Below are 72,089 nucleotides of genomic sequence, written 5' to 3' on the forward strand. Positions count from 1 at the left end.
GCAGTAACGAGACACCCCCATACCGTAAAGCCACCTCCTCTTTACTTCCCTCTTGGCACCAATCATGATCGTAGGCAATCTCCACCAGGCGTTCACCTAACTCGAATCCTCCCATCGGCTGCTACAGTGTATAACTTGATTCATCATTCGAAATCACTCTTTTTCCCGTCTATCACTGTGCAGTGGAGTCGCTCAGGCGTCGCTTAGCAATTAAATAAACGTGCGGCTTATGGGCAGCCGTGCGATCATTGTCGCCCTATCGTTTCAACTCCCTAAGCACAGAGTGCCAGCTGGACTTTGGAACTCGCAGGTGACCCCTTCCGCTTATTCCATGCTGTTGAAACGCACCCTTAGAAAAATTATACGTGACTGTGCTTAAACTAACACACAATATTTTTAGCGCAACGCAATCTGACTTTCAAAAATCCCTACAAAAGAATGGCCCTGACTAACATTAACCTATACCTTTCACAAATCACTTACCTCACCAAAAATCTTCGTTACTCGAACTACTGCAATACAGCGAGCGCCACTACTGCCAGCTAAATAACAGATTCAAACTACGGAAGGCACTAACTACTAGTAGGCATAGTTAGCAAATGAAAGATTTTAATAGAGAACAAACAATGTATTTACCTTAATATTCATCAAAAGTCATAATATACAGCAGTTCATGACATCCATTTTTACAAATTTCAAAACTCCGCCATTTCTCTCCCCACATCCATCACTGTTGGCGGCTCACCTCCAACTGCGCAACGCTACGCGCTGTTCACATCCAGCTGCCGCTGCCCAACGCTACAATGGCAGACAACAATGCAAAGTAGCCACAGACTGCACACAGCACAGCCAGTGATTTTCGTACAGAGCGCTACGTAACGTTGCCAATAAGAAAACATAAACAGCCTACTTACACTGTGTTTTACAACGACCCTCCACATTGCTCGGCGATCCCTGTCGGTGAGTACGTGAGGTGTACCTGCTCTTGGTTTAACATTCGCTATTCCTTCCTTCCACTTCATAACTACGGCATCAACAGTCGAACTGGTCTCCTTTAGAAGGGTCGAAAAGTCCCTGGTGGGTTTGTTACTCAGACAGCACGGCTACAACATGGAACCTGAAATCTAATCTATTTAACAAAGCCAAGGTTAACGCTAACTGTACCTCGAACAAACAAATTCCGTTTAGAGGGTGATAACCATTTGCTTTATCACGACCACAGTTGAGCTACTATTGATTCCTGTTCATTAAAACTTCGTTCATTCTTCTCGAAATCATTCTTTGCAATGAAGTTCAACACAATCAGCATTTAATGAGGAAACGGAATAGTACTTTTTTTATATCGACCTCAAAATGTGGTACTTTAAATTTATTGTACTAAAACACTGTTTTCAATATAGAGTTATAGGCCTGGATAAAAACGAAACCACACTCACTCTCCCAGATAGGCTGAACAATTTTCATCTTGTCCCAGTAGCGCAAGGGCACATTCGGTGGGAAGGGAAGTGCTGGGGGTTGAGCAATGCGTGAGGGGCGAGGGACGGGGAAGGGGGGGGGGAGGAGGAGGATTGGTGATAGCAGTTGCGCTTCCCCTTGGTGCCTTGGTGTACAAAATTAATTTTTGATGTGCCTTTCACGTTTCAGTTAATAACGAAAGTTAAGAGTCTTACTAGATTTGGTCTCCCGCACACAAAAGGAACTTCCTCGTCCAACACAGTAGTACGAAACGTTCACACAGGAACGGGTAAAAGCTACAGGGAAGGGAGAGGTGGGGGATGGGCGTGGTTGGTATTCCGACTGATTGCCCCAGCTTGCACTGCCGGAAAGTGAAGCAAAACGGAGATTGCTGAGAGGCTTTGTCTAACTGCACGTACCCAAATTACTATCAGAGCAGCCACCGAATCTGACATCGTTTAATGAATCGAGCAGGTGCGGATTGACTCAACAAAAAAAAATCTACTACGTAGTTTAAAATCTGAGATGAATTAACGAATGTAGCTTGGATGAGCTATCATTCCACAAGGAATTGAACCAAACCGCTTAGACGGGCAGGAGCTAACGAATACACAATGCTGGGAACACAGTGGCCCTTTAGCATTTACAAAGGCAACTCACCGAAAATTACTAAATTATTACGTAATATGTGGCAAAGGGCCATGAAAATCGTTATACCGTATGGCAAGAAATTGAACAACATCTGAATCACTCTCAATTTAGGTACCATGTGAACTGTTGCTTCACACATGGCCAGTCCTTACTTACAAAGGAAAAAGTTAAAAACGAACAAAAATTCTCACAAAAAAGTACCAAATTATTAAAAATCACTTTAGGGAAACATTAATTCATTTTAACACATGTGGCATGGACTCAGAACAAGTTCCACGTACCCACGCAGCTCCACTAGCAGTCACACAGGAACTGCCTAAGGTTTATAAAATAACTGAATGAAAGTACTATGGCCAGACTTCTGTTTTCTGTAGCAAACATTTAAGATTAATAACTACCAGGAAAACATTAAATTTCTACTTCTTAACACGCACTCGCACAATTGGCATGAACATGTGCTCGCGATCACGTTACAAAGAAACTTGTACGATATTCAACGTTACCTCACGATAACACAATAGCTCGACTCATTTTCTCACATGAACAAATATTACCCTAAATTATTCACCAAAAAGAGTGCAGAGTTGATGGCTGGCACTCAATGGCCACCACCACGACTTACCAATTGCTTTATTGCGTCAAAATTACAATTAAACCATCTTCTTACATTTCCCTGATTACATTTACTCTAAAAGACACATAGCAAATGTTATCCACGATGATATAACTCATTTTTATACCTTCTATCCACCACATCAGCTAGAGAGCCACAGCAGCGTCCGTACCTCATGCCATCCCGTCTAGAAGTGCGCCAGCGTGGTGGACTTCCGGAGACGACGTCTCTTAATTCCAGTTTCTTGAAGGGGGTCCTCTGTTATTGGCCGTAGCTACCTGATACCCTCCACTCTCAGTTTTGAGGATCTTTTCCGAACTCTTCAGGCAATTTTTCTGTTTTGACAAAGCTCACTACACTCTAACGATCTTTGTCTAGGTGCCCACCTTTCTATATCACATCACGTTCAAACATCTACAATCACACAATTATAGAAGGGTACAGACGAGAAATGAAAAGTATGATACAGTAATATAAAACAAAAATGGGTCGATTACTATATCCAAAAGCTATATATCAAAAGCATTAAAACAGAAAATGCTTGTGAAGTGGCAGAGTGCCACAACAATCAATCTAGTAAAACTCTAATATAACTGGTATGCAAAATGTTTAAATGGAGCCTATTAACATTACCGCTTCAGCTTCGTCATCGGTGTTTCCCGTCCATAGAACGGAGTCATTCGTTCGTACATGTTCCCGTTCGTCGTCATCTTTAACACCTTCTTGTACCTCTTCAGTTCGTTCCACGAAGGCTGCAAACGGTCCTGGCGGTGTGTCATCGTTGTCATCTTGACATTCAACTAATAAAACAGAAGCTCTGTCAGATCAACTATGTCTATAGTGGGGCCAGGTGTCGAGGTTTCCCTTACGTTCTCTCTATATTTTGTTATCGAACTGCTGCCAGCCTCTTTTGTATTTGCTTCTGCCTTCTCCTCGTTTCTGTCGTCTCTTGAATATTCTAATTTTTCCGAATAGCAGATCTGACATACAGCTTTCCTCAGTTATTGTTTCCGTATGGTCTACAAATTGTATTTTGACCTCTTCTCCATTTAATTTTAAAAATTTGCTGATGCCCTCTTCAGATCCAGTATTACATGATACTGCAAGAAATACAGTCCCAGTGTGATTTCAAATTCTTTGTTATCCCATATTTGGTAGTCTGTGTCTTCGACTAGCAGTCAAAGTCATTGCTCTTTAATTTGCTCTTTAATTGCCCTTTAATTTAGGCGTGCTTCCCATACACAGCACCATGAATCCTCATTCTTTGCACTGAACCGTGAAAATTTACTTTCAAAATCTTTTCTTAAAGAATTTACTTTATTTACTAGCGATTCATCAAGAACATTAACACACTATGTGGACGTGGAAGTAGTTGCCAAGGAGTAACTGATGGAAACAAATTAAATTTCAACCAATGGAAATTTTATTCATAAAGCCGTTTCAAAAACACATTTAAATTTTATAAGCAGAAAAGCACCCTCGAAATATCAAGTTACAATTATTCAGAGGCAGAATTTAAAAAAAAATTATTATAGTAGGAGCTTTCGGGCTGAGAAGCCTCCGCTCCCTTTCAACACGGCCGTAGTCACGACCGCTCACAACGACCTCTGAAAAACTACACTGCTGCAAATCTGCAACACACCAGATTACTTTAAACTAAAATGTTTAACAAATCACACAAACATATTAACTATGCACCCCGTAAGAGGGATGGAAATGGTACAAACACTCACATTAAGAACTTATTTTAAACCAAAAGTGCAATTTGTTTTTAAAAGGGCTCTTATGGTGGAAGGGTGGCAACTTTATAAAAATGACTATATACATAAAACTCATGAAATTCAGACTTACATAAAGTGTACAACATGCTCTACATTACACATATACCGCCTCGCAAGATGATAGGCAAGATAAAAACATATTTCAGGAATTCGGCCCTTATCTTAATTCTATAAATTCGTTAACACCGAATCCGACAAACATGACAGAGGCAGCTATTAACGTATGGCAGATTGACTGGGGGGGGGGGTGTTACTATAAAACCCGAACCGCAGATTCCTCTGAACTTCCCCAATTCCACAAGGGAAAAACGGACTACCTAATTCACAATATCCACTTTCCTGCGGGTGGGCAAACGGAGAAGAATGGTGGGACAACCCCAAAACAAAGCGGCTGGTGACGTCACTAAGAAAACAAGTAGAATTTAACAAGTAAATGAAACAACATATCTCCAATCACTTAACTTCTAATAAACTGCGGTTACTGGCGAAGACCTGGCGCAGCACCCCCAACGCTCTCCCGAACCGTCAACTGCCAGCCGCTTCAACGAACGCAGGAAGGCACGCCTATCACCCGTCGCACGGCGTCGCAGCTCGTCCCAGCCAGCCCGATGTCGTGTTTCCGCTCCTGTTGCTCTCTTGTGAACCGCGAAGCCACTATCCCTTTCTATACGGCGCTGCCCACTGGACTCAAGTGAGGACCTCACACGCGCCGACGCTCAAGGCGGACAAGTCATCTCGTGTCTCAGTGCGCGACCAACCAACCGACCAATCCAACCGCCAATGACCGTTGCCCGTGTCAACTCGAGCAGACTGGCGGCCTAACGCGCAGACTCAGATGCAGGAACACAGCCCCGACCGGGCGACCACTAGCTGAGTTCTGTTACTGACGGAGTGGCAAGACTCGCATTTTCTGGCTTAAAGTTTGATCCAAACGACAGCCATACTCGCACTCCGACGACAGACAGACACTGACTGCCCCACACTGAGCCGGCTGACCAACCGACTAGACTCGCCTCGACTGACCGAATCTCCTCCACAGAGCTCATAGCGCCCGTTAAATGCGCGTGAACAGGCAACCTCTCCGCTTTCCCACCAGAGGGAGACACCAAAGCTGCGATTGCCACAGCGGCTCCACCGCCAGAAACGGAGGGCGACTGCTTCACACAACGCGCTGCGGCGCGCTCTTCAAAACAGCAAATTCTTTTACCACGGCTCATGCACCGTTTCCCGTTATCACACATAGCATACAGTTCCTGGTCCAGCACTGACATTTGGCTCCCTGAGTTGAAGATGTACTTTTCTTATTATTACGTTCAAGCTCGACTTCTATCTTCTTCTGTTCTACCGATATTCCCTCTTCTAAAATCCTTCTCAGCTCCGGGCCATTTACGAACAATACCATTGGTAATCTAACAAATGCTGATATGGATTCTGGATACAATATGTGCAAGAGCTAAGAGGGAGTTATAAGAGTGGGTGACCAAGAGCTAAGTGTTCGGATTAAAAAGGTTGTAAGACAGGGATGTCAATGAGAGGCTTCGCTAATGACATTGTTATTCTGAGTGAAAGTGAAGAAGAATTACATGACCTGATGAATGGAATGAAAAGTCTAATGAGTGCAGAATATGGAATGAGAGAAAATCTAAGAAAGACAAAAGTAATGAGAATTAGCATAAATGAGAACAGCGAGAATCTTAACATCATGATTGATGGTCACGAAGTAGATGAAGTTACGAATTCTGATACCTAACCACCAAAATAACGAATGGCGGACCGAGCAAGGAGAAGAGTATATCAGTAGCAAACTAGCACTGGCGAGGAGGGCATTCATGGCCAAGAGACGTCGAATAGTATCAAAAATAGGCCTTAATTTGAGGAAGAAATTTTTGAGAATGTGCGTTTGGAGCACAACACTGTATGGTGGTGAAACATGGACTGTGGGAAAACCAGAAGAGAATCGAAGCTTTTGGTACGTGGTGTTACAAACAAATGCTGAAAATTAGGTGGACTGATAAGGTACGGAATGAGGAGGTTCTGTGCAGAATCGGAGAGGAAAGGCATATGTGGAAAACACTGACAAGGAGAAGGGATAGGATGATACGACATCTGTTAAGACATCAGGGAATGACTTCGATGTACTAGTGGAGCTGTAGAAGGCAAAAAATGTAGAGGAAGACAGACATTGGAATACATACAGCAAATAATTGAGGACATAGTTTGCAAGTGCTACTGCGAAATGAGGAGGTTGGCACAGGAGAGAAATTCCTGGACGGCCGCATCAAACCAGTCAGAAGCCTGGCGACTCAAAAGGTGAGAGGTGAAGAGATGAAGAGGTTGCCGCTGGAGAGGAATTCGTAGCGGGCCGCGTGAAACCGTCTTGCATCATATCTCCTGTTGTCTCTGCTGTCATTTCTCTTATCGTGTCTCTGGTCGTCATATTTCCCATTACTTTTACTGCCTTCTGATAGGTAGTTTTGCTGCCAGCGATGGTAGTAGTTCTTCCTCTCCCCCATCTGTTGCAATTTCTCTGTGGTGAACGACTTGCTCTCAAATTCTTGTTACTCTACTGTTGCTTTTCTGGCAGAAAGTTGGTCTTTATGAAATGTAATTGCTCTCATACTTCACCGATTCTGTCGTAGCCTAATATTCACGTAACAGCTGCTGGACTCCTAACGGCTACCATCGTTGTGTATTTCTCTTTTAGTTTGGTTAGGCCACTTACTCACATAAATATGTATCGATTCAGAGGGTGTATACAGCATATCCACAAAGCTCTTTCTCCCTGCCATGTGTTTAAAATCTTACAGACAGACCTGGCCATCTGGATCCTACGTTAGGTCATTATTATTCCTAACTTAACTTCTCCTTGTTTTGATTTTGACCGGCACGCTTCTAGGAAGGCACTCATAAACCCATCGAACATCATAGACTGTTTTGCTCTGTCTCTCATATTCGTGGCGGCTTCTCCTCTAAAATATTTGCAAACAGCGGAAATTTATATATCGCCGTAAACTGTTTCCTCAATTCTTCTCCATCTGAATCGCATGGTACGGCAATGATAGGCACAGTGGGAATTTCTGGTGGATTCGAACGTGGAGGACTCCCCTAATTCTGTTCTCTTCTGTGACTATTCGTACAACAACACTGGCTGCTCTCTACGTTTCTTTGTTTCTGCGATTTATCGTTTTTGAGCATTTTTGAACTGACTTTGATCTCCGCTTGTTCACTAATATGGATCGATACCGTCCAGTCAGATGCGGCCTAGTGGCTGTTTGCCAATTGTTTAACGGCGGTGGTCAACTCTCTCACCTGATCTACTGCTTTGTCCACTGTATTAACAGTCTCCATGTCCTTTTGCGAGTTAGAATATTCTTAACTGCACGAATTAAACGTTTCACTGGCTTGGGTGCTAACGTCCACTCTCGAATTTATTTCCTATCTTTTGTCGTCGACACTTTTTCCTTATCTGTGAGTCCTATTTGATCATCTAGTTTTTGTTTTAAATTGTTTAGTTATTTCTTCCATGCTTAACTTAACTTTTTGAATTTTGCCTCATTTTTCTCTTTGCTTTACGTAACTCCATTTGTTTCCAAATTCTGTATCATTTTTCTCTTTGATATGTTTAAATTGTTCATCAGTTTTCTTTTGATTCCTCATAAGTAAATCCTCGCTCCGTTTAAACTGTTCAAGTAAGAAAGTCCGCAAATCAAACGCTGCAGGTGGTAGCGGGATCGATTCACGACTGATACCACTAAGTTCTGTTCTTTCCTATCCTGCAACTTCTAAATTTTCTGTTTCTGGTGAGATTACGTACTGCTCGGTTTCTCCTGTTCCTGTTTACAGTACTTCGTTATTTCTTGTTTCTTAATCGCCTCAAACATATAAGATGCTCCCGGATTCATTTCTTCCGTCGTTTCACAGTTCTCTGTTTCCTGAATGTTTTCCTGAGGTACCTCCATCTCTAAGTTTCAATTACACTTCTCTGAATTACTTATAGTCTCTCTTTCTGTTTCACTCTTCCGAGATAAATCCTCACTCGAGTAATTCCTGGTCTGCTCCAACAAACATTCAGAATCCAAAACGTTCCTAATATTCTTATCACAATCTATCACCCATTGACGCGACATTCGGGCATACACTACCTTCATTCTCATCCTAAAATATCACACATCCACATGAAATAAAATTTCCCCTCCAAACCATCCCAATGAATCACGTTCTCCACAACAATGGACAAAGACAAACCAAGTTCTTTTGCTGCACGCTTGAAAGTATACACATATAATTACGTGCTTGTGTTTGATATTAATTTATTGTCAGTGAGTTCAATTATTGTTATTTTTGTACCGGGATAAGGTATTCCTTCAATAAATATTTCACTTTTCCAAATATAGCTGCCATATCAGGTGTTCTCAGTCAAAGAATCCCGCCAAGGTGTTGCCAAAATGTAAGGTATCGTGTCGAGGAGTGGTCGATAAGAATGTTAAGTGATACACATATTCTAATTTTGCCTCTCAAAAGTCAGACATTTAACAACTAAACCAAAATGGCATTCAAAATTCTCATTACTAATTAATTCTTCACACACGATAAAGGAAACCTGTGATATCTTCTTAGTATACATTTAATAATGGCAACCTGTGCAAACGCAAATTTGACGTATCCATAATGTGAGGGTCTGAGGAAAAACTAAAAATAAATTGCGCAAGTACCGAATGTTGTGGAAATGGTTAGCATAGAATAGAACTAGTGAAGTTAATATGTTCAACTATTGAAGGTTATTCGTAGTATTACTGAAGGTGGTAGGTCACAAAAGCAAAGTGTTCATCACTTCGTGAGACCGATCTTGAGAGCAAGGCTCTGAGATTATAAAATTGTAACTCGAGCTGAAATTCCCTACATCTCACGCGGTAGTGGCTCAGTCTCGACACGTAGCTGTCGATGACTACTGCAACCTCAATGAATGCCAGTGCCAGCGGCTCTCTGTTGCGGCTAAATGTTGGATGGCCTGAAAATTTTCCAAGTCCCCAATTGGATCAGATCAGCTGGTGGCTGAAGCTGCTGTTCCAAACTCCAACTACCACCTGAACTGCGACGCTAAGAAGCAACCGGCTCAGAATAGAGGATGCTGCATCACCTCTGCTATCCCCAAGACCTTCCAATTCATATGGTCTTAAATGACCCCTCCTCCAGACCGCTTGATATCATTCATTCCACTGTGGCATACTGTAAAAGAACCACAAGTAGTTAGACCTTAAGCAAGAGTGGTGCAGAAGACGGTATGCTGTAACAAGATCCATGTGTCAGTTTACTAAAATTTGATCTGAAGAGAAGTGAGTGGACACGAACGGTCATGCCAGGTGCAATGCTCTGTTGCACAATGGGTGCTCCGGAACTCTTCAGCCTGTTATTGTCCAAGAACGAACCATTCAGCATATTGTCTAAGACTGCCCTCTGAGAAAGTACCCAGGACCATTCAATGATTTTAGTAATACTGGTCCATATGCTATCAACTGACTTCATTCAACAGATGGTGAAATCTGACTAAATGTATCTCTTTTAATTAACAGTCCTAATTTATAGTTTAAATGCCCTCGTTTTAGTATTATTGAATTATTAATTTTAAGAATTTGAACATACTAGCTCTGTACCTAAATTATGAAATGTTTAATTACAAACTGTAAGTATTTCTCAATATTTGCTGGTGTTGCGTTATGATAAATGAATAAAATAATTTCTCTTTCCTGTATATTGCTGTGGCCAGTTGAATTTTCCAGTCTTTAGATATGGATATTTCGTTAAGCAAGTGGTTTCATATTCTTGATAGAAATGGTGGTATTTGATGTAAAAACTTTGACAGGAACCTAATTGGTACATAATCTGCACAGGGAGACATTCCCTTATTAAATGGTTTAAGTTGCTTCCCTACATCGAGGGTATCCATCGCCAAAAAACCTCATGTTGACTCCTATTATTGAATTCTGAAATATTTGCAATGCTCTACTTGGTTAACTGTTTTCGAGAATGTGGGTTTAGTAACTTCACCTTAGTGCCACTTAGTGTCAGTAACAGTATCATTGTTGTCATGCAGATTTTGAGATAAAGTAGGGAGCTTATTTTTCTGAAAGAATATCACAGTATTTGTGATTCGATTTTTCTTAAGAATCCTGCAATAAACGGTCTTTAGTGTTGTTTGTCTGTTCTTTTGTGTGTTGCTTCTCTTTTCCTTTTCTTAAACTTGAGTCCTTGGCATTCTCTCCAAAATACGTCATACTGTTTTCTTCTTGAGGAATTCTTGGTAAATATATGCTACATAACGAAGCAATTCTTCAGCGTATTCAGTGTAAAACATAACAGCAACTCTCTCTTGGCGTGGTTGAGAGAGGACAAGTTACCCTCTCATCTATTTTTCATATACGGACAGTTACTAAAGATTTTGTTACAACCTTACACACCTTGTGAAAGACTCTAGAAAGTTAACGGCCTGAGCAGACGTTGATGGAGCCTGGTAGGGTGCTAAAAGCATGAGGTATTTTTAAGGTTCTTAGTTCATAGAAATGGCATGTTGGGAGTTGAAAGCAACTGGCGGCGAACCCATCCCTCAGAAAATCTTGCTGGACAGGACCACAGCCGTACAATGCAGACAGGGCAGCCCCTTGTCAAGACAGGCCTCCAGCAGAACAATGCCAAGCTACCTGCTGTGGCGCCAGTGGAATGCTGGGCCAGGGGATATGGACTCAAGGAACAAGCCTACACAGTGGAGTTGTAAACTGGGCATTGTGTGCAGAGCCACACATAATCAAATTCACAAGTATTCATGTTCACCGATACTGCAAATAGGCCTGTGAACCACTTCTATCAGCTGTCTCGATTGTGTAAGGAACTTCGGTGTCTGAGAAATGTTTAGAGATATAATCTTTATTACACCTCATACCTAGGACTAACAAACTTCAAGGCACAGGCGATTTAAATAAATATCTTTAAGATTGTATCTCTTCACTTGTTGCTGTAGGAAGCGACACAACTTCAGAGAAAATCATCTTCCCACTCTCTGAAAACTTAAAAAAAGCCAATAATTGGTGGTTTGCTTTTTCTTCAGGGATACAGGTTTCGCAACTTGCCCTGGTTTGACATGAGTTTGTGCTGTTGTGTGGGAGGGGAGAAGTGAAATTTGCGGTAAGGACTATGGGACCAAACTGTTGATGTCATTGGTCCCTAGGCTTACACACTATCTTACGCTAAGGACAACACACACACCAATGCCCGAGAGAGGACTCGAACCTCAGGGGGAGCTGCACAACCAGTGACAAGACGCCTCAGACCCCACAGCTACCCCTCGCTGCTGGGAGGGGAGATTTAGCGCCCCTACAGCCCTGTGATTGGCTCAAGATGGCTTGAAGATGGTGTCGTTCGTGCACTTTGACGGAAAACGGAATTTTCTTTCTGACAATCGGGTGCTGGACTTTGGTCTGGTAAGGGCATTTCTGGTCAAGGCATGTGTGGTTCGTACTTGGGACCTGTCCTAAGGCTGACTTAACTTGTGAGTAGTTTAGACTGGGGAGCCTTTGGTGAAGTTCTTACTGCATCCGCAGTGTGACTTCAATCGTCTCGGACTACTCGTTTGCCTAGGGCACACGTATTCGTTTGTGGTTTATCAATCTTGACGTTCGGTAACCTTGTGTGCTCTGTCATATAAGTGAGCCCAGTTGGTCCATGGTACGACCAGCGAACGGGTGTGTAAGGGCTCTGGTAGAGAGTAAATTGTGATCTGTCTGCCTGATCGCTAGACCGTGAGATTTTTTCATTTATTTCGTGGCCGCGATCGATTCACAGATGCCGCCTCACGTCTCACCTCCAGCACACACATCTCGCCAGCTGCTAGTTACATTGCCACACGAAAGAAACGGGTAATGTACTGTCACTCCGGCATTGCCAGGGCGTAGACATCTCAATCGCCACTTGCTATCAGCTGCACCTATGTAGTGAAACTACAGTAGATTTGATCAATCAAAGTCTGCTCAGCGTCAGATCAATTCAGATTGCATTATAAACATTTTTAGGAGCAGAGTTCCTGACACACTTCTGCCACCCACGATCCTTGTCCATAGTCGTCTTAAACCATCTGTTAGGTGTTTACGGTATTCAATCAATAACTTGTTTAACATAATTTATGTTTGGTTTAGTAAAATAAATGTTGTTAGTAAATTTTACTTCATTCTCAAGAATTTGTTTAGTTTCCTCAGGGTTACCTTCCATGGTGATCTGTCTGTTTGGGAAGTCTCTAATGTTTTTCAACACCACGAGTGAATATTCCATCCTCATACGCGAGTCCAAACATTATAGAAGCTGACAAATCCTCAGGTGTGAATGTATTTTTAAATGGTTTGTATTTCGGCTTTCCATCACCTGCCTCAAGTTCGAACGCCAGAGTGTTTCTAAAGAAAGTGGGGTGGGTTCATTCCCTAAGTTGTTGAGTGGTTCCTGACGATATGTCACCAGAATATGCCACGGATCCACGAATTCTCATGGAGTGGCTGTAGCCGTATCCCATAGCAATATGATAAATAAGAAACTTATGAAATTTCCTGGCAGATAAAAACTGTGTGCTGGACCGAGACTACTCGAACTCGGGACCTTTGCCTTTTGCGGGCAAGTGCTCTACCATCTGAGCTACCCAAGCACGACTCACGCCCCGTCCTCACAGCTTTACTTCTGCCAGTACCTCGTCTGCTACCTTCCAAACTTTACAGAACTTTACGGTCCGGCACACAGGTTTAATCTGCCAGGAAGTTTCATATCAGCGCACACTCCGCTGCAGAGTGAAAATCTAATTCTGGAATAAGAAACTTACTCTACCTGTTACTTTTCACGATTAAACCGCTGAACCGATTTCTATGAGATCTGCTTTGGAGATAGAATGATCGTGAAGGATGAACAAAGCCTACTTTAGAAAATTTTTTGTGCTAGATATATATTGATTTGAAGAATATTACGCGAAGTAGGGAAAAATATTTACTCCTTCGAAAAGCTATTTATTCTTTGAACTTTGAGTTTTATTATATCCGTGAAAATGCTTTAATTGTTTGAATCAGTATAATACGATACAACATAATGAATACAATTCACTGAAGGGCCAAAGAACCTGGTACACCTGCCTAGTATCGTGTAGGACCGCTGCGACCATGCAGAAGTTCCGCAACACGAGTTGGCATGGACTCGACTAATGTCTTAACCAGTGCTGGAGGAAACTGACACCATGAATCTTGCAGCACTGTACATAAATCCGTAACAAAGAAGAAGTGCAGAGTCCTGCTGAACAGCACGTTGAAAGGTATTCCGTGTATTCTCAATAACGTACAGGTCTTAGGAGTTTGGTGGCCAGCGGAGCTGTTTAAATACAAAAGAGTGCCCCTGGAGCCACTCTGTAGCACCTCTGGACGTCTAGGGTGTCGCATTGGTCTGCTGCAATTGCCCAAACCCGTCGGAATGCACAATGGACACGAATGAGATGCTTACGTACGTGTCACCTGCCAGAGTCGTATCTAGACGTATCAGGGGTCCCATATCACTCCAATGCACACGCCCCACACCATTACAGAGCCTCCACCAGCTTCAACAGTCCCCTGCCGACATGTAGGATCCATGTATTCGTGAGGTTGTTTCCATACTCGTACACGTCCGTCCACTCGATACAATTTGAAATGAGACTCGCCCAAGAAGGCAACAGGTTTCCAGTTATGAACAGTCCACTGTCGGTTTTGACGGGTACGGCGTGGCGTAAAGCTCTATATCGTGCAGTCATCAAGGGTGCACGAGTAGGCTTTCGACTCCGAAAGCCCACATCGATGATATTTCGTTGAATGGTTCGCACGTTAACACTTGTTGATGCCCCAGCATTGAAATCTGCAGAAATTTGCCGAAGTGTTACACTTCTTCAGCCGTCGTTAGTCTCATTCTTTGCAGAAACTTTCTCCGGCCGCTGCGATGTCGGAGATTTTATGTTTTTCCGGATTCCTGATATTCAAGGTAGACTCGTGAAATGGTCGTAAGAGAAAATCACCACTTCATCGCTACCTCGTAGCTGTTAAGTCTCATCGCTCGTGCGCCGACTACAACATCAAACTCACTCAAATCTTGATAATATGCCATTGTAACAGCAGTAACCGATCTAACAACTGTGCCAGACAGCAGCGCTGTTTTCTGCCTGTTTACATACCTCTGTATTTGAATACGCATGTCGTGCGGAGTGGCCGCATGGTTTGAGGGGGCATGTCTTGGATTGCGCGGCCATCCGCACCGGAGGTTCGAGTCCTCCCTCGAGCAGGGGTGAGTGTGCCGTTCTTAGTATAGTGTGTAAGTCTAGGTACCGATGACGTCATCAGTTTGGCCCCTTAGGAAGTGACACACATTTGAACATTTTTGATTATGCATTCCTTTACCAGTTTCCTTGGCGCTTCAGTATATAATAATCACATTAATATTATAAAAGTGAAACTAACTATTCTATTATGTATTCATGACTAAATCACTGACCAATTTTCATGAAATTCGATAGAGAGATAAGATGAACCTTAATGATTTACATAGGATACTTTAGAAAGTAAAATCAAAGCCTACATATAACGTGGCAAAGCTTAGTCCCGCCAGTAGGTTTAATAGAAAAGCGATTAAAAATAAAATAAAAACGAGCCTCTGGGATTGCTGTAACTTCCTGCAGAATGACCAAAAACATGCTGCATAAGATCTGGACTAAGCCGCAGCTGTTCCATTATCTCAGTGAGACGAGGCAATGCCGTGAGGTATAGACACGTATACTCGGCAATGCTCAGGTCGCATTCACGCCAAACACATTCCTTTTTCCAGTTAAAGGATCAAATTGTATCGAATTTACACCTCCACAAGGCGGTATCTTGTGTACTTATTTCTGTTACTGTTATGTTTACTTAAATACTAAGACAAGACATGAACTGCTTACAGAGAAAAACGACAACGTTGTTCGGTCCGTGACACAAATAACGCCAACATCTTCTGTGTCCACTGAGGTACAGAAAGCACAATAGGTTGGTTGCACTAGATTGCATATTATGCTACGCATAATAACTCCATTCTGTACGTTTGACATCCAGGCTTATCTACACAGAGTCAGTACGTACACGTACTTTAGAGAAGATGTTCAAACCGACCACCTTGCATTTCCAATCTCTTCGCAACTGGGCAGAATACTTTGCTGGATCCCATGCTTTACAGCTACATCGACCATCGCAAAGCGGCGTGCATGCGAGCTAGGCAAAGTGCATCCAAGGCTGGAGTGCTATAAACTTGGCCGTTCAAGTGTCCTCATTAATAAAAATCTATTTGGTTTAAGGTCCGGAGAACGGGCAGGCCAGTGCATTGGACCTCCATGAGCAATCCATTTCCCTCGAAACGTTTCACTTGTGTACAACCATTGTAAAGCGTGTCATTGCACCATAATGCTAAAACGACGGCTGTCGCGAAACACGAAGTGGAATGTTTTTCAATGCGTCAGGCAATGAACTACAAAAAACCTATGATAGAGGGCACATTCAACTTGTCCGGCAATGGGTAAGGGCTCAAAAGTATTCCTCTCACATTTCCAGTCCACAGGTTTATGTCAAAGCGTGCCTGAAAGCCACATTCACAGATGATATTGGAGTTGCGTTCCGTACCAATAATGGCTGTTGTGGAGATTGAAAATACCGTCACGAGTGATGCTTCGTTATCTTCCATTTGATGCAAAAACCATTCATAAAACTTCACTTGTCAAATGTGATCTTCTGGCCGCTGATCCTGAGTTAATGTCTAATGATGCGGATGCAGTTCTTCATCGCACAACATCCCAGCAGTAGTCGTTTGAGATATCTATAACTCGTTAATACACAAATAGCAATAAGACGTCAGATTACTTCAAGTTTATTCCTGTAATAATTCATGTATTTATTTATTTTATTTTGTGATCCCATATTATCGGCAGTCTGATCAAAATACTTGCCCTTATATCGACTTTAATGCATGTAAACTAGAACAAATCACATCTCTGAGAAAAGTGGGCCTATGTCATATCTTTTCGTCAATATCTTTGTTACAAGCAATAGTTGAACAGCATATGCTCATTGCTGGCAAAGTTTCGCCATCACAGTATAAATTAATACAGATTTTGTAAAAGTATGTGAAGTGATATACCAACTGGCCATAAAATTCAAAACAGACAGAAGGACAGTAACGGAAAAGCCGCCCATAATGTCACAGTAAGGAAGAAACTAAATTTTGCATCCATATCGACAGATAAACAATAGTCATGGCTATACATTAAAGCGTGTTCTTGTCACAGAGACAGCACCCAGTATTATGCTAGAAATAGTTATATACACTACTGGCCATTAAAATAGCTACACCACGAAGATGACGTGTTACAGACGCGAAATTTAACCGACAGGAAGAAGATGCTGTGATATGCAAATGATTAGCATTTAAGAGCATTCACACAAGGTTGGCGCCGGTGGCGACGCCTACAACGTGATGACATGAGGACAGTGTACAACCGATTTCTCATACACAAACAGCAGTTACAGGCGTTGCCTGGGGAAACGTTGTTGTCATGCCTCGTATAAGGAGGAGAAATGCGTACCATCACGTTTCCGACTTTGATAAAGGTCGGATTGTAGCCTAACACGACTGCGGTTTATCGTATCGCGACATTGCTGCTCGCGTTGGTCGAGGTCCAATGACTGTTAGAAGAATATGGAATCGGTGGGTTCAGGACGGTAACACGGAACGTCGTGCTTGGTCCGAACGGCCTCGTATCACTAGCAGTCGAGATAACAGGCATCCGCATGGCTGTAACGGATCGTGCAGCCACGTCTCAATCCCTGACTCAACAGATGGGGACGTTTGCAAGACAACAACCATCTGCAGGAACAGTTCAACGACGTTTACAGCAGTATGGACTACCAGCTCGGAGACCATGGCTGCGGTTATCCTTGACGCTGCATCACAGACAGGAGCGCCTGAGATGGTGTACTCAACGACGAACCTGGGTGCACGAATGGCAAAACGTCATGTTTTCGGATGAATCCAGGTTCTGTTTATTGCATCATGGTGGTCGCATCCATGGTTGGCGTCATCGCGGTGAACGCACATTGGAAGCGTGTATTCGTCTTCGTCATACTGGCGTATCACCCGTCGTGATGGTATAGGGTGCCATAGGTTACACGTCTTGGTCAACCCTTTTCACAATGCCGGCACTTTGAACAGTGGACGTTAAATTTCAGATGTGTTACGACCCTTGGCTCTACCCTTCATTCGATCCCTGCGAAACCCTACATTTCAGCAGGATAATGCACGACCGCATGTTGCAGGTCCTGTACGGGCCTTTCTGGATACAGATAATGTTCGACTGCTGCCCTGGTCAGCACATTCTCCAGATCTCTCACCAACTGAAAACGTCTGGTCAATGGTGGCCGAGCAACTGGCTCGTCACAATAAGCCAGTCACTACTCTTGATGAACTGTGGTATCGTGTTGAAGCTGCATGGGCAGCTGTAACTGTACACGCCATCCAAGCTCTGTTTGAATCAATGCCCAGGCGTATCAAGGCCATTATTACGGCCGGAGGTGGTTGTTCTGGGTACTGATTTCTCAGGATCTATGCACCCAAATTGCGTGAAAATGTAATAACATGTCAGTTCTAGAATAATACATTTGTCCAATGAATACCCATTTATCATCTGCATTCCTTCTTGGTGTAGCAATTTTAATGGCCAGTAGTGTAACTTCCAGAGAACCATCTGAAGGTGAACGTGAAAATGTTCGAAAACAGGTTTACGGAATAATAAATAACTATCCAAAAAAGTTCCTGGTTGGAGTTTGACGTATTTGCAATCAATTAACAGTTACGGGTTCGAAAATATCCGTAATGGATAAGCTTAATCTTCAATATCCGTAAGTGCCTAGCAATATTACGGGTACTTCGTGGAGGTGATTGGTGAACGGATTCCAGAATCGCGTGCCACGTTTGTGGAGTATGTATAGTCGTTGGACGACCTCTCTGCATTACTTGTGGACGAAAACTGCCGGTTTTCCGAAGGCGTTGCTCCAGGCCACAAAAAACATTCTTATCGGGATGGCGCCTTTTAGGGTACCGTGCAGCGTACGCACGAGCAGCAGCAGGAGCTTCGTTATCAGATGCACCCAGCGCCAAAGGTATATCGTTTTTGTACTTCATCTGGCAGTCATCTACATGAAGCTGACAGGACCAGTTACGGTTGGGCAATGCGCAGGTGGTACACACATGCACGCCGTTTAATGGATCCCGCTGTTATGTGATTGGCTATCGTCACGTGCGAAAACGATATCCTGCTTGTAAACGACGAGGACTAGGAAACGGACGTCGAAAAAATAAAAAAAAGGACCAGATGAGGATACGAACTAGACCTTCATGGTGGACACAGGTTTGGTGTCCCTACAGTGTACTCAGCGAGCTACGACGGGTGGTATTGTAGTTGGGGCGGGGTTCATACACGTTCCTCTGTATATTGTAATGCGCTACACGGTGTCTACATCTACATCTACATAGATACTCTGCAAATCACATTTAAGTGCCTGGCAGAGGGCTCATCGAACCACCTTCAAAATTCTATAATATTCCAAGCTCGTTTAGCGCGCGGAAAGGAATACCTATATGATTTCCCTTATTTTATCGTGATGATCGTTTCTCCTTATGTAGGTCGGTGTCAAAAAAATATTTTCGCATTCGGAGGAGAAAGTTGGTGGTTGGAAACTCGTGAGAAGTTTCCACCGCAACGAGAAACGTCTTTCTTTTAATGATGTCCATCTCAAATCCTGTATCATTTATGTGACACTCTCTCCCATATTTCGTTATAGTACAAAACGTGCTGCCCTTCTTTGAACTTTTTCGATGTACTCCGTCAGTCCTATCTGCTAAGGATCCAACACCGCGCAGTCTCCTTAGTAGATCTGTTACATTTTCTAAATGTCCTACCAATAAAACGCAGTCTTTGGTTGGCCTTCCACACAACATTTTCTATCTGTTCGTTCCAACTTCAGTCGTTCGTAATTATAATAACTAGGTATTTAGTTGAATTTACGGGTTTTAGATTAGACTGATTTATAGTGTAACCGAAGTTGAACGACTTTAAATGCGAACATTTTTAGGTTATGCTTTACCGTGACTGTTACTGACATTAAATGAAAAAAGTTCACTGTTACCAGTCACCGTTTTATTTATTTCTTTCCACGACGCGTTTCGAAGGTTTAAACCTCCATCATCGGGTGGATTTACATTAGTAAGTATTACATTTGTGTGTGTGTTGTGTTACGATTTTTGGAGGAACTTGTGGCACTGCCTAGTGGAGAAACGAAACGCTATTTCAGAATATGGTTTAGGATTACTTTTGACGAAAAATTAAACTGATATCTAATGGTAAACATTAAATAAGTAAACTACAGTACCTTCAGTTATCACAGGTTCCTTTTGCTGTCGTAACACATCACATGAACGAATTTCTTTTAGCACTCATGTGGATGACCTCACACTTTTCGTTATTTAGAGTCAACTGCCAGTTTTCGCACCATTTTGATATATTTTTTAAATCGTTTTGCAATTTGTTTTGATCTTCTAAAGACTTTATTAGTCGATAAACGACAGCGTCATCTGCAAACAAACTAAGACGGCTGCTCAGACTGTCTCCCAAATGGCCGTGCGGTTCTAGGCGCTACAGTCTGGACCCGCGAGACAGCTACGGTCGCAGGTTCGAATCCTGCCTCGGGCATGGATGTGTGTGATGTCCTTAGGTTAGTTAGGTTTAAGTAGTTCTAAGTTCTAGGGGACTGATGGCCTCAGAAGTTGAGTCCCATAGTGCTCAGATCCATTTGAACCATTTTTTGTCTCCCAAATATAGACGAGGAACAGCAAAGGGCCTATAAAACTACCTTGTGGAACGCCAGAAATCACTTCTGTTTTACTCGATAACTTCCCCTCAGTTACTATGAACTGTGACCTCTGTGACAGGAAATCACAAATCCAGTAACATAACTGCGACGATATTCCATAAGCATGCAATTTCACTATAAGCCGCTTGTGTGGTACAATGTCAAAAGCCTTCCGGAAATCCAGAAATACGGAATCGATCGGAAATCCCTTGTCAATAGCACTCAACACTTCATGTGAATAATGAGCTAGTTGTCTTTCACAAGAACGATGCTTTCTAAAACCATGTTGACTGTGTGTCAATAGACAGTTTTCTTCGAGGTAATTCATAATGTTTGAACACAATATATGTTCCAATATCCTGCTACATATTGACGTTAACGATTTGGGCCTGTAATTTAGTGGATTACTCCTATTTCATTTCTTGTATATTGGTGTGACCTGTGCAACTTTCCAGTCTTTGGGTACGGATCATTCGTCGAGCGAATGGTTGTGTATGATTAAGTATGGCGCTAATGCATCACCATACTCCGAAAGGAGCCTAATTGGTATACAGTCTGGACCAGAAGACTTGCTCTTGTTAAGTGGTTTAAGTTGCTTCAATACTCCGAGGATATTTACTTCTACGTTACTCATGTTGGCAGCTGTTCTCGATTCGAACTCTGGAATATTTACTTCGTATTCTTTTGTGAAGGCATTTCGGAAGGCTGTGTTTAATAAATCTGCTTTGGCAGCACTGTGTTCGATAGTATCTTCATTGCTATCGCACAGAGAAGGCATTGTTTCTTGGCGGCAGTGTCTCCGTCTCGTTGTTTTCATATATCTGTTTTGAAGATGCGCCCGATCTGACTTTGCTAGATATACTTTTGTCTTCAATCTGGATGAGGAATTCCATTCCGATATGTAAGTGCGACAGGTTTTTTCTTCACCCTGTCTAGCTTCCTTTCGCAGAGAGAAAGTAACAGTCACCGTTTGCAAAATTGAAAGAAAGATAAGATGAATCCAAGGTGTTTCTATCCCTTGTTTGACCGCTTTACTTCATATGAATATTGTGAGCAATTAATGGCGTACCTGAGAGTTAACTAAAACTCTCGAGCGTTCAGTACTGCTGCGCTTAATAATCTTAACTCATTAGTAACGGTCTGGCACTTACGCAATTTACCGGAGTGAACCAGGATAGAAATTTTCTTTAGCCTAATTACTTTATTGGCTTAAAATGTTCCTCAGAGAGTCTATTTTTACTGCTCAATAATGTAAAGCGTGCCACAAATGTTAAAATACGTTAAAACCTCGATTTATTGCATGGGGGTCTGGCGTAACCGAGATTTAAAATGTAACAGCTACCGACAGAACAGGGACCCTCTTACTTTCGGATAGTATCAAAGAGGGCATTACAACCAATTAAAATACTGTTCTCAACAAGATTTCTCTTCGCAACATGATTAGTTTATGGTAAACAGTATGAAATCACCTGCTTGCATCTCATCTGCTTTTTTTTTATGCCGTTGGTTGGTTGACTCTGGGGAAGGGTTCAAACAGCGAGGTGACCGGTCCCATTGAATTAGGAAAGGATAGGGAAGGAAGTCGGCCGTACCCTTTCACAGGAACCATAGTGGCATTTATCCGAAGCTATTTGGAGAAATGATTGAAATTCCCAAATCAGGATGGCCGGACGTGGATCTGAACGAGTCATCCTCCCGGACGCGAGTCCAGTGCGATAACCATTGAGCCAACTCGCTCCATCTTTTTTTAATATGAAGTGAAATGCGAGGGCCCGAAAATGACAAAAGGTTCGGAAATTAATCCCAACGGTGCAAAAAACGCTTCGATTGGTAAGCGAAAGCCTGTTAATCGATATAATTTCTTCAAAATGAAAGTGTTCCGACATCAGCGAAAGAAAGGCCAATAATACGGTGCTGGCGCTTAAAGGATTACTCAGTTTCAGTATTAAAAAACACAAATTGAAACTTTAGACCCTGTCCCTCTCTCTCTCTTTTTTTAACCATTTTTTTAAGTTGCTTTAAAACCCAATTCATGAAATATACTTGCAGTTACATTATACCTAGACATCTAGTCGATTTTTTTCAAAAAAAATGGTTCAAATGGCTCTGAGCACTATGGGACTCAACTGCTGTGGCCATAAGTCCCCCAGAACTTAGAACTACTTAAACCTAACTAACCTAAGGACATGACACACATCCATGCCCGAGGCAGGATTCGAACCTGCGACCGTAGCGGTCGTGCTGTTCCAGACTGTAGCGCCTTTAACGCTCGGCCACTCCGGCCGGCGATTTTTTTCTACTGTGTATTTTCACTATGTATTTTAATTTACTTTCTCGGTGCACGTCTTTATAACGACTCTTCTTGTCGACTTTTATTCCAGAGTACCGTCATTTTGTTAAAAACTATTGTCGCTACGTGCCACGTCAGTCAGATTCATCAGTTTGAACGCTGTTTTTGAAATTCCGTTCCAGGTTGAAAATTGTGTAGTACAGAACTCCCACCAACCACCCTCGCACGCTGTCTAGGTCTTTCGTCGGTGTGTTGCAATGAGCTCTGGATTCAAGTTTTCACTAAAAAAATACAATTACGGTCTTAAGGGCGTAAAATAAAAGTCTAAAACCAGTTTCGTAATTTGGTATGTTATTGAAAACATATCGTGAATGTCGGGTGCAAAATCGAGCGTCACCCCGGTCAACTCCCTTAACCTACACTGAAGCGCTAAAGAAATTGGCACAGGCATGGGTATTCAAATACAGAGATATGTAAAAAGGCAGAATACGGTGCTGCGGTCAGCGACGCATTTATAAGACAACGAGTGTCTGGCGCAGTTGTTAGATCAGTTACTGCTGCTACAATGGCAGATTATCAAGATTTAAGTGAGTTTGAACGTGGTGTTATAGTCGGCGCACGATCGATGATACAGAGCATCTCCGAGGTAGCGATGAAGCGGGTATTTTCCCGGACGACCATTTCACGAGTGGATCGTGAATATCAGGAATCCGGTAAAACATCAATTCCCCAACATGGATGCGGCTGGAAAAAGATCCTGCAAGAATGGGACCAAAGACGACTGAACAGAAACGTTCAACGTGACAGAACAGCAACCCTTACGCAAATTGCAGCAGATTTCAATGCTGGGCCACCAGCAGACGTCAGCGTTTGAACCATTCAACGAAACATAATCGTTGATGACTGTGCGCCACAAAGCTTTACGCCTCTTTTGGGCCCGACATCACCGACATTGGAGTGCTGATGACCGGAAACATGTAGCCTGGTCGGACATTTCAAATTGTATCGAGCGATGGACATGTACAGGTATAGGGACTACGTCATGAATCCATGGACCCTGCATATCGGTAGGGGACTGTTCGTGCTGGTGGCTCTGTAATGGTGCGGGGCGTGTGCAGTTGGAGTGATATAGGACCCCTGATACGTCTAGGTGCGACTCTGCCAGGTGACACGTACGTAGGCATCCTGTCTGATCACCTGAATTGTCCATTGTGCATTCCGACGGACTTGGGCAATTCCAGCATGGCAGTGCGACACCCCACACGTCCTAGTGGCTCCAGCAACACTCTTAAGCTGGCCACTAAACACCCCAGATATGAACATTATTTAGAATATCTTGGACGCCTCGCAACTTGCTATTCAGAAGAGGTCTCCCCCCCTCGTAAACTTACTGATTTATGGGTAGCCCTGCGGGATTCACGGTGTCAATTCCATCCAGCAGACTAGTCGAGTCCACGTCACGTCGTGTCGCGGCACTTCTGCGTATTCGCCGGGGCCCTATACGGTATTAGGCAGGTGTACCAATTTCTTTGGCTCTTCAGTGTAGAACCAATCTACTGCTGACTTCGTGCGGTCAAAACAAATAGTGGACTTAAATGGAGAGGAGGAAAGGCAGAATATCAACAGGGGGGCTTCTAAACGTGACAAGCCCCCCCGAAAAAGGCTTAGTCAGCGCCGCGGCGACCTGAACGACAAACGTGTCGGCGTTCCAGCGGATCACATCCACTGGCCCGGGAAGTATTTGCCTGGTAACCGGCTCGGTCGGCAGCCGCTATTTGGGTTTTACAGGGCGCGCGCTGCGCCATAAGCGCGATCCGCTTTCACGAATCCGGTCGATGGAGGATTGCCTGCGAGCTCGGGGCGGAAGGCCGCCGCGGCTGGGCTTTATCGAACGTCATATAATAATACAGCAGGGGGAGGGGCAAGTGGGGAAGGGGGGGGGGGGGTAGGGGAGGCGCTATTGTTACGTCGCGCCGCGGCGGCAGCGTTGAGGAATTCGCAATAAATAGCGCTGCAGGCAGCCGCCCGGAAGCCGTTTTATTTGTTCCCGGGCAGAGCGGAGCAGAGGTTAGGTGACGGTCGCCCGCCGCCGGCTGCGATGGCTTGCTTGTCAGCGCCGCTGCGGAATGCGGCCCGGCGTGCGGAGCGCCAGCGACGTGCTGACGTCCTGTTCTCTGCCGAAGCGCTGAGCGAGCTGGGGTAAACAGTTCTCAGGTCAACTTGCCGCGCCAAATTCGGATAAAATCTCAAGCTTTCCAGACTGTCTCCAACACCGTCATAAGGGGCTAAAGCCGGTGTCACACGCCACATCTAACGTGTGGAAGACGGCCTGCCACCTAGCGGCAGGCAGTGGAAATGCAATTTTTGCAGAGTGGTTATCCGCCGGGAGAATAGTAACCGTTGTGTTTTGCTGTGCATTCGCGCATCGCAGCGGAATAGTGTGATCAATGCAGCATTACGAGCTGATTTTCCGCCTGTTACTGGTTTCATTTCTGGTCAGTAGACGAGAAATGTTTGAGCGCTTGAGGACTCTTTTTCGCTATTGCGGAGGTGCTCTACAAACTTTTCTGTCAGTAAATACAGTAATGAAAAAATGGTTCAAATGGCTGTGAGCACTATGGGACTTAACATCTGAGGTCATCAGTCCCCTAGACTTAGAACTACTTGAACCTAACTCACATCCATGCCCGAGGCAGGATTCAAACCTGCGACCGTAGCAGCAGCGCGGTTCCAGACTGAAGCGCCTAGAACCGCTCGGCCACAACGGCCGGCAATACAGTAATAAAACAGATGACAGTTCTCTTATTTGCACTGCCGTTGAACAAAATATATGTACATCTAATGATAGAGTGTTATGGTAGACTTACATACTGAAAGAGAACAAACTTCCCAGACGTTTCAAACCGTCGAAAGTTATAACCAGGCAAGCCTGAAGACAGCCCTGAAAGTTACCGCCCTATAGCACTGCTCTGTTGTACATTCAAACTTTTGGAACGAGTTCTCCTAACCAGAATAGCACCGTTCGTCGAGGCTCCTACCCCTCCTGAACCTGCTGGCTTCAGACAAGGACGCAGCTGCACCGATCGCGTCTGGCGACAGGGACTGGTCTACAAGCTACTGCAAGTTGTACCAAGTCGAGAAATTGTGGATCTAACATCCAGCATGTTTAGTGAATAGCAATTTGAAGTGTTTGTAGGCAGCTCTAAAAGCCACAAACGGAAACTAAGTGATGGACTACCACAGGGATCTGTTTTAGCCCCATAACTGTTCAATTTATACATCAATGATTTACCAACCACAGTAACAACTAAATTCATCTATGCTGACAACATCGTACTGGTTGCACAGAGCAATAATTTCGAAGATGCTGAACGAATTCTTACGGAGAATATGGAGAAGATGTCAACTTTTCTTAAGACCTGGAGATTGATCCCAAGCACATCAAAAACTGAAGTCTCTTGTTTCCATCTAGCGAATCGTGATGCGAACTACAAACCAAGAGTTCTGCTCAATGGACAAACGTTGAGGTACAATCCTTTCCCAAAATACCTCGGAATCACTCTAGATAGAACCCTGAGCTACAAAGAGCACATCACCAAGCTATCTCATAAAGTTGCTGCAAGGAACAACATACTAAATAAGCTCAGTGGTACCACCTGGGGAACCTCTGCTGACTGTCTGAGTTTAACTGGTAGCAGACTTGTGTACTCTGCTGCCGACTACTGTGCACCTGTCTGGTTGGAAAGTGGACATGTGAAGGAGGTAGACACAAAACTTAACGACACAATGCGCTGCATTACTGGTTCCATAAAAACAACCCCATGCCACTGGTTACCTGTACTGATTCACATACCTCCACCTCACCTAAGGTAGAAACAAGCTCTAATAAGAGAGGCCAAGAAAATCCCTCTCTACCACAGCACCAGGAATTCTGTCATCCGCCACAGCAACGATTGCTATCAAGAAGACCAGCAAGTGCTACTGCAGGACAACTCATCGCGGATGGTTTTGATCTAAATGAAAGCTGGAAGCATGAATGGTCAACAAAAACAATGGGAACAAGAGCCCATCAACTTGAACCCACAAAGAAGCCAAAAGGTTTTGACCTACCGAGGAACCTCTAGTGCCGCCTCAACAGGTTAAGGACTGGACATGGTTGTTGTAGCTACTTCAGGTACAAATGGGGCTAGATCAGTTCACCAATGTGTGAATGTAATCAAGAAGAGCAGACAACTAAACATTTAGTTCAATGGTGTCCACTTCATGCATACCCTGGAATTCCCGACGACTTGTTCACCCTTACACCCAGCACGGCCAGCTTAATTAATTGGTTGAAAAACACGCATTTTAAGGTTTAATCTTGTCTTATATCATATGTACACTCCTGGAAATGGAAAAAAGAACACATTGACACCGGTGTGACAGACCCACCATACTTGCTCCGGACACTGCGAGAGGGCTGTACAAGCAATGATCACACGCACGGCACAGCGGACACACCAGGAACCGCGGTGTTGGCCGTCGAATGGCGCTAGCTGCGCAGCATTTGTGCACCGCCGCCGTCAGTGTCAGCCAGTTTGCCGTGGCATACGGAGCTCCATCGCAGTCTTTAACACTGGTAGCATGCCGCGACAGCGTGGACGTGAACCGTATGTGCGGTTGACGGACTTTGAGCGAGGGCGTATAGTGGGCATGCGGGAGGCCGGGTGGACGTACCGCCGAATTGCTCAACACGTGGGGCGTGAGGTCTCCACAGTACATCGATGTTGTCGTCAGTGGTCGGCGAAAGGTGCACGTGCCCGTCGACCTGGGACCGGACCGCAGCGACGCACGGATGCACGCCAAGACCGTAGGATCCTACGCAGTGCCGTAGGGGACCGCACCGCCACTTCCCAGCAAATTAGGGACACTGTTGCTCCTGGGGTATCGGCGAGGACCATTCGCAACTGTCTCCATGAAGCTGGGCTACGGTCCCGCACACCGTTAGGCCGTCTTCCGCTCACGCCCCAACATCGTGCAGCCCGCCTCCAGTGGTGTCGCGACAGGCATGAATGGAGGGACGAATGGAGACGTGTCGTCTTCAGCGATGAGAGTCGCTTCTGCCTTGGTGCCAATGATGGTCGTATGCGTGTTTGGCGCCGTGCAGGTGAGCGCCACAATCAGGACTGCATACGACCGAGGCACACAGGGCCAACCCCCGGCATCATGGTGTGGGGAGCGATCTCCTACACTGGCCGTACACCACTGGTGATCGTCGAGGGGACACTGAATAGTGCACGGTAAATCCAAACCGTCATCGAACCCATCGTTCTACCATTCCTAGACCGGCAAGGGAACTTGCTGTACCAACAGGACAATGCACGTCCGCATGTATCCCGTGCCACCCAACGTGCTCTAGAAGGTGTACGTCAACTACCCTGGCCAGCAAGATCTCCGGATCTGTCCCCCATTGAGCATGTTTGGGACTGGATGAAGCGTCGTCTCACGCGGTCTGCACGTCCAGCACGAACGCTGGTCCAACTGAGGCGCCAGGTGGAAATGGCATGGCAATCCGTTCCACAGGACTACATCCAGCATCTCTACGATCGTCTCCATGGGAGAATAGCAGGCTGCATTGCTGCGAAAGGTGGATATACACTGTACTAGTGCCGACATTGTGCATGCTCTGTTGCCTGTGTCTATGTGCCTGTGGTTCTGTCAGTGTGATCATGTGATGTATCTGACCCCAGGAATGTGTCAATAAAGTTTCCCCTTCCTGGGACAATGAATTCACGGTGTTCTTATTTCAATTTCCAGGAGTGTATATTCTATAAAATCACTTGCCTTGTATCAACTGTATATTGTATAAAATCACAATACGATTAAATAAATGGTAGACAAGTAATGACACAAAGAAATTAGAGCGTGCTTACTGAGACATACAGTAAGAATCGTCTAGATAAGTTGCACCCTGATAAGGTATATCCTTTTTCTTTTTGGGTCATCAGACTCCTGTCTGGCTCGATGCGGCCCGCCCCAAATTCCTCTCTTGTGGCAGCTTCATCTCAGAGTAGCACTTGCAAACTATGTCCTCAATTATTTGCTGTATGTATTCCAATCTCTGTCTTCCTCTACAGTTTTTTCCCTCTACTGCTCCCTCTAGTACCATGCAAGTCATTTCCTGATGTCTTAACAGTTGTCCCTTCTCCTTGCCAGTGTTTTACACGTGTTCCTTTCGTCTCCGATTCTCAACAGACCCGCCTCATTCCTTACCTTATCAGTTCAACAAATTTTCAACATTATTTTGCAGCACCACATCTCTTCTGTTCCAGGTTTCCCACAGTCCATGTTTCACTACCATACAATGCTGTGCTCCAGACGTACATTCTGAGAAATTTCTTCCTCAAATGAAGGCCTATGTTTGATACTAGTTGACTTCTCTTGGTCAGAAATGCCCTTTTTAACAGGGTTTGCCTGCTTTTGATGTCCTCCTTGCTCCGTCCACCATTCCTTATTTTGCTGCTTAGGTAGCAGAATTACTTATCTTCATCTACTTCGTGATCACCAATCATGATGTTAAAATTCTCGCTGTTCTCATTTCTGCTACTTCTCATTACTTTCGTCTTCCTTCGATATACTCTCAGTCCATATTCTATATTCATTAGACTATTCATTCCATTCAGCAAATCATGTAATTCTTCTTCACTTTCACTCAGAATAGCAATGTCATCAGAGAATCCTCTCATTGATATCCTTCCACTTGTGAATTTTAATTCCGTTCCTGAACCTTCCTTTTATTTCCATTAGTGTTTCTTCGAAGTACGGATTGAACATTAGGGGTGAAAGGCTACATCCCTGTCTTACACCCTTTTTAATCCGAGAAGTTCGTACTTGGTCGTCCACTCTTATTATTCCCTCTTGGTTCTTGTACATATAATACTAGTCTCTCCCTATAGCTTACCACTATTTTTCTCAGAAATTCGAACATCTTGCATCATTTTACATTTTCGTACGCTTTTTCCAGGTCGACAAATTCTATGAACGTGTCTTGATCTTTCTTTAGTCTTGCTTCCATTGTCAATCGCAACGTCAGAATTGCCTCTCTGGTGCCTTTACCTTTTCTAAAGCAAAACTGATGGTCATCTAGCACATCCTCAATTTTCTTTTCCATTCTTCTATGTATTATTGTTTCAGCGACTGGGATGCATGAGATGTTAAGCTGATTGTGTGATAATTCTCGCACTTGTCAACTCTTGCAGTCTACGGAATTGTGTGGATGATATTTTTCCGAAACTCACATGGTATGTCCCCAGACTCATATATTCTACACACCGACGTGAATAGTCGTTTTGTTGCCACTTCTCCCAATAATTTTAGAAATTCTGATGGGATGTTTCTATCCCTTCTGCCTTATTAGATCTTAAGTCTCCAAAGCTCTCGTAAGTTCTGACTCAAATATTGTATCCCTTGCCTCTTCTAAATCGACTGCTATTTCTTCTTCTATCACACGTGACAAATTGTACCCCTCTTAGAGGCCGTCAGTCTACTCTTTACACCTATACGCTCCGTCCTTTGCATTTAACAGTTGAATTCCCGTTGCACTCTTAATGTTATCAGCCTCACGTTTTGTATCATCGAAGGTTTTCTTAACTTTCCTGTATGCTGTGTCAGTCCTTCCGAGGGTCAATTCTTTTTCGATATCTTTACTTTTTTCTTGCAGCCACTTCGTCTATGCTTCCCTGCACTTTCTAACTATTTACTTCCTCAGCACCTTGTATTTCTGTATTCCTGACTTTCCCTGAACAATTTTGTACTTCCTTCTTCCATCGATCAACTGAAGGATTTCTTCTGTTCCCCATGGTTTCTTCGCAGCTACCTTCTTTGTACCCGTGCTTTTCTTTCCGTGACTGCCGTTTTTAGAGATGTCCATTCCTCTTCGACTGCACTGCATTCTGAGCTATTCCTTACTGCTGTATCTATAGCCTTAGAAAACTTCAAGCGTATCTCGTCATCCCTTTGTATTTCTGTATCGTACTTCTCTGCGTAATGATTCTCCCTATTCAGTCTCCTGTATTTCAGCCGACATTACTACTGTATTGTGATCTGTGTCTATGTCTGCTCCTGGGTACGCCTTACAATTCAGTATCTGATTTCGGAATCTCTGTCTGACCACGATGTAAATTAACTGAAATCTTTCCGTGTCATCCGGCCTTTTCCAAGTATACCTCCTCCTCTTGCGATTCTTGAAGAGAGTATTCACTATTACTAGCTAAAACTTGTTACAGAACTCAAAAAGTCTTTCTCCTCTCTCATTCCCTGTCCAAAACCATATTCTCCCGTAACCTTTTCTTCTACTCCTTCCCCTACAACCGCATTCCAGTCTCCCATGACAATTAGATCTTCATATCCCATTACATTCTGTATTATCCTTTCAGTATCCGCATACACTTTCTCTCTCTTCATTTTCACCTTGCTACGTCGGCATGTTGGTTTGCTGTCGATTCTGATAAGAACAACCCTATCACTGAACTGTTCACAGTAACACACTCTATGCCCTACCTTCCTATTCATAACGCATCCTATTCCCGTTATACCATTTTCTGATGCTGGTGATATTACCCTATACTCATCTGAACAGAAATCCTTGTCCTCTTTCCATTTTACTTGACTGATCCCTACTATTTGTAGATTGAGCCTTTGCATTTCCCTTTTCAGGTTTTCCAGCTTCCCTACCACATTCAAGCTTCTGACTTTCCGCGCCCCGACTTGTAGAAAGTTAGCCTTTCGTTGATTATTCAATTCTTTTTTCATGGTCATCTCCAAATTGGCAGTCTCCTCCCGGAGATCCGAATGGGGGACTATTCGGGAATCTTTTGCCATTGTAGGGATAATCATTTTTTTCAGTTACAGGCCACATGTCCTGTGGGTACACGATATGTGTCTGTAACGCAGTGGTTTCCGTTGCCTTCTGCATCGTCATGCCGTTGATCACTGCTGATTCTTCCGCCTTTAGGGGCAGTTTCCTACGCCATGGACAAGAGAACCTCTATTCGATCCTTCGCCCTCTTTGACAAGGCCGTTGGCAGAATGAGGGTGACTTCTTATGCCGGAAGTCTTCGGCCTCCGAATGCTGATTATAAGTCAAAATTTAGACGGTGGCCAGTTTCGAACCGGGGACCGATGATGTTTTTACTACTAATCAAAGACGCTATCCCTTGACCACATTAGCACACTGGACTCGCATTCGGGAGGACGACGGTTCAATCCCGCGTTCGGCCATCCTGATTTAGGTTTTCCGTGATTTCCCTAAATCGCTCCAGGAAAATGCCAGGATGGTTCAAATGGCTCTGAGCACAATGGGACTCAACATCTTAGGTCATAAGTCCCCTAGAACTTAGAACTACTTAAACCTAACTAACCTAAGGACATCACACACACCCATGCCCGAGGCAGGATTCGAACCTGCGACCGTAGCAGTCCCGCGGTTCCGGACTGCAGCGCCAGAACCGCTAGACCACCGCGGCCGGCAATGCCAGGATGGTTCCTTTGAAAGGGCACTGCCTACTTCTATCCCCGTCCTACCTAATCCGATGAGACCGATGACCTCGCTGTTTGGTCTCTTCCCCCAACCAACCAACCAACCAACCAACCAATCAACCAACTTTGACCACGTGTATGTCTACAAATGTTTTATTCTGAGCTCATTTGTTTTGGTTTACCTAAAGGTGCAGACAACTTTATTTTCGATGTGTGCACACACCACCTTGATTGGTGAAAGTACCGCACATGTTTGATTTGGCTGCATCTTTTGTGTTATTTTAGCATGCCATGGGGCATAGTGTTAAGAGAATAGCCGCTTGTATTATTTTAGCATGCCAGGAATCGTAGTGTTAAGAGAATATCCACAAGAGAGTCAGACAGTTGTGCCGGTCACGACCAGTGAGAACAATAAAAACCATTTCGCATCTTTGCGGTCGCACTGTTGTGAAATAGTCGGTTGCGCGAATCCCATCATGTACGATCGACAGCAGGTTGTCAAAACGAGGCACATGCATTCTGACGAAGTTTCTAAATTCCTGTGTGTCTTCCCGTCTCGACTCCTTCATTAACACGGACTATATGCCCCTGCCTTCACTCTCCTCCCAGATAGGGTCGATCCCAATTGCTGTTCCGGAATTAGGTCGTCGTTCTGCTAACACCTAAGGCGGACAAAGTCACACAAATGCTACATGTCCAAAACGCTGTGAAACGTAAACATCATTTTCTTGTACCAGCATAACATAAAACGAACACTTTGGTCCAAGTTTTGTATAACCATAAAGTAATATCATTCTGGCTGCGCAGCATTAGAATAACTGCTTAATAAATGTTAACCTGGACCTCTCAGAAGTTTCAATATGATGAAACAGCTTCGCTACAAAAATTTCAGATTTCATACTCAACGATGTAACCGACGTGCAGAAGCCTGCATTTCCGAATTTGTACGCTTGGGGCGCTGCTGGAGACTTGCACACGATACGTGTGTCGCGTAAGACCGCCTTAAGTCTGACTGTCCCGTAAATTTGTCTTTTTGTGTGTCGTCGTGTTAGGATAAAGTGCTGACAATTTGCGGGTGGTCGCGCTTTATTTCCTCTGTTCAGTTTGTTGTGGAACTTTCATTTACTCGCCACACTTCGACGTTATCGGTATGATTCCTGAGGTGTGGCACTAGTTTAGCTTCCAGAGTAAAGTACTAAGTATTCTTCAGTCCTGGTCGACGTCTGCATCTTATGATGTGGTATGAGGTGGGAATCTATGGCAGTTTCAAAGTCTTGCTATGCATATGGCTCGTTGGCTGTTGATGGCATCATGGAGTGAATCGATTTTCTGCTACAGACGTCGTGCTATGGCCTTGACTCTCGTTTTTAGTATTGTCTTGTTCATTTTTTTTTTGGTGCAGCGTCGTAATCATTGTCGGTGGGGGCACATGTGAACTCCAGTGGAGAACCTTTTCTTCTATTTGACAGAGAGCCTGCATCCTCGTTCTGCTAATTTTCATCTATGCAGAACACCCACAAGTTGGTGATGTCTGTATGATTTGTAAAGACGATGGTTTAATGTGACTAACGTATCTATGGAAAAGGAGTTTGTTTCCAATCGTTAAGCCGATGTATTTTCCGTATGTTTTCCGTGGTACTCTGACGTTGTTTATAGTGACTTTGTCGCGTAAGATCGGTTCTTTCTTGTGAAGTAGACTGAGTAGATTGTACTTGTTTTCTCTGCCTTCGCTGGGAGTCTATCCGTCCTGCACTACTTGACATTTGTGTTATTTTGGCGGTGGATACAGTTGATACTGTTGTTACGGCTTGAAGTGAAGATTGCCTTTTACTTTGTGAATTGTGTAAGATTGCAGTGGGGTTCTAGTGGCATGTCATTAACATAATTATTGAAGCAGATGTTGGACAGCGCGGAGCCTTCTATACATCTACATCTACATCTACATCCATACTCCGCAAGCCACCTGACGGTGTGTGGCGGAGGGTACCTTGAGTACCTCTATCGGTTCTCCCTTCTATTCCAGTCTCGTATTGTTCGTGGAAAGAAGAATTGTCGGTATGCCTCTGTGTGGGCTCTAATCTCTCTGATTTTATCATCATGGTCTCTTCCCGAGATATACGTAGGAGGGAGCAATATACTGCTTGACTCTTCGGTGAAGGTATGTTCTCGAAACTTTGACAAAAGCCCATACCGAGCTACTGAGCGTCTCTCCTGTAGAGTCTTCCACTGGAGTTTATCTATCATCTCTGTAACGCTTTCTCGATTACTAAATTATCCTGTAACGAAGGGCGCTGCTCTCCGTTGGATCTTCTCTATATCTTATATCAACCCTATCTGGTACGGATCCCACACTGCTGAGCAGTATTCAAGCAGTGGGCGAACAAGCGTACTGTAACCTACTTCCTTTGTTTTCGGATTGCATTTCCTTAGGATTCTTCCAATGAATCTCAGTCTGGCATCTGCTTTACCGACGATCAACATTATATGATCATTCCATTTTAAATCACTCCTAATGCGTACTCCCAGATAATTTATGGTATTAACTGTTTCCAGTTGCTGACCTGCTATTTTGTAGCTAAATGATAAAGGATCTATCTTTCTGTGTATTCTCAGCACATTACACTTGTCTACATTGAGATTCAATTGCCATTCCCTGGGGCGTTCACGCCAATCCTCACCAACATGCTACTTGTTGAAGAGAATGAACCGCAGGACCAGTTTAACATTTCAAAACCAGGACCCAACTGACACAACGGCAAAGAAATTCCTGTCTGACTGTCACAATGCATACTTCGCCGTGTGCAGATGGGTCCAAGTCTAGTGAAGGCTCTGGTAGTGCTTGTTCAGTACCCTGAAGCAAACGACGAGTCGCATCACAATCTTGATCCTCGCTCCACTATTATGACAACTGCGCCGATCAACATTCTGGAAACCCAACGTTCCCCATAGACGACCATAGCATACCCAATAATCATAATCTCTTATAGTATGCCAGCTCTACAACTGATTAGATACCATCGTAATAGTAATACCAACCCCACAGTTGCAGCAGTTGTCAATGTTGTGTTTCAGAAGGAGATAAACTGTCGCTACATCGTGATGGGACGAAAGGTCACTCTGCGATATGTTGAAATGAACAAGAAGACGTCCTAGAACACCAGGCATCTCTGCATGGAGCTATTAAAGAAGATGATCTCCCTCTCATAGATTTGATACCAATGATCAGAAAGCGGTTCTCCTCGGACAAACGCAGTCATTACGAATTAATCCATCCAACGATTCCGAGAGTACCATGGTATGACGAGGCATAAACCTCAAGGAGCTTCACGACAGTTACAACAGGGATGAAATTTAATCAATGGAAGTTCCACAGACACACCTTTCGGCTCACCCTAAGCGTCTCCTCTCTATGTAATCGTGAAGACGAAAATGATCCAAACTGTGTATACCTACAATATCAGCAGAACGCATGTCACATAGTCGTCTTTACAAGTAATTTTCGGGCTCTTCGTCATCAGTTCGCAGGCAGCCTTCAGATCTTGTTAGCAGCCAACGATATGGCGACATATAAACTACTGTATGACTTCGTCAACATCCCTGCAAAGCTCCCTGCGCTGCTAATGCAATGTTCTTGGTAACTGCTCTGCCAGGAGGAAACCTTAGTGCAATTAACTAACCATATCCCCACGTGCTACTCAGCAGAATATGGAACGCTCAGCCTCTAAATGTATGTCACTGTGTACCTCCTATATATATATGTGTCTGAATACTGGCGTATCTACCTACATGAGTGGCTGCAATACAAAAATCTGATTCTTGTATGCTGGTCTCCTGTTCTGTCTAGATAGTACTTGTAGACCTGCACAAATATTCGATTCTTTATGCACAGCTTTTGAAACTACTCTTACAGGACACACAGACAACATTCTGTTGTTACTTTAGATACATATAATAGTCTTTAACTTGGGCTGAACTGGGAATGTGGACCAACGGCGTCTTCTCATTTCTTATTGTGTTACCGGTAGGATTTTTATAGCACGCTTCTACTATGTATCCTGCGTTACATTTACGTCCTGTTTACTTGTTTTTGTGTACTCGATTTGTAAACTTGTTTTATATTGAACTAGTATTTGTGAAGCCCATTTAATTTGATAATAGGGTACGATTTAAAGTAATGTCTACCATGAACTGTAAAAACAAATTGTAATATAACATCTCCTATGTTGAGATGACTGTATGGGCATATTCCGAAAGCCAAATAATTAAAAAAAAATTCCTGGGAAAATCTGATTAAGTGCACAACGTTTTCCTAGTTTGGTCATTAAGAATGTTCTGTTTCGTAAAAAGTCGTCTATAATTTTAATACAGATATCTGTGCGTCTGAATCACCATTTTGTGAACAAATTTTTCCGCCATATTTTGACAGGTGCATTCTGCAGATGAAGAAAGACTGCTGCTGTCAACCTGGGGCGGTAGTAAGCATCGAACCCGGTCCGAAGGCTGAGAAGCTCGTGCGCTATAATCTACACTGTGAGAACAACTAACATTATTGTACCTGGTGGACCTCATGAATTATACGATCTCTTTCAAACTCAGTGAGGTGCTGATAAAGGTGGCTTTTGCTTGACTAACATCAGCTCATCACGTTCAATCTCAAAGGCAATTAACGCTCACGACCGGCGCAAAATTTGAAACCACTTAATCTTTCAAATGTATAAAAACGCCTGACAAATTTAGTTTATATGTTTATATCGCACAATGTTCCGATTTTTCTGTTATATATATATATATATATATATATATATATATATATATATATATATATATAACAGAAAAATCGGAACACAGAGGAGTTGTGCGATATAAACATATAAACTAAATTTGCACAAATATATATATATATATATATATATATCCCATTTATCTTGACCACCATAAATAACTATAACTGTCCAGATCCAAATTAAAAAATGTTTCAAGCAAATGTTCTTTAGCCGTCAGGGGAACATCAATCAGAATGACTGCCTTCGTTGTAGCTCTGTTTTTTACAAAAAGATGAAGAGCGGTATGACTTTCTTAAATCGCACCCTGTATTTTTTATTTGGTAACTCATTTCTTCTCCTAAAGACCTATTCAAAAATGTATCACAGTGTACCATTAACTGAAGCACGTTATTAATTACATAATACAACATTGACGTTGACACTCCCAGCGCTTACCGAGCGAGGTGGCGCAGTGGTTAGCACACTGGACTCGCATTCGGGAGGACGACGGTTCAATCCCGTCTCCGGCCATCCTGATTTAGGTTTTCCGTGATTTCCCTAAATCGTTTCAGGCAAATGCCGGGATGGTTCCTTTGAAAGGGCACGGCCGATTTCCTTCCCAATCCTTCCCTAACCCGAGTTTGCGCTCCGTCTCTAATGACCTCTTTGTCGACGGGACGTTAAACACTAACCACCACCACCACCACCACCACCACCCAGCGCTTAGTGCAGTACTCGGGGTAATGGATAACACCCACGTGCTGACGTTGACAGAGGAAAAAATGTAAACATAAGTAGAATGCACACCCTCATTCCGTCAATCATCGTCAATTGAAGAGTTGTTTGAGTAGAATGTACACCAATGAAGAAAAAGTAGAAATGCTACCCATCTATGGGTAATGTATGCTAGCAATCCAGTAACTGCAATACTGTTTTCTTATGTACGAGTACATTTAGTACAGTAGTTCAATCCCTTTAAATACTATTGTGTAGAGTGGGCAAACAGTAAAGGCTGTCCTTACAACAAACTGTATCGACATAACGTTTCTTTTGTTGTTGTTGTTGAAGGTAGGCGAAATGCTACACAGGCAGCGGAACTGCACAGAGAGCGATATCCTGACAAGAACACACCTTCCCGACATAAGTTTTCTCGTCTTGTTGCCAGGCTTCAGGGAACGGGAAGTTTCAACACACGACAACACAACCGTCGTAGCACTCGCGCAGACGAAGCTGCCGAGGTTACTGTGCCCGCTTCGGTTGCTGTGAATCCACATGTGAACACACGACAGCTTGAACACGAGATTGGCATTCCTAAAACCGGTGTACTTCGTATTCTTACACGTCACCGTTTCCATCCTTACCATGTACACCTACATCAAGAATCGCATGGGAATGATTTCCAGAACTGTGTAACGTTCTGTCAATTGGCACAGCAGCAAATCCTCGACAACCCAAACTTCTTCTCCAGTGTTCTATTTACCGATGAATGTTCATTCTCAAACAAAGAACTGGTAAATACAAGAAACATGCATTATTGGTCCAGCGATAACACACGATGGCTTAGACAGGTGGAGCACGAGCGTCAATGGAGGGTTAACGTCTGCTGTGGGATGCTTGGTACTACAATTATTGGCCTTTATATCATCAATGGTAGTCTAAATGGCACAGCGTATGCCAACTTCCTCAGACGAATTCTTCCTCTTCTGGGTGAAGTGGCAGAAAGAACCAGAATGCTTATGTGGTAGCAGCACGATGATGTCCAGCACATATTGCCTAGCGTGCACATCGTGTTCTGAACCGATGGTATCCTGCCAGATGGATTGGTCGAGGAGGAACACTTACTTGGCCTGCGAGGGCTCCTGATTTACATACTTGGACTTTTTTCTTTAGGGCTGTATTAAACACGTTGTCTATCGCGATATTCCAATAACTCCAGAGGACATCCAGGAGTGTATCGTGCTTGCTTGTAATTCTCTTCAGTAGGCAACACAAGCAGTAAATAATTCTTTCATTCAATATGTGCACCAGTGTATCGGTGTCCAGGTTCACCTCTCTGAGCACCTCTGAATGCTCTGCTCCAGCGCAATGGTACAGCAGAGTGAAAGTCAATTTTGTGATATGTTTTTACTTGGTTTTCATTTATTTTCTGACAACTCCAGCAAGTGGACGAGTTTGTCAAAGTCAATGTTGTGTTATGTAATTAATAACGTTGTGTTTCAGTGAATAGTACGCTTTGATACATTTTTGAATAAGTCTTTAGGAGAGGAAATGAAATACCGAATAAAAAATACAGGGTGATCTCCCCCTGACGGCTACAGAACATTTGCGTCAAACATTTTGTAATTTGCGTGTGGACAAACAGTTATTTAGGGTAGTCGATATAAATGGGACACCCTGTGTATATCTCACCTAACTCTGCCACCTTAAATATCTCTGGAACAACAGTAGATATTAAAAAACGGTTTTCACTAGCCTGAACGTACGGCAGGGGCTTAGGAAACCAAATAATAACCGAATATTTAAAACGTAAACTTATAATATTTTCAACCCAAACTTGTGTATTTTTATATGGACACCCCCTATTATTTCGTATGCAATCAATAGTATGGAAAATCACAAAAATAAAGGCGTTGGTTGCACCGCAATACGTCAATTACATACCGGGAAATTGCGTAGCGAAGTTGACGCTTGAGATAAATGAAGCGCACAGCTAACGCACGTCCTGAGACTGAGACATGGTAATTTGGAAGGCATAGAAAAGTCTTAACTTGTGAATGAGAGATTTTTTCCTTACTAATACAAAGAAAACACAAAATCGCTATGTACACAAAGGACACAAATAATAGCTTGCTGTGGATTTCACCGAAATATTTCTTACTGACTATCTGAGGGAAGAGCACATGAGATACACAAACAGAAAATTAATCTGTTTACGCATGTAAATGAATACATTTTACATGACCAATCAAAGACTGTTTGCCAGAGGCTATGTCAGACTTTCTTCTTATATCATTACCGCACAGCAGTAATCATGCATTTCTGTGTAAGACCTTTCATATATTACATCTGTTCACTGACAGTTTTAACTTTAACTCTAGACATATCTCTTCAGATCCTAGTGTGGATGCACTCCTTTAATCTTGAGACTTCCAGGATAACGAAGCAAATAAACCCCTGCAAGAGTTTTGATAACAGCAAATTAACCTGTATATATCAATAGGGCGTGTCATTTTAGAGGTTAGCGTTAAAATTTGGTTATGTTTGTGAACGAAGTGTCCAAAAATGTAGCTTCTGATGTGTGGTATTCCAGTTTACAAGATTTTACTTTATTGATAAACATTTAGCTTGGCAAATTTACTGTTGATTAGAAGTAAGTTATAATTTCCTACAAAAGGAGATAAATCAATATAAAGCTTATCAAAATTTGCTCAAAAAGAAGTTTAATGAAGTCAGCTTCCTTTATATTCTGTCTTATTATCAAACAGCGACAACACATTCTAAAAAATGTAAAAAGCTTCAACGAACAATATTCGTCCAATCTTACTTCGATTCGTTCCTAGACGTCACTCTTCTGCTTTAATCCATACCTCTAACGTATCCTACTCGTTTCTCATGAGTATACACTTTGCCAGAAGCCTCTGTTACTCGCCTAACTCATCGTCTTGGCTCTTCCGCTTTTTTAATTTCTCTTCTCTCTTTGATAATTAATGACCAACAATTAGGTTCATTTCAGACTACGCTGATGCATTAGCTCCATCCTTAACAATCATATACTACCGTTCTTTCGAGGAGAAATCCGTACCCAAAGACTGGAAAGTTGCACAGGTCACACCAATATTCAAGAAAGGAAGTAGGAGTAATCCACTTAATTACAGGCCCGTATCATTAAACTCGATATGCAGCAGGATATTGGAACATATGTTGTGTTCGAACGTTATGAATTACCTCGAAGAATACGGTCTATTGACACACAGTTAACATGGGTTTAGAAAATATCGTTCTTGTGAAACACAACTAGCTCTTTATTCGCATGAAGTGTTGAGTACTATTGAGAAGGGATTTCAGACTGATTCCGTATTTCTGGATTTCCGAAAGGCTTTTGACACTGTACCACACAATGGGCTTGTAGTGAAATAGCGTGCTTATGGAATATCGTCTCAGTTATGTGACTGGATTTGTGATTTCCTGTCAGAGAGGTCACAGTTCGTAGTAACTGACTGAAAGTTATCGAGTAAAACAGAAGTGATTTCTGGCGTTCCCCAAGGTAGTGTTATAGGCTCTTTGCTGTTTCTTATCTATATAAACGATTTGGGAGACAATCTGAGTAGCCGTCTTAGGTTGTTTGCAGATGGCGCTGTCGTTTATCGACTAATAAAGTCATCAGAAGATGAAAACAAATTGCAAAACGATTTAGAAAATATATCTGAATGGTGTGAAAATTGGCAGTTGATCCTAAATAACGAAAAGTTTGAGGTCATCCACATGAGTGCTAAAAGGAATTCGTTAAACTTCGGTTACACAATAAATTTGTCAAATATAAAGGTCGTAAATTGATCTAAATACCTAGAAATTACAATTACGAACATCTTAAATTGGAAAGAACACATAGATAATGTTGTGGGGAAGGTTAACCAAAGACTGCGTTTTAGTGACAGGACACTTAGAAAATGTAACAGATCTACTAAGGAGACTGCCTACACTACGGAGTACATCGAAAAAGTTCAAGAAGGGCAGTACATTTTGTATTATCGCGAAATATGCGAGAGAGTGTCAGTGAAATGATACAGGATTTGGGCTGGACATCATTAAAGGAAAAGCGTTTTTCGTTGCGACGGAATCTTCTCACAAAATTCCAGTCACCAACCTTCTCCTCCGAATGCAAAAATATTTTGTTGACACCGACCTACATAGGGAGAAACGATCACCACGATAAAGTAAGGGAAATCAGAGCACGTACGGAAAGATATAGGAGTTCGTTCTTTCCTTGGTACAATGAACCCTCTGCTAGACACTTAAATATGATTTGCAGAGTATCCATGTAGATGTAGAACAGTTCATCTGAGGGATCTTCATATCCCTTGAACCAGAGCAGGATATGTGTACTTCATGTTCACAGTCAGCATGGACCCTCAAATTCAGAATATAGCTTACTCTCGTACTCGCAATTGAGGATATAAAAGAGCTTCTCTGACTTTCTATAAAAGACTCTTTCACTTCCAGTTTTCGTCTGCCTAATGATATGTTTCGGCCTTTCCCAGTTTTCTTCTATCAATTTCGTGGCTGTCCCTCTAGGATTTAAACTTGGCACCACAAGACAACTATTTGCTAGCACCAAATTTTGGATATATATCCTTCGAAAGGGTGGCTGCTGGATAATTTGTGACATTCTCCCCAGTCTGCCCTTTTAATAGAAGAGAGTTTAGAAGGACGCGTTTCTCTACCAGTTCCAGTGAAGTTACTCATGTGAGTGGTGGTTACCTGTCTTGTTGTCCTTTTACTGGGCATGATCCAAACTCTCAAATTTTTGCAGGTAGGAGAAGCTATTTGTACCCAAAAAAATACAGACAAGAAAATGTCACTATTTGTGTGATATTAATGAAAAGGTTTACAGATTTTATGGTATATTCTTATCCTTAGAGCAGAAGTCCAGACAGAAAAATAATGATAAAGGAAACACTTCCCGAAATAAGCCAGTTGGCGGCGAATTTTATGTGAAATGTCAAAATATCATGATATTGAAGTAGTTATTTAATAAGCAAAACAATAAACACTCCTGGAAATTGAAATAAGAACACCGTGAATTCATTGTCCCAGGAAGGGGAAACTTTATTGACACATTCCTGGGGTCAGATACATCACATGACCACACTGACAGAACCACAGGCACATGGACACAGGCAACAGAGCATGCACAATGTCGGCACTAGTACAGTGTATATCCACCTTTCGCAGCAATGCAGGCTGCTATTCTCCCATGGAGACGGTCGTAGAGATGCTGGATGTAGTCCTGTGGAACGGCTTGCCATGCCATTTCCACCTGGCGCCTCAGTTGGACCAACGTTCGTGCTGGACGTGCAGACCGCGTGAGACGACACTTCATCCAGTCCCAAACATGCTCAATGGGGGACAGATCCGGAGATCTTGCTGGCCAGGGTAGTTGACTTACACCTTCTAGAGCACGTTGGGTGGCACGGGATACATGCGGACGTGCATTGTCCTGTTGGAACAGCAAGTTCCCTTGCCGGTCTAGGAATGGTAGAACGATGGGTTCGATGACGGTTTGGATGTACTGTGCACTATTCAGTGTCCCCTCGACGATCACCAGTGGTGTACGGCCAGTGTAGGAGATCGCTCCCCACACCATGATGCCGGGTGTTGGCCCTGTGTGCCTCGGTCGTATGCAGTCCTGATTGTGGCGCTCACCTGCACGGCACCAAACACGCATACGACCATCATTGGCACCAAGGCAGAAGCGACTCTCATCGCTGAAGACGACACGTCTCCATTCGTCCCTCCATTCACGCCTGTCGCGACACCACTGGAGGCGGGCTGCATGATGTTGGGGCGTGAGCGGAAGACGGCCTAACGGTGTGCGGGACCGTAGCCCAGCTTCATGGAGACGGTTGCGAATGGTCCTCGCCGATACCCCAGGAGCAACAGTGTCCCTAATTTGCTGCGAAGTGGCGGTGCGGTCCCCTACGGCACTGCGTAGGATCCTACGGTCTTGGCGTGCATCCGTGCGTCGCTGCGGTCCGGTCCCAGGTCGACGGGCACGTGCACCTTCCGCCGACCACTGGCGACAACATCGATGTACTGAGGAGACCTCACGCCCCACGTGTTGAGCAATTCGGCGGTACGTCCACCCGGCCTCCCGCATGCCCACTATACGCCCTCGCTCAAAGTCCGTCAACTGCACATACGGTTCACGTCCACGCTGTCGCGGCATGCTACCAGTGTTAAAGACTGCGATGGAGCTCCGTATGCCACGGCAAACTGGCTGACACTGACGGCGGCGGTGCACAAATGCTGCGCAGCTAGCGCCATTCGACGGCCAACACCGCGGTTCCTGGTGTGTCCGCTGTGCCGTGCGTGTGATCATTGCTTGTACAGCCCTCTCGCAGTGTCCGGAGCAAGTATGGTGGGTCTGACACACCGGTGTCAATGTGTTCTTTTTTCCATTTCCAGGAGTGTAATTGCTATTTCCTGAGAAAATATGATTGGAAATTTGCTAACGAAAGAACATGTTTATGACTCCCTTCGCTTTTTGAAAAACGAAGTCAGAATATTTGACACACCCTAAAACAGGGTGCTGATTTTAACGGAAGATACTGACGTGTCTCGAAAAGTAGATGGATTAAGAAAGTTACAATTCCAATTTTTTTAGTATCAGAGGGGACATCCAATGACCCACCACACAACCCTGTCTGTGGGTGACGGGGACAACTTTGAAAACTTCAATGGGAACCCCCGATTTTTTATTACATTTTACGATTCTACGGCAAAATCCACATTGTCTGAAGCATTTTCTCCATTTCTTTACACTTGGCTATGTAATCGGACGAATAGGAATGGGTACACGGTCGTAAATTACGACATGCTACTCATTGGGCCTTGAATATCCACTGGCAAGTGGACCCCACCTCCATGTTGCGAGGCTACAACAGGCCAGTATTTCGTAATTTATAATTTGAAATCCCATCCGCAACGTTGTATTCCTCCGGCACGTCGAAGAAGGGAATACTTGACTGGCCCGTATGGCCGTGAAGAGTGTGGTATCGTTGGGTGTATCTCCCCCAGATAAACAAATTAAAATTATACTTCTTTTTGATCTGATGGGTAGTTTTCGAGATATTTCAATGTCCTCATTTAAAATGGACGCCCTGTATATCAACTGACATTATTAATATTTTTGTTTAACAGAGGGGTTCTAGAGTGGTTTTATGGTTGAAAATTCATGCACAACCTCTAACTTTCACACATTATGTAGTTTACTGTCAAGACACTTTTTCTTTGGACAAGCTCTTTCCATGAAAGTGATGATACTAGTCACGTCTTTTCATTCCATGAATCCATATTCCTGGGGATTCGTGGGGATATATTTACCCCGTCATTTTTCTGTGCCTTCCAAAACAGCACCTCTGTAGGAATTCATTTGGTGGTGTATGTAGTATCTCGTCAATAACCTCTCGGGATGGTTTTACGTATGTAACGCATGTCGTCTGCTTGTTGTGACAGATGTCATAAAAAATCTAGTCTGCTTTCGTGACAGCATCGTTGCCTAGCAACATAAACAACGTTGTTAATACGGATAATTCAAAAAAATATTAAAAATGTAGTTGAACTGTTGATAGTCTTAAGTTTAATTTGTGCAATCTGACGTCGCAATCGAAATTGGAAGAATCGGAGAGAAAACAAAAAGATTCTCCTGCCTGGTCCAATGGCTGTCATCGCCTCCACCAGGGTGTGCAGCGGCACGCGGACGTCTGCTGCGGCCGACGCTGCTCGCTCTTGGTGAGTCTGCGCGCTGCTGCAGCTCGTGGCTGCACTTTCAGGGCTTTATGGAAGTTTTGAGGGATGAGAAAGTACTGACGGAACCCGCTACAGTCGATTCGTTCGAGTTTAAGTTTGCCGATCTCTCTTGATGTGGAGACGTTTCTAGAATAAGCAGTTAAACTGAGTTCTGAAGATACTGTTGGTATTCACATGACATTTCTGTCGAGTGCTGTATTTGTTAAACTAAAAACGGCTGATTTGTGTGATGAGGTGGTTGAGTCCTGTGGGGGAAACATTAAATTTCGAGCATAGGGATGGTAACATTTGTGATGTGAAATCCGGCGTCGGTATTAGGAGAGATAGAACTTTCGAATTACCCTTTGAAGTGTCACGACACAATAAATGTCGTAGTACCCATATATAGGAAAGTTATAAGTAGTATTGCGGAGCGCTGGTCCAAGTTTTGTGCGGTGTCAAGCAACTAAAGTCCTTATGAGGCGACACACCTAAGGTGGACAAGTCAGGTGTAGCCCCCCTAGCGGCAGAACGGGTGAAGCTACAACTTCAGCAGACGGTACATCCGCTGGCAGAAATAGGGGCGGTTCTATTCGGCCATGTATCCGAGCATGCGCAGTAGAAGAGGAGTTTCCATGCATGCACAGAACGCAGCATTACCAGTGGCCTTTCTGCTTTTTGTTGCTTTCAGCTGTGGTCAGTACACGACGAATACTCGTATCTGAGCTCTTGAGGACTCTTTTACCTACTTCGCGAAATATTCTACACATTTCTCAGTGAGTAATTTTTTATTTATAAAGTGATAAAATAAATGAGAATTCTCTCTTTTTTGCAGTTGACAAAAGCCAAACATATTCTTATTGTAGAAATGGAACGAAACAAAGAAATTATAAGCGTGATTATAGAGGCAAGAAAAGGTGTCTGTTTGTTCCTCTAGATACGCTGTACCACGATAAAGTATGTTTACACATGTTGAATTCCGAGTTTACATGTAGGACGCAAATATGCATCTAGTTTTACTTTAGATGCGTACGTTCCACCTTAACTGGTGAAAGTGCAGCATTGATTTGGTTCGATTCCATCTTTTGTACCATTTCAACGTGCCAGGAGGATTAGTGTTGTGAGAATAGCCAGAGGGGTCAGAGCAGTTGTCTTTCTCCATATTCGCGGTCGCATTGCATCGAAATAGCGTCCTCATCGCTCTGTCACTTGCGGTGATCCTATCACGCACCATCGACAATGTACATCCATTATGACGAAGTTCCTAAATTTCTGTGGGTCTTCGGGCCTTAACTCGTCCGTAAACTGCCTCCACGCCTTTTCCCCAGCCAGAGTCGAAACCAATTCCTGCACGTGAAACAACGTCATCGTTTTGGCCTTCTCCTAACCGCTAAGGCAGACATTGTCCAATGCTGCGTAGTCCATGTCTAAACTGCTGTGAGGCGTATACACAGGTAAACGTTTGGATATAACAGCGTAACATAAAGCGAAAACATTGCCCATAATTCTGTGTAATCATAACGTAATTTCGTTGTAGCTGCACAAGATAACAATAACTACTTAATAAATACGAAGTTAGGCTACTCAGTTCAATATGAATAAATAGCACCTTTACAAATATATCAGGTTTCACACTCACCGAAGTAACTGAAGTAAACATGCCTTTGGTTCCGACTGTGTTTCCTTAATGGGCTGATGCAGACTAAAAGTTAGGTGTATGCTGTAATAAGTCTAACGGAAAAGTTGGCAGTCCCAGACTTGCACATTTGGGGCGCTGGTGCAGATTTTTGTATGTTAGGTGCGTCGTGTAATATGGACTAAAGTGTTATGATTCTCGTCGTCGGTTGTTACGATGACAGGCGGCCAATAATAGATAGAAATATACACTCCTGGAAATTGAAATAAGAACACCGTGAATTCATTGTCCCAGGAAGGGGAAACTTTATTGACACATTCCTGGGGTCAGATACATCACATGAACACACTGACAGAACCACAGGCACATAGACACAGGCAACAGAGCATGCACAATGTCGGCACTAGTACAGTGTATATCCACCTTTCGCAGCAATGCAGGCTGCTATTCTCCCTTGGAGACGATCGTAGAGAAGCTGGATATAGTCCTGTGGAACGGCTTGCCATGCCATTTCCACCTGGCGCCTCAGTTGGACCAGCGTTCGTGCTGGACGTGCAGACCGCGTGAGACGACGCTTCATCCAGTCCCAAACATGCTCAATGGGGGACAGATCCGGAGATCTTGCTGGCCAGGGTAGTTGACTTACACCTTCTAGAGCACGTTGGGTGGCACGGGATACATGCGGACGTGCATTGTCCTGTTGGAACAGCAAGTTCCCTTGCCGGTCTAGGAATGGTAGAACGATGGGTTCGATGACGGTTTGGATGTACCGTGCACTATTAGTGTCCCCTCGACGATCACCAGTGGTGTACGGCCAGTGTAGGAGATCGCTCCCCACACCATGATGCCGGGTGTTGGCCCTGTGTGCCTCGGTCGTATGCAGTCCTGATTGTGGCGCTCACCTGCACGGCGCCAAACACGCATACGACCATCATTGGCACCAAGGCAGAAGCGACTCTCATCGCTGAAGACGACACGTCTCCATTCGTCCCTCCATTCACGCCTGTCGCGACACCACTGGAGGCGGGCTGCACGATGGTGGGGCGTGAGCGGAAGACGGCCTAACGGTGTGCGAGACCGTAGCCCAGCTTCATGGAGACGGTTGCGAATGGTCCTCACCGATACCCCAGGAGCAACAGTGTCCCTAATTTGCTGGGAAGTGGCGGTGCGGTCCCCTACGGCACTGCGTAGGATCCTACGGTCTTGGCGTGCATCCGTGCGTCGCTGCGGTCCGGTCCCAGGTCGACGGGCACGTGCACCTTCCGCCGACCACTGGCGACAACATCGATGTACTTTGGAGACCTCACGCCCCACGTGTTGAGCAATTCGGCGGTACGTCCACCCGGCCTCCCGCATGCCCACTATACGCCCTTGCTCAAAGTCCGTCAACTGCACATACGGTTCACGTCCACGCTGTCGCGGCATGCTACCAGTGTTAAAGACTGCGATGGAGCTCCGTATGCCACGGCAAACTGGCTGACACTGACGGCGGCGGTGCACAAATGCTGCGCAGCTAGCGCCATTCGACGGCCAACACCGCGGTTCCTGGTGTGTCCGCTGTGCCGTGTGTGTGATCATTGCTTGTACAGCCCTCTCGCAGTGTCCGGAGCAAGTATGGTGGGTCTGACACACCGGTGTCAATGTGTTCTTTTTCCATTTTTAGGAGTGTATATCAGGTTTCACACTCACCGAAGTAACTGAAGTAAACATGCCTTTGGTTCCGACTGTGTTTCCTTAATGGGCTGATGCAGACTAAAAGTTAGGTGTATGCTGTAATAGGTCTAACGGAAAAGTTGTCAGTCCCAGACTTGCACATTTGGGGCGCTGGTGCAGATTTTTGTATGTTAGGTGCGTCGTGTAATATGGACTTAAAGTGTTATGATTCTCGTCGTCGGTTGTTATGATGACAGGCGGCCAATAATAGATAGAAATATATATTGCAGGTTTGGCAGTGAAGTCCGTAAGGAGCTGGCTGCATAGTCAGTATCTGCAACGACTGAAATAGTTAGTAGTCATCGGTAAAAAATAATATATATAGTACTTAACTTGTGTTACAGGCTTCTTCATATGCAGCATACATATAATTACAAACATATCTAGACAGACATTACTTATGCCATACTTGACTAAGAGCCTTGTCAGGGATTGTTTCCTGTCAGCTAAATCCATGCTACATTTCTAGTTGACGTGCCGAGCAAAAGTGGACGAGAGCTCGCTAGGTATTTGGCACAAGTTGCGGAGCAGGGCTAGCGGCGCTAGTCGTGACTCACGGGTCCAGCGATATCTATTACGGACCGCGGTCGCAATCTGCAACCCCTAACAAGTGTGGTGCAGAACGTTGACACCATATAAAGGTCGTTTTCCAGAGGCACAGCCCGTCCAACGTAAACGTGAGAGGCAGCAAAGCAAATCGTTTCGTATGAAGGACAGCCGGGTACCTGCTCAGCATGTGGCTCTACAGGTCTGATGGCCGCCTAGTGTCTGCAGAAGCACGTGGGCCAGTTTTGTAGAGCCGAGGCCCCACGGCCTACAACTGTCGTTAGATTATCACTAGAGGCCAGATGGCCGGCCAGTATTTGCAGAGACACATGGGCCAGTTGCATATAGGCGAGGCCCCGCAAACTGAAACACTACTTTATCACTGTTGTACGCAGCGGCTGCCGAGCCAAAGTTTCCTATGAAGGACAGCCTGGTACCTCCACAGCGTGAAGCTCTACAGGACAGGAGACCGCCCAGTGTTTGATCAGGTGCATGGACCAGTCGTACACAGGCGAGACCCCGTGGAATACAACTGTCACTACTTTATCACTAACGTACGCAGCAGCTGCCGAGACATAGTTTCGGGAAGGACATACTGGTACCTCCACAGCGTGTGGCTCTACAGGCCAGTTTGCCGCGCATGTTTTGCAGAGGTGCGTGGATGAGTTGTGTACTGGCAAGGTCGCATAGTCTTCAACTGTCACTACTTTATCACTGACATACGCAGCGTCTGCAGGCCGTAGTTCGTGGGAAGAACCGCCTGGTCCCTCCACAGCGTGGGACTCTACAGGACATGTGGCTGCTCAGTGTTTGCAGAGGCACATGAGCCAGTTGTATACAGGCGAGGCCGGTGGCCTTCAACTGTCACTAATTTATCACTAATGCACACACTGGCTGCTGAGCCATAGTTCCATATTAATGACTGCCTGGTACCTCCTCAGCATGTGGCCCTACACGCCAGGTGGCCGCCCAGTGTTTGCAGAGGCGCGTGGGTCAGTTGCACACAGGCAAGGCCCTGTATCTTGCAGCTGTCACTACTTTTACACTGATATAGGCAGCAACTGCCGAGCCCAAAGTACCGTATGAAGGTCAGCCTGATACTTGCTCAGCATGTGGCTCTACAGGTCTGATGGCCGCCTAGTGTTTGCAGAAGCATGAAGGGCCAGTTTTGTAGAGCCGAGGCCCCACGGCCTACAACTGTCGTTAGGTTATCACTGACATATGCAGTGTCTGACGAGCCATAGTACCGTATGGAGGTCAGCCTGGTACCTGCTCTGCGTGTGTCTCTACAGGCGAGTCGGATGCCCTTTGTTTACAGAAGCGTGCTGGACAGTTGTATACAGTAGAGGACCCGCGGCCTACAACTGTCACTACTTTATCACTGATATATGCAGCGTCTCTAGAGCCATGGTTTTGTAAGAAACTGCCTGGTACCTCCAGAGCGTGTGGCTCTACAGGACAGGTGGCCGCCCAGTGTTTTCTGAGGCGCATGGGCTAGTTGTATACAGGCGGGGCCCTGTGGCCTACAACTGTCACTAGTTTATCACTAACGTACCCAGTTGATGCTGAGTCGTAGTTTCGTATGAATGACAGTCTCCTCAGAGTGTGGCTCTAGCGGCCAGGTGGCCCACTGAGGTTTTGGAGAGGTGTGGTGAACAGTTGCGTACAGGCGAAGCCCCATAGCAAGCTACTGTTACTACTTTATCACTGACGTAGGCAGCGGCTGCTGGGCCTAAGTACTATACGAAGGTCAGCCTGTTACCTATACAGTGTGTGGCTGTACAGGCACAATGACCTCCCATTGTTTACAGATGAATATGGGCCACAAGTATACAGGCGAGGCCTCGCGGCCTACAACAGTCATTACCTTATCACTGACATATGAAACGGCTGCTGAGCCATACTTTCTTGAAGACTGCCTGGTACCTCCTCAGCTTGTGGCTCTATGGGCCAGGTGGCCACCCAGTGTTTGCAGAGGGGCGTACACCAGGCGAGGCCACACTGCCTGAAACTGTCACTTCTTATCGCTGTGGTATGCAGCGGCTGCTGAGCCAAAGTTCTGTATGAAGGGCAGGCTGGTACATCTTCAGAGTGTGGGTCTATAGCCCAGGTGGACACCCATTGTATGCAAATGTGCGCCTGCCAGTTTCATACAGGCGAAGCCTCATAGGCTGCAACTGTCACGACTTCATCACTGATGTAGGCAGCAACTGCCGAGCCAAAGACCCATATGAAAATCAGCTGGTAACTGCTCATCATGTTTCTCTACAGGCCCGATGGCCGCCTAGAGATAACAGAACCACTTGGGCGAATTGTGTACTTGCGAGGCATCGCAGAATACAACTGTCACTACTTTATCACTGACATACTCAGCGGCTGCCGATGCAAATTTTTGTATGAAGGACAACCTGTACTTCTTCATCATGTGGGTCTACCTGCCAGGTGGCCCCCCAGTGTTTGCAGAGGTGTGTGGACCAGTTTCATACAGGCGAGGGCCTGCGGTCTACAACTTTCACTACTTTATCACTGACATGTGCCACATCAGCTTGTTTTGTAGGATAGCAGCCTGGTACATGCTCAGCGTGCGACTCTACAGGCCAGGTTGCTGCCCCGGCTTTGTACCAGCGCTTCGACCAGTTGTGTACAGGCGAGGCCCCATGGCCTACAACTGTTGCTACTTTATCACTAAAATACGCAGGAGCTGCCGAGCCATTGTTTCTTGAAGGACTGCTTGGTACCTCCTCAGCTTGTGGCTCTGTGGGCCAGGTGGCCACCCAGTGTTTGCAGAGGTGTGTGGGCGATTAGGATACAGGGGAGGCCCTGTAGCCTGCCCTTGTCACTACTTTATCAATGACACATGCAACAGCTGCCGAAACAAAGCACGATATGAAGCTAAGCCTGATACCTGCTCAGCATGTGGTTCTACAGGCAAGGTGGTTGCCCAGTGTTTGCCAAGGTACACGGGCCAGTTGCATACAGGAAAGGCCCCGCGGTCTAAATTTGTCACTACTTTATCACTGACATGTGCCACCCTGCTGAGCCACAGTTTCGTATGAAGGACAGCCTGGTACATGCTCAGCATGTGGTTCTACAGGCCTGGTAGTCGCATATTGTTTGCAGAGGTGCATGGTCGAGTTGCATACAGGCAAGGCCCCATGGCCTGCAACTGTCATTATTTTATCGCTGAGGAATGCAGCGGATGCTGAGTCAAAGATTGGTATGAAGGACAGGCTGGTACCTCTTAAGAGTGTATTCTCCACAGGCCAGGTGGCTGCCCAGTGTTTTCAGATGAGCATGGGACAGTTGTGTACAGGTGAGGCACCGCAGCCTAAAACTGACTCTACTTTATCACTGACATGTGCAGTGTCTGCTGAGCTATAGTTTTGTTCAAACGACCGCATGTTTCCTCCACAGCGTGTTGCTCTACAGGACAGGTGGCTATCAAGGCTTTGCAGCGGCGCGTTGACCAGTTCTTCGGCATGCAACTGTCTCAACTTTATCACTGCCATATGCAGCGGCTGCCGAGCCATAGTTTAGTATGCAGGACAGCCTGATAACTCCTCAACAAGTTGCTCTATGGGCCAGGTGGCCACCCAATGTTTGCAGAATTGCGTACGCCAGTTGCATACAGTCATGACTCTGTAGAACGCAACTGTCACTACTTTATCGCTGACGTAGGCACGGCTGCTGAGCCAAAGTACCATTGAAGATCAGCCTGGTACCTGCTCATCATGTGGCTGTACAGGCCTGATGGCTGCCTAGTGTTTACAGAAGCACGTGGGCCAGAGTTGTAGAGGCGAGGCCCTGTATCCTGCAACTGTCACTGCTTTATCACTAACGTACACAGCGGCTGCTGAGCCATAGCTTCGAATGAAAGACCGCCTGGTACCTCCACAGTGTGTGGCTCTACAGGACAGGTGGCCACCAAGTGTTTGGAGAGGTGCGTCAGCCAGTTGCGTACAGCCGAGGCCACAAAACCTGCAACTGTCACTACGTTATCACTGATGGAGGCAACGGCTGCTGAGACAAACTACCATATGAAGGTCAGCCCAGTACCTGCTCAGCATGTGGCTCTACAGGCCAGATGGCTCCCTAGTGCTTACAGAAGAGCGGGGGCCTGTTGTGTTGCGGTGAGGCCCCCCGTGTCCTACAACTGTCACTTGATTATCACTGATATACGCAGCGTCTGCCGAGCCATAGTTTCGCATGGAGGACCCCCTTGTAACTCCAAAGCAAGTGGCTCTACAGGACAGGAGGCCGTCCAGGTTTTTAGAGGCACTTGGACTAGTTGTGTACATCCGAGGTCCTGTAGCCGCCAACTGTCGCTACTTTAACTGCCATACACAGTGGCTGCCGAGTCATAGTTTCGAATGAAGGACAGCGTGGTACCTACTCGGCGTGTGGCTCTACAGACCAGGTGGCCGCCCAGTGTTTGCAGTGGTGCATTGGGACTGATGCATACAGGAGGTGCCCCGCGGCCTACAACTGTCACTACTTTAACACTGACATGTGCCGCACCTGCTGATCCACAGTTTCATAGGAATGACAGCCTGGTACATCCTCAGTGTGTGGCTCTAACGGCCAGGTTACCGTCAAAGTTTGCACTGGCGCTTGGACCAGATGTGTACAGGAGAGGCCCCATGGCCTACAGCTGTCACTACTTTATCACCAACGTATGCAGCATCTGCTGAGCCATAGTTCTGTGAAGGACAGCCTGGTACCTCCTCAACATGTGGCTCTAGAGGTCTGATGGCCACCCAGTGTATGCAAAGGTGCGTCAGCCTGTTTCATCAAGGCGATGGCCCATACCCCGTAACTGTCACTACTTTACCACTGACGTAGGCAGTGGCTGCCAAGACAAAGTACCATATGAAGGTCAGCCTAGTACCAGCTCAGCATGTGGCTCTACAGGTCCGATGGCTGAACAGTGTTTACAGAAGAACGTGGGCCTGGCGCATACAGGAGAAGCCCCATGGTCTACAACTTTGACAACTTTGTCACTGACATGTTCCACACCTGCCGAGCCACCGTTTCGTATGAAGGACAGCCTGGTATATGCTCAGCGTGTAGCTCTACAGGCCAAGTTGCTGCCCAGGTTTTGCAGAGGCACGTGGACTGGTTGTGTTCAAGCGAGGCCCCGCTGCCTGCAAATGTCACTATCTAATCACTGTCAAACGCAGCTTCTGCGGACCTATGGATTAAAATGGACAGACTGGTACCTCCTCAGCATGTGGCTCTATGGGCCAGGTGCCACCCAGTGTTTGCAGAGGTGCGTGGGGCAGTTGTATGCAGGGGAGGCCCTGTGGCCTAGAACTGTCACTACTTTATCACTAAGTGTACAGTGGCTGCTGAGCCATTGTTTCGTATTAATGACAGCCTGGTACCTCCTGAGCATGTGAACCTACTGGCCAAGTGGCTGTCCTGTGTTTGCAGAAGTGTGTGGGCGAGTTGCGTGCAGGTAAGGCCCCGAGCTCTTCAACTGGCACCACTTTATCACTGATATGTGACGCACCTGTTGAGCGACAGTTTCGTATGAAAGACCGCCTGATACCTGCTCAGCGTGTGGCTCTACAGGCCCAATGCCGTCCAGTGTTTACAGAAGCGCATGGGCTAGTTGTATACAGGCGAGGCCCCGCGGCGTACAACTGTCACTACTTTATCACTGACGTACGCAGCGGCTGCCGAGTCCAAGTTTCGTATGAAGGACAGCCTGAAAGCTGCTCAGCGTGTGGCTCTACAGCCGAGGTGGCCACCCAGTCTTTGCAAAGGTGCGACAGTCTGTTGCGTACAGTCGAGGCCGTGTGGCCTGCAACTGTCACCACTTTATCAGTGACGTATGCAGCGGCTGCTGATTTACTGTAACTCGCGACTGTTGACACCGAAACTACTCTCAATGTAAATGTCACTAGTACTGCACAGAGACCAGTAAATGCAGAAGCAAGATGGGCAAGAATACACCCTTGGAATCAATTTTACATAAGATGTGACTTCGACTGGAACACATCCGAAAGACTCAGATGTGAATCCTCTAAACGAGTCTGTTGCAGACAGCAGTGACAACTGAGATATTCTCTCTGTTGATGAGAACAGCCAAGAATGGAAACTGTTACCAATAATGACGAAACTTCTGCTAGAGTCCGCTCTCAAAAGAAACAGCAAATATTGGAAATTTGTGGTATGTTCCTATGGGAAACTGCTGAGGTCATGGGTCCCTAAGCTTTGTCATTAGCGTAAATTAGTTTAAGTTAGATTACGTACTGACAAGAGAGACACCTATGCCCAGGGGAGGACTCGAACCCTCAACGGGGGGAGCCGTGCGAACCGTGACAGGACGCCTCGACGGCGCGGCTACTCCGCGCGGCAGAAACAGCTAAGGCTCACACTCAGAAATGCAGAGCACACCGCGCCTTCTACACGTCAGAAGGCATAGCTGGACAGTACTAAATTAACTGAAAGTCAACTGGAAGACGCAGTACAAAATCTATCTATATCAGGTCAACCACCAGACCGCAACTTGTTGGCTGTTTATGTCGCTCCAAATCGAGGGTCAATTGTACCCGGTACCCCAGACGCAGCTACCATATTAAGTAAAATAGAAAGAGGTAGTCGCAATATTGTCTCTCAAATGTCGTGGGCTGATGAAATGGATGAAACAGCCATGTCAGTTCATTCGATAAGAAGTTGATACGGTTCGGACATTTTTAACTTCGAAAACTTTAGATTAAATGGAAGTAATCTAGAATCTAATAAAAGTGGCGCACTATGAACCGTTTACAATCATATAGAATACTACGTAGAATTGTAGTTATAGTTCCAAAAAACCCACACAGTGTATCCATCGAAAACCTTAGACCCATAACATTGCTGAATAGTGACTATAAGATCATGACAGGTATACTAGCTTACAGGTTCAAGAATGTAATGCTTACAGTAACTGGTCGTTACCAAACCAATGTGGGTAAGAATAGAACGATTATACAGACTGTGTGTGGCTATAGAGACGTAATAGCCTTAGCAGATACTCTCAAATTAAAATGCTCTGTAACGTCACTAGACTTTCAAGAAGCCTTTGACGGAGTAAACCATGATTACTTATTCGAGACAATGACGGCAATGTGTTTTCCACAACACTTTATCAAATTAACGTTCAGAATATTAAGCCAACGTTCATCTAACTAATGAGAACATTTAACTGCAACATTTCGGTAAGATAAGAATGTCAATTGTCGATGGGCCTGTTCGCCATCACACTAGAACCAGTGCTAGTCACTCTGGAATAACAGGTAAGAGGACTATACACAAATGCTCATACTAACATTTGCTGGCCATGTTCTGACGACGTGGGTCTCGTAGTTACCAATGAAAATGGTGTAGAGAAGGCCCTACAGATCATTGGCGAGTACGAAATGGCGTCAGGAGCAAAGTTAAATAAATCGAAATCAAATATCATCAATATTTGACTCGGAATACATATGTAAAACTCAGGAGAGTTAAACATCTCCCATATGAAAATATTAGATATCGAGACACAGCTACCAGAATTATGTTGCCCTTTGATCAATTTGTAACCCTTGGAAACTTATTCAAAGTTAACTCCTATCCTTCTTGTAATTTAATCAACAGCGAAGGACATTGGATTGTGTAAAAACTGAAATTTGGCAGATTGTCAGACAGAAGCTGTCGAGTATAAAAATAACGGATCACAAATATATTACACCAGCAGATAAACCCACATGATGTTCTGTACCCAACCGCAAAATGCAATACTGTGAACTGTATACAGTACACTACTTACTGACAGAAGAAAAAAAGCAAAGAAGATTTCTGACTGTGTCTCACTACATAGCGTCACAACCTAAGGAAAATCGGAAATATACGGAAAAGCTAGCAAATGTCTTAACATTTACTGCTGTGTAACAGAAAAAGTAAATCCTGGACTAGACTACAAACAAAAAAACTAAATAACAGTTAATTTGGAAAGTTTCAACAGATAATCACAACTCTGACAGTTCAGCGCATATACATTAAAAGTTGATGACATTTTTACACACACAGACTCTGATGAGAAGAGAAGAGAAGAGAAGGTGTATTCCCACAACTATCCATACTGAAGACTCAATTGCGATATGTCGCAATGTGCACTATAATTCATAAACTGATTATTTTGTTCCTATGTTACAGTGATAAAGTTGTGTAACGTTATGTTTTGAAAAAGGAAAAAGAAGATCGTCCCAGAACATGTACTCAACAGGGAATAGTTTCCGGATTGTGTTTCGATGTAAAGATTTGTTTAATTTGTTGGCAGGGCAGGAAATTTCACGAGCAGTACCTGGTGAAATTGATTGGATTGATCGACAGTAGAGAAAGAATATTTTTGTACTTAAATCATGAAAGGCTACAATGTACCCAGCGCTCAAATGGGCTCTTGCATGGCTTCCACGAACATCTCTTGCAACTGTCTGTAATAGTTTTGTAGACAAAATTGTGTATAATTAGCATCGATTAGATTTTTTTGGTTTTTCGAGAGATAGTGCTGGATTTTAGTGAGTTTCGCGCCTTCCTGCCCCTGCTAGGAAGGTAGCAATACGTGTTTTGTGCACATTTAATGACACCGAAGTATCCTCACATGGAGTGGGTGAACTCTATTAAGTAATATTTGCAATACGCCGAGTTGCACATGCATCACTGGTACCACTGGTCGGACGCCAGCTTCCTATTATAGAAAAAAAAAACTTCTTTGGCTGTGGTGTAATGTACAGTGAGCTTTCGATTCAGGTTTTGTTATTACTGTTTTACAATGCTCGACTGAGTATCTGCACTGTGTAATGTGGCCACATACCTGCAGAGATATTGGTAATATTTCCTGTGTTCTTCATCAATGACATTTTCAATTCTGCAGATCATTAAATTACTTCCTAGGTTACATGGAAACCTTTACGCAACCTCAGAGGGTGTCCACTATAACTTATCCTTCTCATTCATGTGTTTTATTCACCTTGCTATGCATGCGTGTACAAGCTTGCAAGTCATTAGAAAATTAAGAGCCTGATTTTAGCAACATACTTCCGTGTGTGCTCCATCCATGTAGTGATAAAACTTTCGAAATGCCCACACAATTGTCATAGTCTCCAACTTGGTGGCTGAATATCCTCTTCAGCAGGACACGACTGTACTCATGAAGGTAATGGTATGGAATGTAGACGTTTATGCGACATCCCTTATTTGGAAGAGACAGTCCCCCATCCTCGCGGATGCTGCATCCACCAGCAGAAAGAAACCAACTCTCGCATAGGGATGGTAAAGCGTTTTAAAACTGACCAGTGCCTATTTAATACTGTCAAATGCTAACTGTCTGTCCTGAGACCTGGACCACTTGCAAATTCATTCTCTAAAGATCCAGAAGTGGTTTTAAGTTGAGAAAACCTTCAATAAAAGGATATGGGCCCTATGAATTCTTTTAAATGCTTTCCCATACGAGGAGCAGGAAGATTAACCAGTGAACTGAGCTTTCCACTGTCCGGTAGTATTCCATGAGATGTTATTAGAACCGAGAAACTTGTTTGTTTGTGACTTAGATTTCTCAAGGTTAGCAGTTACACCAGACTGTGAAAATTTATTCACAACCTTTCAAATGAGATCTATGTTATCTGCAGATAGTCATCAAATCACCTACAAACAATGTACATGATTTAGGTCCTGGAACAGAGTTAAGTGCACCTATAAAGATGTTTCAGCAGACATTTAGGCCAAATGGCAACACCCTGAATTGGTAACTTTATGGAATGGACAGAATCTGCGTATTTGCTAGATTTCTCTGTCAGGGGAGGGGAGTCTGCCAATAATATCTATGTAGGTCGATACTAGTAAGGTTTTGCATTCTTTGAAATCTTGGTATCAATACATCAATATTTTCCAGTGTGGTTCAGGCAGGTACATTAATTTGGTTGTTGGATCTCATATCTGCCAGAAGCTGACGACTGCGTGGACTGTCTCATGATTCAGTGACCTCCAAAATTTCTTTGTCCATTGCTGTTAACCATGGAATAGAATAGGAACTCTTACAAAGGGATTTGTGGGTACGAAATTCAGGTGGCATTGATTGCCTCCGATTGCTCAAGGCTTCCCGAAGAAGACGTTTGTATCTCTAGTTGTCAGGTCTAGTAATTCAGAGCATTGTCTCTCAGTGAAGGAGCTTCATTTTGAAACTTTTAATTGTATACGTTTCTTAGTACAAAGAAGGGTATTATTTGCAGGATTAGTTTTACAATGTTATTAACTCTGTAGCTAACCGCTTTATTTTAACGTATTGGGAGAATCTTCCCAGTGCATCACCAGCTTCCAGTAGATCAACTGAAGCTGATAAAAAATTTACTGAAAAAGACCTTTCCCTGAGGAAATTTCTGGCTTTGCATCCATTTCTCTTGGTAGCTCAATGCCTATTATACAGTCCAGCACTAAACCTTCCACCACAAGAAACATGCATCCTATCACTACACTTCGAAGCGTCACCTGTAGGCAGGTCTGTTCTCTAACATGCTGTGATGCAGTACTGACAAGTTCTAACATTCTACAGTTACTAACAGACAGAGTAGGAACTGTTAATCATTCATATCTTCGTTTTAATAAACCAGGGGACATGACACTTACATATCAGCCTGTATCGAGAGCAAATATAACTGATATAACTGCTACTGCGAAATTATTGTGAACTGCAAAACAATTGAATATTGATTACTGCTGTTATTAGCAATTTAGCATAACTAGTCCCTCATGCCACTACCATCGGTGAATATTAGTATGTTTACTCCGTTATCATAGCCCTTATTACACCACATGACCAACATTCCAGGGCTAGATGTCGTCATCATTCGTTTCACAATCTACTAGTCAATGACTGCTTGTTGTCATCGAGTACTTTAGCAATGGCTGGGAGCTGTTTCTTGCAGCTGGGGATACTTGGTATATCTGTGTGGTTACTGTTTTCCCAGTAACTGTTATTATCACCACTCTGTTGCATATAACTGTGGCTATGTCTCCGGGTGTCGCCTTTTTTATTTACTCTGGTTGTTACTATCATAGTAATATTCCCTCTCCATCTTCAATTAAAATAGTAGTATCATAGCTGTTATTGTTCTAATGGATACCTTAGAGTTCTCCCTGAGAACTTGGCTCACAATTCTGGTGGCCCTACTGACAATCACTAGGTGGTTTAAATCCTCTACCATCCCAGGTACTGGGAACAGCTAACTGGTATGGTTGTTGGTTTGTCGCAATTTTACCGTCTTTATAAATAATACCAATTGAAGCTATAACTGACATAAACTCAATCAGGTTCGATTAGCTAACATCCATTAATTTTTCAGTAGATAATTTAGCTTTCAAAACATTCAAAATGTCACAGTGTGACATTTCCTCCTCAGTACCTGATTTTATTTATTTATTTATTTAACCTGATCAGATTAGGGCCATCAGGCCCTCTCTTATATCGGATCAGTGTTCCACACATGCAGCATTTCACACATCAGAGCTACATCATGACAATAGTTTAAATAAGGAAATTAGATTACTCTAGTGACAATATGGATAAAGAGTAATGACTAAGACTTAATAAAGTAAATGCTGGCAGTATTTTACAACAGGTGCTATACATAGAAATTATGATAAAATCAATAATAATAACATTAAAAAAATTAAATAAGAATGATGAACATGACAAAAATTGGCAATACTAATGAAGATATGTGCAGATGTACATTAATATCTTGGTGTGTAAAGTAGACGTTTACTAGTATAGCGAGTTTTGGGGAAGGAAGATTTAGGGAGGGGGAAAGAGGGAAGTAATGAGGTGAAGTACATTCATGTACAGAGGAAGGCATTACTGTTGCTTAAGTAGATACGTCATTAACTGTGTTTTGAAGCCAGACATGTTTTTAAGTTCTCTAACATAACGAGGGAGGTTATTCCAGAGTCGGGTTCCCGCTACTGTAAAGGACTTGGAGAAGGTGACTGAGCGATGCAGTGGAACAGAGAAGATTTTATTATGATGGGAACGTGTGTTTCTGTCATGTTGTTCTGACATAAGCGTTAAGGATGAGAAGATATATGAGGGACAGAGTACATTTATAAGGCAGTAGATGAGACAGTGTATGGAAATCTCTGCGTTTGTCTGCACGCAGCCAGGACAATTTTGCATATGCTGGTGAAATGTCATCAAAAAGTCGAACGTCACAGATATATCAGACGCAGGCATTCATAACCAGTTCCAGACGTCGCGAATTTTCCTGAGAGAGGACTTATAGGATAATATCGCTGTAGTCAATGATTGGTAATATAAGGGTTTGTACTAAATTCTTTTTCAAATCGAAAGGGAAGAGTTTTTTATATTTTTGTAGGACATAAAGGGATGCTGATGTTTTTTTGCACACTGCAGTTACGTGCTCTGTCCAATTTAGATTTTCATCTATTATTACTCCCAGACTCTTTGTTGAGGGAGAGAAATTAATTTTGTTCTATTTAGGATAAGAGATGGTACGGATTCCCGAGGTTTTGGGCTAATGAGCTTAGAGTACCGCTTAGGTTTTGGATGGGTTTAGTTTTAGCCCTATGTCCTGTGCCCATTTTGATAGTGCATCGAGGTCAGTATTGAAATTTTCAATAGCTTTCTTAAGATTGCTTGGTTTCGCACTTAGATACAACTGAAGGTCATTAGCGTACATATGATATTTGCAATAGGTCAGAACCGATGACACATCATTGACATACAGAGAGGAGAGTATAGGACATAATACTGAGCCTTGGGGAACGCCTGACACTACCTGCCGCCTTTGTGATTTTATATTCCCGGACAGGACGCGTTGCTGACGAGACGTCGTGTATGAGCGAAACCATTGCACTACACTTGGTGAGAAATTTAGACAGCTAAATATGGCTAGTAAGATGTCGAAGTCGACAGTGTCAAATGCTTTGCTCAAATCTAAGAAGCAAATGATAGTCGCTTCTTGTCTGTCCATGGCAAGTTTCAGGTCATCTGTCACCTTTATCAGTGCGGATGTTGTGCTTCGATGTTTACGGAAATCTGATTGGTATTTGTCTAGTAGGTTGTTAGTAGTTAGGTAGTTGGTGAGCTGGTCATGGACTATATATTGTAAGGCCTTTGATAGTGCAGGAAGAAGGCAGATGGGGCGGTAGTCAGAGGGTGCTGTGGCGATGTCCTTTTTAGGCAGTGGCTTAATTTGTCTCAGTTTCCAGGCCTCAGGGAAAACACTTGTGATTAATGAATCGTTGAAAATGTCTGTTATAGAGGGCAGTAGTTGATCAATAATAAGTTTTACCATGTGGGTAGTGATGCCATCATGTCCAGTAGGACCATGACATTTTCTGCAACTTTTATTTTGCCTAAACCGAGACTTCTCGAAATAACATATTAAGCTACCTCGTCGGAACTTCAAAGGATCTGAGTTAAACTTATTTTTCCTTAACCTCTCTAGAATCCACTCAACCAATATTCAACAAAGAACATGCTCTCAGAACTATATGCTCTACAGTGTTCCATGGCTTCTATCAACCAAAGTGATACACATGTATCTATCCACTCACAACGGCTATTTTTTGAATATCGCTCCACATACATGAAAATAAAGTATTACTCAGTGTTTTACTCATATGAAAGCAGCTTGATATATTTGCACTTAAAAGTGCATGCACAGTGCAGAGCATGTTAACATTATAAGCTAATGGTCAGCGTCATTTTTTTTATTTACTTTAGTTGGGTAGTAGATAATTTCAGATATTCATAAGTTGTCGGTTCTATACACTTAACCATAAACCAATGGAATGTTGTCTACTGCCGGGGCCTTTTTTTGACTTAGGTCTTTCAGTGTGCTGTAAAATTCTTCACGTAGTATCATATCTCTCATTTCATCTTCATCTACGTCCTAATTACAACGAGTGACATTCCAAAAGTTCGGAGAAAACGGATTATTTTACACATATCGTACAGTAATCCTGAGTCAAAATTAAATACTTGAGACTTTATATGGAGTTACAAAGCTGTATGGCAATTAGAAAAAGGTTTTTCGCTCCCTAAAAAGTTTTCCATCCACGTGCTGAATGTCGCTCAACGGCGAGTGGCTCTGGAAACTGGATATTGGACGAACCAGTAGAAAAACGCGATTAACGGCAACAAGCACTCTAAGGAAATCTCAACATTAACAGCGAATCACCAGTAATATCATTGTTCTCGTAACACATCAACAGCTACGTGTACACAAATTTGAACTTTAAATGACATGACCAACGTCGTCGTTCTGGACCTGGATTCAAACCCAGCACCTATAGCCATTCCTAACTAAGCTAAGCTTTGTTTGTGCCTTATTGAGACCAGATTACTAGGCATAAAGAGACGTGAAGTATAGACGTTTGCACCAGTATCGGTTATCAATTCAGATCCTGAAAATAAATGACGAAAATGTTTGTACTGAACTGGGAATCCTGTCATAACAGTTACCGTCCACGGAACTACCCCCATCGACGTTTAATATGGTGTCATTCACAAGGAACAAGGTATGCTCATGTTTAAAAGTGAAATGCCATCATATAGAGCTTGCGACAGGGATGCGAACCCAGCACCTAATCGGATTGTTAACGAAGTACAGCCATGCTCAAAAGTATCCGAACGACCTGGATTACATTTAGCCTGATTTCCATGCAACCCTCATAACGCAACTGTCTAGCAGGTCCTCTAATCGCTCCTTGTTACAGTCATTTGACTATTGAAAATGGTTCCAACAAATCACCACTAGAAAACACTGTGCTGTATCGCAATAAATGGCTCTGAGCACTATGGGATTTAACATCTTAGGTCATCAGTCCCCTAGAACTTAGAACTACCTTAACCTAACTAACATAAAGACATCACACACATCCATGCCCGAGGCAGGATTCGAACCTGCGACCCTTAGCAGTCCCGCGGTTCCGGACTGTAGCGCTCAGAACCGCACGGCCACCGCGGCCGGCGTGTAACGCAATAACTCAGGATGTAAAGTAGTACCACGATACTAAAACTATCATGGAACACCCCATCACAGAGGCTTGTAAGCTCACATTTATTGCAATAAATGACATACCTGAAATGTTAGCACTCTCATTACTACGTCAATTAGGTAATGCACGTAGTAACTTCGTCGTATTCATGATTTTCTCTTCAATGTAACATACCATACTTGTTATTTAACACGTGTCATTAAAAATTTACGTTATTCACGAGCAGCTAGTTGAGAATCTGTATGAACTTCAAGTGACACGACGAACCGACTCGTTCTGCGTATGGATTCAAGCCCAGGTAATGCAAACTAAGATTTCGTGACTGACGGAAATTAACAGTCATTCCTGAATAGACATAAAGAGAGTTATATACCTCGATTTTAGACAGTATCAGTTAACAAATATCAACTTTAAATTATATAACGTAAACATTTTTAACGGTCGTGAATTCCTATGCAGTGAGGTAAAGCTTTGTGTTGGACAGGGATTCGAACCCAGAACCTAATAGGATTGTTATCGAAGCACAATTAACTTTGACATATCGGATTTTCTCGGCAGTAGATAGATTTATTAAATGAAATGACGAGACGAAACATTGATTTTTCCTACCCAGGACTCCAACCCGGCACGTATCGCTGTTATATTCCAGAGAAAAGGAACGTTAAGTATGGGTTTGTTACACCAGCAGCGACATGTGAGCATGTTTGAACTAGAAATAATATGACGAAGTGTTCAGTGCTGAATGAGACTCGAACCCCAAACATATCGTTGTTGACTACACACAAAGAGACGACACTTACCGAATTTTTCTCCACCAGCAGCTCGGAATAACATCATTGAACTTACAGCGATCTCGCAAATAGTTCTGTGTCTCATGGGGAGACAGAAACGTTAGATTTCGTTAGTGTTGACAACGAATGAAAATGCATTAAAAATAAAAATTGTTATTCACCAGCAGATCGGTGTTCTCATGTTAGAGCTTGATAATACATAGTGAAAAGATTAGTGCTGGGCCAGGATTCCAACCCATTCATGCGCAATATGTGGAGATGTTGAGGAATCTGCAGTTTTGAACAAACAACAAGTTGTAGTCGAGCTGTATTGTCACGAAGGGATCAAATTTCGCGTTAAGGGCGGTCTGAGTTGCATTCCCAGTTCAGAACCAATTTTATCGACATACAGAAGCTCAAATAAAAGACGGAATAAGTGTCCTGTGACCATACACAGGGTTTGTTTCGTCACTAGAAATAAATAACTAGTATTAGAAAGGTTAATGGTGAAAGAGTTTCTACATGTCGCCACTCCTTACTTTATTGTGGTTCCACCTAACGTCTACTTGGTAGAGAAGGAATACCGTGTTTAATGTGATTTTCAGACCACAATGCCATTATACCTTCTTCACTTGGCGTAGCCAGAAGAGAATGGAATCTGCCTCTCCCTATAAAAAAAAACATCGGCAGAAGTTGGAATCGAACCGAGACAATCATCACATGAAACTATCATCAGTCCAACAGACCACCAAACCCTCTTCTCTACGACTCATTTCTCTATCATAACACCGTTGCGGCACACAATATGAGAATTTTGACACACAGGCTCCCTGTAGTGGTTTGCAGGATGTTCATTACATTCATTTACTTGGTTGACCGAATCGCCATGAACTAGGTGCCTTGGCTACCCAGTGCATACATTCGACTCTATTTCGTAATCACCGAAATAAAGTAAAGTAACTGACACCTACACAGAACTGCCAACAGTGTACGACGCAGAAATTTAAATAGGAAGTGTTCCTTTCCATTTGAGCTACTCTATTGCACTATCTGTTTGTTGAAACCATCGTGCAGTGCAAAAGAAATGCTGTAACTGTCTGTCTCTCAGAAGTCTAGATCAGGCCATATGTATTATCTCACAGCACTGTGGAATACCGAAGTTCTGGAGGAACTGTTGTTCACTTTCAGAGGTTATGTAGCCACGTCACAGCTAGTAGCGTAACGGTAAGCGTCGCGCACTGTTGATAAGACTTCGCGTGTTCTATTACATTCGCTACTACATTTTTTTTAAATGCAATTCTGCTGTCTGCTGAAGTTATCAATTTAATGGAAATTTGAACATAATTCTCTTCACTTCTCAACCCAAAATAGTCGCATGTGGAAAAAAGGCTAACTTCTGCGTCATTTTGTTCTTTTCAGGTTTAATAGACGGCCAGGCAGCAGATGCATTCGAAGCTTTTGTATTATGTATGGGGAGAGTGCATCGTGCCAAAATAGTCAGAAAAGTATTTTCTACATTAGCTGTCGTCTGGTAGTGGCATTTTATTCTTCTTCAAATCTTGTTTGACAGCTTCAACTCAGAACAAGTTTTCTACATGCATGTAATCAATAAACTGCATGTGCATTGTCAGACGGTTATAGATAACATCAGAGAATTCACATATATCGTTGATGATTAATTTCTCTCTCATGTTTAGTATTATTTTAACAACACTAAAAGAAACCTTACGAAAACTGTGCACTGTATTGTAAGAAATGAAATAAAACTACCCACGGTAACTTTACGATGAAAATCTGTTTTAACAAAACTGAGTATCTGTACACAAGCGTGCCTCTATCTGTTCGAATTAGTGAAACACTGTTCACTTAGATTTCGATTGGGTCTGTGTTTAAATTGTATGCTGTGTCATACTCAACAGGTATGCAAAAGTGGCATTTCATAAATAAAGTTATTCCTAGAAAACCAAAATTAGCTTGTCAGCTGCGGAAAGAGGCGTTACCTATTGTGCAGCATTGTAAGTTTTTCACCATTGCACTATGAGCTGAAAGTATTTTCTTGCGATTTGCTAATCAATTTATTTCCTTCATACTTATCACACTAGCATGGGAGTCTTAAGTGAAGAAAATTTTTGAATTTCGTATCGTTGACGGTCGATTTGAATTTCTTCAGAGACGCTTGTATTGTATAGCAGCTTGGCAGTCAGAAAGCCGAGATCTTCGACCATTAACACAACTTACTGAGTCGAGCTGCCAAGAGGATTTGATGTGTAAAAGTTTTCTTCTGATTTTGCTACAGAATTTTTTCTGGGAAATCGCAGCTCCCTGAAATAATACACAAAAAACAAGCTCGCACGCGCTCCCGTACCACGGTTAGATTTTCTTAACCGTTGGAACCTGAGACACGGGCGGTTCCACGGTGCTATTTCTTTTTTTTTTTTTGTTCCATTAAATTGTTATCTTTAGGAGACAGCAGAATTGCGTTTTAAAAAAAATGTAGTAGCGAATGTAATAGAACACGCGACGTCTTATCAACTTTTTTTTTCCTGTCGCGCTGACCACTTTTTTGTTTTGTTTTATTTTTGGACCTCTTCCACTTCAGGCGTTGGCCCCTGCCACCCATATCACCCCCGAAATCCTATCTAACCTAAAAATTAAATAATAATAATAATAATAATATTAATAATAATAATTAAATAAATAAATAAAAAGTTAAAAAAAAGAACAATCTGTTGCCACCGTCACTTTCACCCTAACTTAACCTACTTTCTTTTTTATTTATTTATTTTTTTTTTGTTTTTTTAAATGATATATATATAACAAACTGAATAAATCTTCTTTCCGTGACAAATTGTCCAGTACCCGTAAAACAGAAGAACACGAAATCAATCAAGCACTTCTGATTTGTTTTATGTTACGGCATCTGGCAAAAGTAGTTTTCCTGAGGCACTTTGACTTGCCGTACTATAAAAATAAATGCCAACTTAATTATAATGAAGCAAAATTAGTATCGCCTCGCTGTAGTGTTGTGCACCAACCAAAAATTACCGCTTCGTTATGGCAAAGTGTGAAGTAAGAAATTTTGAAACAAAGCTTTGTATTTCCGACTCGTTTTAAGGTTGTGGTGCTCTTCCATTATATACTGTATGTGCTCTTCTATACTCGCAAATGTATTCGTAACTGCAAAATATGCAAACTGGCTGATAATCCAAGTGTAACTATTGTGCTTTGTTGCAGGAAAGAAATGCCAGTCTGGTTGAAGTACATCTTTAAGTGTTATAGCAGAGTCTGTGGTTCTAGCAATTATTGCGAGTTTTTTTCTAGTCCAGTTCCATACGTGGTATTGGTCTCGGCAGATGAGAATGTGTACCAAGGTATCTACAGCATGGCAATGGTCGCAGTACGGACTCTGCTTCATTTTGATATTGTGCAGCTTTTCACCTGTGGGGACCTTCTCGTTTACAATGTCATACCACGTGGACACTACTTTGGAGTGGAGGATGGGATTGTTAATGTTTTTCCAGATGTTACTCCAGTTGATCGCTGGATATTTCGCTTCCATTGGGTTTTGCCTATGGTGTCTCTTTAGGTGGTAATAGGTCCTTCTGGTGTTAAGCAGCTGTGAAGTATCTTGAATATATCTCATTTCCAGGTAGTAAGTCCGGATGTGATCGAGTTGAGCGCAAATGCGACCATCATCGACTGGGGCCTTTTTGCTCGTTGGGGCTAAGCTGTTGAATAACGTTTTCGTAATTCTCGGATAGGGTGACTGCAGTATTTTGCGGATTAGGTCCATATATACGGCAGTGCATTGGTTCTTGATGTCTTTGACGGCCAATCCACCAGCGGCGCGCGTTAACTCTATGGTTGGCATGGTGACTTTAAAGATGTTTCCGCTCCATATGAACCAATACGCTGCGGCTAAAAGGTTTTGCGCTGTATCCTTGGGTACTGGTAACACTGCTGCGATGTGATATATTTTGCTTAGTGCATAGCTGTTAATCAATAGAGCTCTCTGTATCCGATTGAGCGTTCTAGTTTTGTGTTCACGGAGAGTAGCCCTGAATATATGTAGTTTATGGTCCCAGTTGGCTACTGTGTTCTCTCTTGGGTTGGCCATTAGAATCATACCTAAGTGGTTCGTCTTCTCTGTCCTTTGTAGCCATGTTCTTTGAATGGTCTCCATATGGGGTCCGACGGGTAAAATTTTCGATTTTTGTTCATTGAGTTTGGCTCCGGAAGAAGTGGCGTAAGCGTGGATTATTTGTTGAACGACTTCCATTTCCGAGTGCGTGTTAACTACTACACTGACGTCATCAGCATACGCGTCACACACGGTTTTTGTACCCATCACCTGTAGACCTTGTAACCTGTGATGCAGGTTTAACAGTAACGGTTCTACGGCAATTGCGTATAGTGCCATAGAAAGGGGACAGCCTTGTCTCACTGATTGCTTGATCGGGACTGGTGAACTTAGCGGACCATTAATTTTGATTCGAGAGGAAGTTCCGACTATACATTTGCGTATGATCCGAATAAAACGGGCACTGAATCCCATCCGTTCCATTACAGATAGTAGAAAGTGGTGGTTGATGCGGTCAAAAGCCTTATCGAAGTCTAAAAACATGAGACTAACATTGCATTTACATAGCCACGACAAATATATTATGTCTCTATATTCACATAATGCATTCGACATTGATCACCCTGGGACAGCACTCATTTGATAAGGGCCAAGTACTTTCGGCAGTACCGTCTTCAGTCTACAGTTTAGGAGTCGGGTGAAGATTTTATAGTCGGAATTGAGCAGTGTTAGTGGTCGAAAATCCTTCAGCGCAGTGCTACGTGGTTTTTTGGGGACTAGTACAATCATTCCTTCGGTTAACTGAGATGGCATCTGCACGTCTCCCAATAATTCATTGCATATTTTGGTGAATTCCGGTCCTATGATGTGCCAAAAACAAGCATAAAATTCTATGGGTAAGCCATCTAAACCAGCAGATTTCTTTGTAGGCGAATCTTTAATTATGGCACATACTTCTTCCTCAGTTATGTGGGTTACAAGGTCGGCGTTGTCAGTCGGATCGACCGTGGATTGGATGTTGGATAAAAGCGGCTCACTTGCCGTCGCATCAGTCGCCGATTCGGAGTAAAAATCTGTATAATGTTGCACCACGTAGTTTTTAACTGTGGCTTGTTGATCGTATTCGTTCCCCTGTTCATCGCTGAGAGTGTGGATTAACTTTTGTTTACCTCTGTTCCCGTATCACGTGATATACGGACGTATTCTCCTGCATCAGTTCAATCGGAGGACGCGATCGAACTTTTTTCCCCTCTATTGATTGTCGTACCAACGGCGTTATTCTTGCTTTAGTGCGTTTTATTCTAGAGCTGTTTGCCACTAATCCCATGGGGTCATCATATAGTTCGCGGAGGCAAAGAAAGTGATACTCCAAGGTGCGTTTTCGCCAGTACGCTTTCATGCGACCATATCGTGCGATGCATTTTTTTATCTGCGGTTTCGCAGACTGTAGCCACCACATGATGCGTGTTGGATATCTGGATTGTATCCGAAGACAACGCTGCCATGTATCATGGATCTCCTGTTTCAGTACTGCGTCCTCCAAAAGTGACACGTTTAGCTGCCATACGCCCCTTCCCAGGAATGTTTTTTGTTTAGTATGCTTCGCGGTTATATGAAATGCGCAGTGATCCGAGAAGTTAAGAGGCCAAATTCACAGTCAGTTACATTATGGATAAAACCTTTCGTTACATACAGCCTGTCTAGTCTGCTTGCCGAAGTACTGGATACGTACGTGTATCCTCGGGTGTGCGGGCGAAGGTGGCACCAAGCATCTATCATATCTAGTCCGTTAATTAACATCAACAGCTCCTCACAAAAGTTGAAGTTCGGGATTTGATCTTCTGGACGCAATACGCAGTTAAAATCTCCACCCAAAATGATGTGCAGTCGAGGATCCGTTATTAATGGGACAATTTCGTCCCGGAACAGATTGCCCCTTGCTCGTTTTCCGCTGGATCCAGAGGGAGCATATATATTAACAAGAAGTAGATCATATATTTGTGCAGTTATGCCTCGTCCAGATTCAAGAATTGCTTTTGCTGTACATGGTATGCCGTGTTTGAACAATATTCCTGTTCCACATTCATTGCCTATGTTTAAGATCGCCTCATATCCGTACACATCCGCTATTTTGGTCGTAACGACCTCTTGTAACATCGCTATGTCAATGTCGGCGGCATATAAGTAATCCTTCACAGATTGTAACTTTACGTCCGAAACTGTTTACATTGAGCGTGGCGATTTTATACGCCTGCGTCATTCGGTAGTCCAACTAAGCGCATTCCGTGTCGTCAGACCATGCTGTCCCCGTATCAGTTCCGCAGCGGTCAACAGTGTCCATTGTTTCTTCAATTGGAGGGTCGAGGTTCATCTGTACGTCCTCATTCGGGTTGGGGATGTCTGGTTTTCCGATGTCTACCACGCCTTGCTTTCCGCTTCGATCTGTTTTAAGAATTTTTTTGGTACGGGAGAGTTTTATCTCCAGTTCTTAAATCTCTTCAGGGCTCTGTTTTCGTGTTTGCCGTTTAGGTTTCACCGGCTGCTGTCTGATGTTCTCTTCCTCAACATTCTTCAAATCTTCTAAGCGGGTGGTGTTTCGAGCCAAATTGTCGGCCGTGCTCTTGGTGGATGATGGTGTCAATAGAGAAATCGGTTCACTATGAGGTTGCTCATTCCGGGATGGTTCTTGCATGTCATTCTCAACAGCGGAGGAGTAGGAGAATTTGCTGTGGCTCCCAATATCTTTCGGTGTCTGC

Source organism: Schistocerca cancellata, chromosome 2 (assembly GCF_023864275.1).
Source record: "Schistocerca cancellata isolate TAMUIC-IGC-003103 chromosome 2, iqSchCanc2.1, whole genome shotgun sequence".
Classification (NCBI taxonomy): Eukaryota; Metazoa; Arthropoda; class Insecta; order Orthoptera; family Acrididae; genus Schistocerca; species Schistocerca cancellata.